General features: G+C 33.6%; 7 protein-coding genes across 7 annotated transcripts; 4 read left to right on the top strand and 3 right to left on the bottom strand.

The window, feature by feature from the left end:
* Window positions 1–3,159: 3,159 nt before the first annotated feature.
* Window positions 3,160–5,778, bottom strand: LOC115719295 (probable pectinesterase/pectinesterase inhibitor 51). Its single transcript, XM_061105298.1, has 2 exons — window positions 4,590–5,778; window positions 3,160–4,033 (listed from the first exon to the last, which is right to left on the bottom strand). Exons 1-2 carry the CDS (start codon window positions 5,689–5,691, stop codon window positions 3,351–3,353), a joined length of 1,785 nt encoding a protein of 594 aa, XP_060961281.1. The 5' UTR covers window positions 5,692–5,778; the 3' UTR covers window positions 3,160–3,350.
* A 26,511-nt stretch (window positions 5,779–32,289) lies between these two features.
* Window positions 32,290–33,747, top strand: LOC133032232 (nonsense-mediated mRNA decay protein 2-like). The gene is made up of 3 exons (XM_061106105.1): window positions 32,290–32,796; window positions 32,904–33,242; window positions 33,322–33,747. The coding sequence occupies exons 1-3, from the start codon at window positions 32,290–32,292 to the stop codon at window positions 33,562–33,564; spliced, it is 1,089 nt and encodes a 362-aa protein (XP_060962088.1). The 3' UTR covers window positions 33,565–33,747.
* Window positions 33,748–33,976: 229 nt separating this feature from the next.
* Window positions 33,977–35,113, top strand: LOC133032231 (uncharacterized). The gene is made up of 4 exons (XM_061106104.1): window positions 33,977–34,166; window positions 34,264–34,562; window positions 34,654–34,786; window positions 34,931–35,113. Exons 1-4 carry the CDS (start codon window positions 34,074–34,076, stop codon window positions 35,111–35,113), a joined length of 708 nt encoding a protein of 235 aa, XP_060962087.1. The 5' UTR covers window positions 33,977–34,073.
* An 11-nt stretch (window positions 35,114–35,124) lies between these two features.
* Window positions 35,125–35,860, top strand: LOC133031911 (uncharacterized). The gene is made up of 2 exons (XM_061105678.1): window positions 35,125–35,420; window positions 35,521–35,860. Exons 1-2 carry the CDS (start codon window positions 35,125–35,127, stop codon window positions 35,714–35,716), a joined length of 492 nt encoding a protein of 163 aa, XP_060961661.1. The 3' UTR covers window positions 35,717–35,860.
* LOC133031910 (uncharacterized) lies at window positions 35,836–37,344 on the bottom strand. The gene is made up of 3 exons (XM_061105677.1): window positions 37,082–37,344; window positions 36,733–36,949; window positions 35,836–36,639 (listed from the first exon to the last, which is right to left on the bottom strand). The coding sequence occupies exons 1-3, from the start codon at window positions 37,192–37,194 to the stop codon at window positions 36,214–36,216; spliced, it is 756 nt and encodes a 251-aa protein (XP_060961660.1). The 5' UTR covers window positions 37,195–37,344; the 3' UTR covers window positions 35,836–36,213.
* LOC133032230 (uncharacterized) lies at window positions 37,305–38,285 on the bottom strand. Its single transcript, XM_061106103.1, has 2 exons — window positions 37,769–38,285; window positions 37,305–37,651 (listed from the first exon to the last, which is right to left on the bottom strand). Exons 1-2 carry the CDS (start codon window positions 38,283–38,285, stop codon window positions 37,305–37,307), a joined length of 864 nt encoding a protein of 287 aa, XP_060962086.1.
* A 21,958-nt stretch (window positions 38,286–60,243) lies between these two features.
* Window positions 60,244–63,115, top strand: LOC115719286 (uncharacterized). Its single transcript, XM_030648269.2, has 3 exons — window positions 60,244–60,310; window positions 62,384–62,679; window positions 62,810–63,115. Exons 1-3 carry the CDS (start codon window positions 60,244–60,246, stop codon window positions 63,113–63,115), a joined length of 669 nt encoding a protein of 222 aa, XP_030504129.2.
* The last annotated feature ends 8,638 nt before the right edge of the window (window positions 63,116–71,753 follow it).

The raw sequence follows: 71,753 nt of genomic DNA, 5'->3' as shown, positions 1-71,753 counted from the left end.
CAAATTCAACTATGTAATTAACTAATGTATAGTTCACACATAACCTTACCTTAATTACCTTAATAGAATCATACAACACAACTACTTATATATCTTTATCTTTATATATTAAAAGTGCCTATCTAATGGCATTTAACGATTGCGTTTTATCTCCCGTTAAGAAATAAACCCAATAATTAAACCCAAAAAATTAAACAATCTTTTAAATATTAATAATCTCTTTTTAAATTAAAAAAAATCATCTTACCCACATCTCTCTCTAACAAACCTATTTTGAGAGAATATTAATAATTTTTTTTATTTATTTTTTAAAAAAGAAAAATATAGATAAAATGTTTAGAAAAGATAATATAAATGTGAGACTGTATATGAGTTGTCCCTTCTGTAATTACCTAGAAAAGATAAAATGTATAGATAAATATATATATGTGAGACTGTACGTATAACATATATTATTATAACACAATTATGTTTTACTTACTAAATATACTGACACATATTTTATTTTTATAAAACAAATCGTTCAAATAATTATACTATTTTAATTATTAATTAAAATAAAAAACTAAAATATTAAATAAAACTAACACTGGCTTGGCACGTAACAATCGCCTAGTATATATATATCTATTCTATATAAAGTATACCTATATAACTGAAATTCTTGGTTTTTGAGAATTTTATGGGTGACTTTTAATTTTTATTTAATAAAATAATAAAATATTATTTATCTATAATAAAATAATAATAAATATCCTAAATTAAATATTTGAATTAAATATTTGAATTTAAACTGATATTTATCAAGAGTCATTAGTTTGTGACACGTGGAATCATAAGTGGCAGATAAGTAGATGGTTTTGACTTGGATAAGCACTCCGAAGATGTTATGCAATTTTCTATTTTTGTTTTTTAAGTTTAATGAAGGCAATCTCCTCTTCTGATATAGTATCATTGTAACAAGTAAATGCATTATAGTTTGTATGATTTTAAATGTAAAAATAATTTAATTTGAAAATATTCAATATAAACTTATTTTGTGTTAATCTTCATATTTAATCAAAATTTGTGGTTTTCATTTCAATATGTATTTGTGGGCTTCAGTATCTATTTATTCGAGGGCTATTTACAAAAATATAAGAAAATGAAGATTTGTTTTGATATATATGGCATAAAAACTTAATTATTCTAAATATGGTATTTTTTTAAAAAAAAACTTACAAATATAGGAAAAAGTCATGAGAAATGCCATAAAAAACTTTAAATTTGTGTTTCTTTTTATTTTATTTTCTTTTTTAAAAATAAAACACTAAAATAAAAAAAAATGATTAGAAATTTTTTTAAAAGAAATTGAACTTGTTTTTTTTTATTTAAACTACTGTTTGTTTTTTTTTCTTTATTTTTTTTGTTAAAAACTAATTCTTTCATTAAAAGCAGCAAAAAAAAAAAAAAAACCAGTTTCATCAACATCATCTTGAAAAAAAAAATAATATAAAAAAATATACTTTTTATCCCGGTTTTTAGGGGCATTTTATCCCAGTTTTCGCTAAAATGAAAACCGGGATGTATGCCAGTGGGATAAAAGCTCTGATAAAAACCGGGATAAAAACTCACTTTTAATCCCGGCTATTATAGAAAAACCGGGATAAAAGACTATTTTTAATCCCAGTTTTCCTTTAAAAAGCGGGATAAAAAGTAATTTTTTATCCCAGTTTTTCTATAATAACCGGGATTAAAGGTTAAGAAAAAAAAAATATACTAAAACTAACAAGCAATGAACCACTACAGAGAATTTTTTTCCTTAACAATATTTTTGGTAAAATATACAATCAGTACAGATTTATAAATCCCGAAATATCAGTACAACAAAAGCCACGAACCACCTTCGACAACCACGCGAACCACCTTCGACAACCGTGAGTCATTATCAACGACCACAAATAGCGACCACAAAGCTTTGTCCACCATGAAAAACCATGACCCGTCGACCACGAACCTTCACACGTGAGGAAAGAGAGAAGGAGAGAGTTGATCGGCATTTCAAAAAAATAAAGAAAAAAAAAAGAAAAAAAAGAAGTAGAACAAGATTAGAGGACGTGGAGCATAGATCTCTCAAGAACAAAAAAGAAAAAGAAGTACCTGGAAGTTTCAAAAGGCATGGAGGTCGGATCTGAACTTCGTTGACTCGTCCTTCGCCAGAAAAAGGCCGCTGGCCTGTGATAATGCACGAAAAATAGAAAACATGGAAGGATTGCAGCTTAGAGACACCATAGAGCCTATTTGATCTCCATGTGGGCAGCCGCTTAGACAGAGATAGAAGAGAGAGAGATCGGCTGGGAGGAAAAATAAGACAAACCCTAATAAAAATAAAACCCTAAAAGTTATTGTTCCTTTTATATGTGTAGTCGGCCCAACAATTAAAAGGCCCAAATGTATGAGGACCTTTTATCTCGGTTATTATGTAAAAACCGGGATAAAAAGTCCCACTTAAAATGCTAAGTTGTGTTTGGCAAATGCATAAAGATAGCATTTTTAACACTGTTTTTTATCCGTTTTCCAAACAAGGCCCTTGTTCCAAACTTATATTTAAGACTCCAAATGTAAAAGTGGGATCAAAAGTTTTTATCCCACTTTTTATTTTTTCAAGTGTAAAAAGTGGGATTAAAAGTTCCTTTTGTTGTAGTGATTTGTAGCCTGTAGTAGTCTTTTATTATTGAAGAAATGTAATGATAAATTAAGTATTTAAATCAGTAGCTAAAATTTACAACCCCACCACTTAATATTTAGAAAGGCTAAAAATTATTTCCTCTTATTATAAACATTAAATATTTTAATATATTTTAATTTAATAATTATTATAAAAAGTACCAATAAATAATGATAAAACGTAATTTGATGGTAGTAAGAGAATTCATATAACCAATAATGCTCGTTACTATTATTGAGTAGGTGCCGGACAATTTGCATAGCATATGCAATCTTAAATGAAATAAACAAAAATTGTTTTAATATAGTTTTGTTATTTTCCCATTAAATTTAAATTAGTAACATAATTTGGATTTTCAAATTAAATATCCACTAATTATTTTGTAAATGAAGATCGGAACAAGATATTTCTATGCTGCACTAGTACAGTAACATAGTTCAAAACAGGATATATATTCAAAATTTCTTCCCATATATATATTTATATGGTTCTTTCATTATTATCATTATCTTTTTTTTTTTTATTATTTTAAAAAAGTAATCAATCATTATTAACCTTCAAACATGAAAACAAATTAGTTAGGACATCCTAAAATACGATTAGGATATAAATTAGAAATCGTATGTGGATACTATCATTATTATTAATTTGTAGGAATCCAGTCATGTCCTTGGATGAAATTTCGAACTGAATATGCATTAACATGTTCAGGTGGAATTCGGCTACTCCATTGCACTCTTTGGGATAGGTCTGACCCTTTTCCAGTATTTTCAAATTCTCCATAGAAAAGCGTATTCAAACCAACATCATTATCCCATTCCAACCATCCTTGAGGCGTGATCAACTCTTCTATGTTACATCGTATGAAAACTGTTCTCGAATATACTTTCCATGGCCTTCCCAAGTAGCTTTTGTGGATTTTAGGGTTGCTCTTATACAACTTGATGTATTCTTCAGTGCCATTAATGGAGCAATTATGGAAAACAAAGCCAGAAAACTGTGCAGGGTCCCTCCTACTGTGGGCAGTTACTGCATTCTTCTCCCCTTTCTCAGAAATGTCTACTCTAGGAGCTATTAGGATTTGGCAGTCTTGGAAAAATGAAGCAGAGTTTCCAAAGATGAAGTCTACGTTGCCTTGGATGCGACATGATTTATAGAATTGGCGAAGTGAGTGAGCGTAAAGAGTGTCTTGGTTTCCTATGAATTCACATTCCTCAATCACTGAATGATCACTGCTTGATCTGAATGCTACAGCTTGGTGTGCATCAACTCCGGCTGTGTTTTGGAAGGTTATGCCTTTCGCCATGAACCCATCCCCAACAACTCCTGTTTTAAGTAAACCAAAACAAATATGGCATTAATATTTCTATTCAACTCATTATTTTGAAATGGCTAATTAGGAATTTTTCTACTTGAACTTTGACATGTACCAAATCATGTCCTTTTAACTTTTCAGGTCGTTAAAAATTCTCCTTAAACTATTGATATTGTTTTTGTCTAATTTCATTCAATTTTGCTAATATACTAAATCGTGACCATATTTTGATATTTACAAAATTATATACCTCCTGAACTTTAACATTTTGCTGAATTATGCCTTCTAAATTTTCATTTACGTCAGACTTTCTTTAGTAAAATTTTTACAAAAAAAATCTTAAATAGGAAATTTTTAACGCCGAGAAAAATTCAGGGGTAAAAAAATCAAAATTAGCAAAATTCATGATACTTAAGTGATTATATATATAAACATGCATATGTACATACATTGAGTGAAAATAGATATTTTTTTCCATCCATTTTCACCAAAAGAGAGGGAAAAAAATAGATTTATCAAAAGAAAATTTATTATCTTTTTTAAAAAATAAAATAAATAAGAACTCACCAACTGTAGCAGTATCATATGTGGTAAGTCCCATGAGACCAACATTAAGTGAACCAGTAATAACAGTTTTGCCCATACCATCCCCTATGAACACAATATTCTGCTTCACAAATGGGACCCTCACAATCTCCTCATAAACACCAGCCGTTATATGTATAACAAACTTTTTAATGCTAAGATCTGTCGAAGCATTAACGGCATCTTGTATTGTTTTGTAACAACCGTTTCTCCCGTCTTTACACACTGTCACGTCCACCGTTAAATTTGACGGGAACCCACCTCGAAAACCAAGATCCAATGACGTCGTAGGAGTAGTAGTAGTGTTCTCCCAAAATCCGTCTCGCTCGGTTTTGGGTGGGGCCCATGCTGACATGTCTTGACCATAGCGGTCGTAAGATGCCATCATGCTAAGTGCATTGCTTGATAATTCAGCCAAAGAAGACACAAAAGACATGGTTTGAGTGACCAATATTTGGGTGTCATTGGAATTTTTTAGGGAAGACCAACATCCATGTTGGTACATTAGTGATGCACTCATCCACACACGTGCATCTTTTATATTCCCACTTGGTAATGAGGAATTGGCTATAGATATACGGTAATTAGCGTTTTGAAATGTCTCAAGGCAACTCTTTGTGGCCTTTTCCAAGTGCTTGTTATTAGTTGGTGAATTAGCGATAAATTCAACCATTGAATTGGCAATGTGGAGATTATCAGCGACTACTTTTAACGCTGCTTGAATAACTTGAATTGGAGAGGCGTTGGGTCCTACTTCCTCTCCATGCTTTGCCATTGTGGTCAAGCATGATTCTACGAAACGGGTGGCTTTGCATGCTTGCTGGATGATTGGCGATGGCGTTAGCGTTGGCGATGGCGATGGCGATGATGTTGGTGGAACCGGATTATCATTGTTGGCTGATGATGAGTAAGATAATAAGAAGAAGAAGAGGAGAGAGAGGAAGATGAGGTTCATGGTGGACATGATTATTATTAATATTCTATTGCCTAATTTCAAGAATATAAATAGGGCTATTTCCAGAGACAAAAGAGAAGAAAAAAAAAATAACGGTAGAGAATAATATACCACCCTACTTCCTCTCATGTTATATTTAGAATTCTATCTTAATTATATCACATTTCTTGTTTTAGAAAATTCAACCCCTCTTTCTCTCTCTCCAATTTTTATATTCTAACAAATAAAAATTAACCAAATAAATTAGTTAACAGTCTTTTCATTTCGTATCTCCTACCCAAAGTATCATAAAAAAAAACATTGCTATTTAGGTCGCGTTTGGTTGGAGGTAATAAAATGGAATAGAATAAAAAGAAAACAATTTTCATTCCATTCTTTTATTTGGTTGCATTTAAAACTATTGGAATATCATTTCGATGGAATTACCTTTCCATCATTTTGGTGGAATAACTATTCCATTTTAAAATGGAAGGAAACACTATTCTTATGCAAGATTTAAAAAATTTTAATAATTTTTTTACGTTATTTTTTATGCATTTTAAATTTTATTCTATTCTACTCCTATTCCAATTCTCATTCCCGTTCCTATTCTTATATTTTCATTCCTCCTAACCAAACGTCACCTTAGTATCTTAAGGTGCTTTAATACCACACCGTTATAGCGCTTTACAATTGGTTATTAGTAATTTTCAATGTTATTTATAAAATCAAAATATGTAAGACCCGATATTAGAATGCACCAATAATAATTTGCCACCTCTTATGGTACTTGGGACCTTAAGATATCTCTTAGTGTTTCTTTTAAAAAAAATATATTCTTTTTAATTTTCTATCAACGGTACAAGTTTTTTTAAGAACATATACACCACAAGTTTAAATAATAATATATTTATTAAAAAATATAACATTCTTCAGTGACAAGATTGTTAGAAATTTATATATATAAACTGAAATGTATATGTTTAAGTATTAAGTGCGGAATTAATCAAACATATATACACTATGAATAAGGATCGAAATACCTCCAGCCATTGAATCTTGAGCTTCAAACTCACATAAGCTTTGATCTGCAAAGGAAATTGACTACCATGGGTAATCGGGCTTCCTCGCTCTCTCAACTCTCTTTAGATGGAATTTGCTGTTATGAACAGAATGAGTGAGGAGCTCGGGGACCGAGACCCTATATTTATAGGTGAGATACTCCATCAGTATCTATGCCACATTAATTGTCAGAATATTATGACAATTAATTCAGGAAATCAAATCAGGTAATGAATATAGAAATCTGACCATATATAGAATATTACGTAATTGATTCGTCTGCATTCAATGAATATAAAATATTCATTTATCAGAATCAATAATATTATTTTATTTCCTTAATTAGAAATATTCTAATATTCTCCCACTTGGTCAGCATTTAAACTAAAACATTCAAACCCAAACGTTCCTCATTATATAATAAACATACGAATCATAGCGACATGTCCTCATTATAAGTCGAGTATTATCTTCCATGTATTACGATATATTTATTATATAACAATGTACTTTATGTGGCAATGTACTTAAGTGAATAAACCCTAACCCTTATGTTTATTCAGGTCCTCTTACGATAATTTTCTCAGATGAAATTAAGGTGCACATAAATATGAGAAAATATCGAAATTAGAGTTTCATTAAATAATTTTTTGTTGTACAAATAAAAAAAACTGCATATGGGTTAACTGAATCCCATATTTACTTTATGATCCTTGAATTTGTGTTGCGGCATGCCTTTAGTCAAGGATCTATGCGATCACCCAATTCAGTTTGCGTGATTAATGACCACTTATCACGCCTTTTTATGGCTAAATACTTAATGTCGATATGCTAGCTTCGACCGGGTACTCTTAGAGTTATTAGCCATAAATATTGTAGCTGAATTTATCGCAAAATTTTCTTAATGACCTAATGAAACTGTAATTCTGAACTCTAGGCCTACTATGAAACTCTATAATACATCATACGAGATGTATCCTCAAAACAATAAATGAATCTGACTTCTATAGTGAAATAACAATCAAGATTCTCTACAATATAACTTACTGGTAATCTTAAGGACGTAATAAAATATTGATTTACGTTAATAAATACAACCAGTGAAGTATGTTAGAATCTAATTGGTTAACTATATTTCCATATGGTCAATTCATCTTAAAATATGTATGAATATAATTTTTAGTATCTTAAAGATACCTCATCACTTTGTATGAAAAATAAAGTGGTCTTAACTTTAGTTATTCTGATACTACTTAACGATCCTGAAACAAATGTAATGCAAAGTCTTATTCAGACTCTTAGGCATACATTAGGCTTCTAAAATAGAAGCAAATGAATGTTCTTAATTTATTCTCACTCCAGATCATTTTTCAGATTCTGGTTCGAGTTGAATTTATCACACTTAAAGATAAAAGTTATATCAGATGAATAATACATAATTTTATTTAATCAGAGATGCTGTGGCTACTCTCTAATTAATTAAAAATATATATATTATTTATATTCCTTATCTCAAAATAATAATTTGAGATATGAATTATTTCAACTTATATAGAAAACTTTTATCATCATTTGCAAGTAACATATTGTCTACGTATAAAACAAATATTACTCCCACTAACCTTCTGGTATATAATTATTTCCATAATTCTCTTTTCAAACCTAAAGGAAAAGATGATATAATACCAATTTGTGAGATGTTTGTTTTAATCTATAGGTAGACATCTTAAGCTTGCATATGTTTACCACTATTAGAGAAAAATCTTTATGGCAGCTGTATACCTTCTTCTCTAGTTCACTGTTTGGAATTGATTAATGAATTGAAACAAGCAACAAATGCCAAGGTCTATAATAGAATCTTTTATAAAAACAAGTGAGAATGTAAATCTCATTTGTTATTGATTCTTAGTTCAAAATGAACTTCTTAGCAATGAATATTCTTTTATATCTTTATGTTTCTCAATGTTGCCTAATGAATATTATTGGTGAAAAAACCTATGCTTAATTAATGTTCTCCACCCCATTAGACAACTTTACTAAAGATAAACTTTATTGCTATTTAAGATATTCATTTCTTCATTCATGGCATATTGTACTACAACTTCAATTCTTTATCATTCTATAATTTAATTTGTGTCTCAAATTAATATTGTAGTTGAACTCTTATTGTACAAAATGTAATCACTAGAAAACATTGATCTTACTGTTCTAATAAGTCATCTTAAGGATGGACCAACAAACTCTTAAAAGAGCAAATGGTTCAATAACATGTTATTTTAGAAATTGTAAGCAATTACTAAATAACATAACTTATTAGAATTTTACCAATGACTTGTATATTATTAATGATTAGTTATGAATTCTCAATAACCATTAATCTTAAGGGATGTTGTAAATCATAATTAATCTAACACTTGAGGTGGAAGTTTGAGAAAATATGAATGATCTTTCTCGGAAACTAGGTTCCTAGATTGATCACTCCCACTGATCAAGTCAATTCTTAATTCCACAATTCTAAAGGTTGTCATGAGATGGATAATAAAATATGTAACCCTTAAACCTTATAGCTTTTCAAATGAAATATGCTCATTTATGGTTTAGGGCCCAGATCTTTTCTTTGACAATTGTACTCTAACTATATATGGGTATTTATAAAATGTGTACATGTCATCAAGTCGGTTTTCAACCTTATCACAACTCAAAATATGTTTGAGAAACAACTTTGATTAAAACACGATTCGATATGTACACCCCATTGTTGAGTATCAATAGACAAAGATTTAGGAAAGATTGGAGTTTGCTATGTAGGCTCCACCCCATGTCCAAAAAATGCTTAGTTTCTTAAATCTGTTACACACTATAATTTGGGTGTACCAAGCATATGTATCGGGCAATGAACCCATGCTTTTAAAGAAACTTTACAAATACACTAATTTAGGAGTTTATCCATACTCACGAATTTTGATGTAGTATTCTCCATTTTATATTTGATCTCACTATCTTAATATGCAAAATGCACCATTTCTCTACTTAAGATTTAAATGTCTTTGAAACATATAAATCCATACTTTTGTAGAAAAATTATTTATGTGAGTAATCGTTAAAAAAGAGATGCAAAATTTGAGTCCATGTCTTCAAAATTAATTGACTTGTATGATTTCTAATATGATAGAATTCTAGTATGCACCGATTTTGACTTGTTGGAATACATATTCTTAATGAAATTCACACAAGTTCTAAATAAAGTTAGTAAAATCAAGTGTAATGAAGATCCCCATCATTTACTAACATTTATTCTATTTATGGAGATATGTTCCATAATTTTTGGTGCTATAATGTAGAAGAATTCTTATTAATAACACATTTCTTATTGTCAGATTGAACTTGCATATCTTTATGAGTGACATCATTTGTAGTAAAGACCTCTAAATGTGTCTAAATCAAGTTTCAATAGAATCTTGGAACATAAAGATCTTTGCCAATTTTAAAACAAAGCCACTACTATATTGCTTGTTCCTTAAACTTCTAAATGTGAGAAGTTATCTTGTCTGTGGATAAGATTTGCTCACAGTTACTGACTTTCTTAGGTTTATTTGTAAACCTTGCAAGAAATTATGAATGTGGAATAACAATCTAAAATAATCCACTATGTGTTAATAATCACATTAACTATATTAGAATGAATTCATACACAATAAATTAAAATTTATTGGTGATAATAAAGTGTGATTTATTTTTCTTAATTATACAGTAAAAACTTGTATATGCTAGATGAAATTATCGTAATAAATTTTGAAAATTTCTCTTTGTTATGGAAGAAATTTTCTACTAGTATGGAAGAAATTTATGAATAGTGATGTAATAAAATTACATATATAGTTTTGAGGTTTAAATGAATCATGTTTTTAACAATGAATAAACATGCTTAAATATGAAATCTTATTAAACAAAAATTGCCTGTGGGCTAAATTTTTAATTTAATAAGATTAGATTTAGATGTAGATTATGATAGATTTACACAATTTATGAAAAACTTAAAGTTTAATATTTCTATCTTAATGAAAGGTATGAAACACTTAATTATTTATAAATGTTTCAAAATTTTATACTTTATGATAAAATTATTAAATTAAATCTACATAATTTCATGTGGGATAAATTAAGAGAATTTAATTTAACATATTAATCATGTGAATATAATAAAATCCCTGTAGGGTAAGATTATTATGTTCACATAATTCATGTCCATTATGTGATCTTAATCCACTTAATATATATAATTTTATATAATTAAGGATGCTGTGGCTACTCCCTAATTATTTAAAATTATGTGGTTCACTAGACACCAAAGTATAAACTGAAGATTAAAATTTTACTAAATCCAAAATTGCCTGTGGGCTAAATTTTAAATTTAATAAAATTAGATGAACTTTATGATAGATTTAATTAAACAATTAGTTTTGGAAAATGAAGGTTTATTATCTATCTTTAATTAAATTTGTGATAACACTATTAAATTAAATCCCCATAACTCCCTGTGGGGTAAATTAAGAGAATTTAATTTAACATATTATCCTAATTAATTATACAAATATAATAAAATCCTGTGAGGTAAAATTATTATACCTATATAATTAATTACAAGTTATGTCCATTAAGGTGAATTTTAATTAATATATAATTTTATACAAATAAGGATGCTGTGGCTACTCCCTAATTATATAAAATTATATTTTCACTTTGACATTAGGTATTGGGCTCTACCTAAAAGTAATTTCGTTATTAACATAGTAGACAATCACTGAGATTAATGCTCCTAGTGTGGTCGTCCGAAGATCATTAAAAACCGTTCTAGATATGAGCATTTGTCCCAAATTCATGTTTTCTTATGTCAAACCACAAAATTACTTACATTTTATTCATATTTTATTCATTTTAGGAAGTTTTATGAATATTTTATGAAGTTTTATGAAACTTAATGTGCTATATAAAATATTCAACCTATCTTAATGTTTGAATATTTCTAAATATATCTAGCACTATAAAAGGAATTTATGTATAGCATTTAAATCATACAAATCTAAATTAATTGCATTAAACATAAATTTGCCAAATAAATACAAATTAATACAATTATTGTATGGTAATAAATTAAATGCTTAATTCCATAATATATAATTAATTATGCATTTATGACCATATAATATCTTAAATATATATACTAATAATTAATTTGTATAAATAAGGTAATTATACAAATTAGTACAATTAATTATATGGAATGAATTAAATGCAAAATTAAAGACTATACTTAATGGCAGATTTTTCAAATTTTATTAATTTAAACAATAAATTACATAAATTTGGTAATAAATAATTAAATGCACAATCATACAAATTGCACAATTATTACATGCCTAAATAAATCATGTAATTAATTACCATATTAAAACAAATTTCCATTTTCAGTTTATACTAAATAACATATTAATTCTAAATATATGTATTAAATTAAAAATGGAAATTAATGAATGTAATTTATTGACTAAATTAACAATAGGAGAATAATTTATATTTCCAAATAAATAAAAAATATATATAAAAAAAAATCGAAATTTTTTCCCTTTTTTTTTTTTTTGAAAAATACACTGCCATAAACGACATGATAAAATTTCCTTAAACTTCCAAAAATCATGAAATCAATTCCAAATGAATCTAAATGCAAAAATTAAGACATTCATATAGATTTTATGCATCGAAAATACATAAAACAAAGACTTTAAAAATCACCAAAATTTTCTGAAAAATAATTTTGAGATTTCTTTGTTTTTTTTCAAAGTGGATTTTCATGCTTAGAACAATCTATATTAATATATGAATGTATTAATACATATACAATATATATATAAATATATATACATATATATACAGAAAAATAAAAATACTGTATGTATATATATAAACATGAAATGTATATATGTATATATTTGTATATAGCATTTAGATATATAAATAATATATATATATACAACATATATACGTAATGAAATGAAGAAAATATATATATGTATATGAATATATATATGAACTGAATGAATAAACAAGTATATATGTATGAAAATATATATGTATATATATAATTGGGATTGAATGAATATGAATATATAAATATATACACAAACGAAAATAAATATATATATCAACACTGAATTAAATATATATATAAACACTGTATATACGAGTATATATATATATATGAAACTCAAACTAAAATCAAGGCAGAGATAAAAACCGCTCTGATACCAACTGTTAGAAATTTATATATATAAACTGAAATGTATATGTTTAAGTATTAAGTGCGGAATTAATCAAACATATATACACTATGAATAAGGATCGAAATACCTCCAGCCATTGAATCTTGAGCTTCAAACTCACATAAGCTTTGATCTGCAAAGGAAATTGACTACCATGGGTAATCGGGCTTCCTCGCTCTCTCAACTCTCTTTAGATGGAATTTGCTGTTATGAACAGAATGAGTGAGGAGCTCGGGGACCGAGACCCTACATTTATAGGTGAGATACTCCATCAGTATCTATGCCACATTAATTGTCAGAATATTATGACAATTAATTCAGGAAATCAAATCAGGTAATGAATATAGAAATCTGACCATATATAGAATATTACGTAATTGATTCTGTCCAGATTCAATGAATATAAAATATTCATTTATCAGAATCAATAATATTATTTTATTTCCTTAATTAGAAATATTCTAATAAAGATTATATGTAATGACCGCTCTAGTAATATGATTAGAAAAGGCAATTAGCACTAATTTTTATTATTTTATTATTATTTGTGAATTAATTTATTTGTGGATCCCAATATTTAGAAATAAATATTTGAGTTATAATTTCTCAATTCCGGAGATTTTATTAAACTCTAGGGGTATTATTTAGCTTATATGTGAAATATGTTAATTTTGTAATTTTTGCTCGGCGACAACGGAAAATGCGATGGATGGCTAGATTGATCACATGGGTAAGTTTAGAACCCTATTTCCTAGTGGGGAATATTTTAGAAGAAATAAATTATCGGGATTGAGCGGGGTTGTGGAATTGACCATTTTACCCCTAGTTTCAAAGAAATACCTTAGTTTTAGTCTAAGGGCATTTTTGTCATTTGAAAGGGATAAGAGTTAGGTGGCTTTTTGGTGGATTGACACCTAGCAAGGATACTTTCAGCCAAGGTTTAGTTAGTCCATTTCCCAAATTAGAAAATCAAAGAAAAGAAATTAAAAAGAAAACTTTTTCCTCTTGGAACTCTCTCTCTTTCTATTCGGCTGAGGCAATCAAGAAGCAAACTGGGGTTTTTTTCTTCTTTATTCTGTGAATCTAAGCTAGGATTCAAGTGGTTTCATCTAAGGTAAGCCCTAGAATTAGTGCTTTTGTATTTTTGAGCTTTTTCCTTAGTTTGATCATGTGATTTTGTGAAATTGGGGCTGTTAAGGTTAGGTTTGCTTAGGGTTTGGTTTTCTAGGTTTATTTGAATTGGTTTTAACCTCTTGTTGTTGGTTTTAATGATTTGATTTGGTATTGTTCAAGTTTGAGCTTTGAGTTCAAAGTTTGATCTCTAATGGCATATTTGTTTACACTGAGTTTTTCTGTGAAATACTGGCTGGGTTTTATTGTGTATGCCTTGATTAGGAGCTCTGGAGAGTTTGGTTAAGATTGGGCTTGATTTGAATCAAGGGGGAGAAATTTTTGGGTTTCTGCAGATGAACCGGAATTCCGGTTCTGGATGGTCTATACCAGCAGGGTCGGCCCAGGTTGGTGACCCAGAACCGGGATACCGGTTGGATCCGGTCTGCCTGTTGGGGGTTTTTCCAGAACCTTAGTTTTGGCCAATTTTGGGTAATATAGGGTATTGCCATGAGGTTTATTGATAGGGGAACATTTAGTTTCGGGTTTTAAGTCCCGGAAAGTGATTTGGCGAGTCACTCATACGTATTTACCGTTATTGTGATTAGGGCATCCATCTAGCACGTGAATTCCGTTCGGTCGGCCAACACACTTGAATTCGGAAAACAGGTAAGAACTGTGTGTAATATATGATGTGATTATCTGAATGTGTGTATATGTGTTTATATATGCATGCTTGAAATATGTTAAACACTACCAACACTTGTGTGAGTGTATTGGTACAGTGATTGTTGTTAATTTGAGTACGATACAGTGATACCAACACAAGCATAGAAAATGCTAAGGTGTGTGGTACATTACTCAGTGATACTCAGTGATTGGGATAAACCCTACCAACACCCGTACAGTGAGGTACGTTGTGTATGTGGTATAGTGGTTGTACCCTGGTATTGAACGTTCATGCTCATACGTTAAGCTCTGTAAATAGGTGTATGGGCGCCTATTTACAGGTCGGAAATTATGTGGTATGTTATATGCATTTCTTACTGAGTCTGTTGACTCACAGTTTCTGCTTTCATGTGTAGGTAAAGGAAAGGCGAAGGCTGAACAGGAGTGAACCTGAGCTTGGGTGAGATTGTACATGTCAAGCAGCGCGACCTGGAGTGTTCGGTCTCGGGACATCTGGGAGTTGTATTTTGAATGTCGCTGTGCGATCTGTAAAACTGCATATTTTGGAATGTATATTTGTAAAGTAAAGTTTGTAAAGTTTTAAAAATCGGGATCCCGGCACTTGTAAATATTTTATTAAATTACAAAGTTTCATGTTTAAAGCAAAAATTTTAATTTGACACGTTTTTCAAGAAATTACTTTGATTAGCAAAGTTTGCACAATAACTGAAAAAGCACTGTAGCGTGCCTTAGCATTAGGGCGTTACAATTTTGGTATCAGAGCCGCCAGGTTTGTCTACCGAAGCTTGCTATGACATGTACAATCTTCATCAGAGAAAGCTCGGTTCACGGTTCAGTAAGCCCGTACTTGTTTAGTATTTTAAATAAGTGTGATATAAAAGCATGTTAGGAAGTATATTAGATTTAAATTAAATATATTTCTTTAAAAAGAAAAGAAAGTGCGTTGCCTTTTTGCTATTAAGAGCGGTGTTAATTTTGATCGCCGTCTAACCTGCCTACCTTATGGATTCGCAGGCTAAGTCCTATTAAATGGACGCCCCGCGAAATACAAGAAGTCAGGGTGGCATGGTTGAGGCCGGAGGCGGTCAGGGGAATCCTCAAAATCCCCGTGGTCGCGGCCGTGGCCGTGGCAGAGCTCAGGGTGGTCGCCCTGTAAATCCACCTCAAGCTCCCCCTGATTGGGAGCAAAGATTTGCTGAAATGCAAGAGAGGATTCGTCAGCAAGATGAAGAGATCCAAAGATTGAGGCAACAGGGTCCTCCTGCCGTGCCTCCTCAACAAGTTCAGGCCGTTGCAGTTCCAGCGGTGCCAGCAGAACAACCTGTTGTTGGCAACCGTATGGAACCGTTGTACGAAAGATTTCGAAAACAGGCACCTCCAGTGTTTCTGGGAGGCCCTGATGTGATGAAGGCCGAGCAGTGGCTTTCGGTAATAGAGCGCATCCTCAACTTTATGGGAGTGGTTGGAAATGACCGGGTAACCTGTGCCACTTTCCAGTTTCAGGAAGATGCCCTTGTGTGGTGGGAATTGATAACCCTCACACGGGACGTCACGCTGATGACTTGGGAAGAATTCAGGGAGTTATTTAACTCCAAGTATTACAATGAAGCGGTCCCGCAAGTGCAAAGCGGAAAGAGTTCAACGATCTAGTTCGGGCGAGGGTATGTCAGTCACTGAGTATACAACAAAGTTTGATCGGTTGGCTAAGTTGGCGGCAGGAATTGTACCCACGGACTTCAGTAAGAAAGAAAAATATTTAGCGGGTTTGAGTGCAAAGATCCGGCATGATTTGGTTATTACTACTACCGAGGCAACCACTTATGCGGAGATGGTTGAAAAGGCTTTGAGAGCCGAGGGTGCGGTAAAGTTTCTTCAGGAGCCTCGAGTGACTCCGGGTGTTGGTGGAACCCCCACTGTTCCTACTCCTGTTTATGGTAGGGATGGTGGTGACTCCACCATTGAGCAGAAAAGAAAGGTTGTTCCAGCTTCTGGTGGCTCGGGGCAAAGCAAGCGGTTCCGTGGGAACCAAGGCAGAGGAGGACGCCAGGGTTATTCTTATCCTGAGTGTCCAAGGTGCAAGAAACATCATCCGGGAGAGTGTAACCGGAAGACATGCTTCTTATGTGGCATGGTGGGGCATTTCAAGAAAGACTGCCCCCAGGCAAAGAAAGAGGAGCCAAAAGTTGAGGTGAAACCGGTTCCTGCTCGTGTGTTTGCCATTACCCAAGCTGATGCTGCAGCCAGTCCTTCTGTTGTGACAGGTCAGCTTCCCGTCAACAACTTGTTATTTACAGTATTATTTGACTCGGGAGCTACACGTTCATATGTGGCTACAAGGGTGATTGATCTTTTGGGTAGACCTTGTGACATTTTAGAAAGAGGGTTTGGAACCCTAATGCCTAGCGGGGAACTGGTTATCTCTAATAGGCGCATTAGGTCTATGCCGATTAGGATCGAAGATAGGGAATTGAGTACTGACCTTATAGAATTGAAATTAACTGAGTTTGATATTATACTGGGAATGGATTTTCTATCTAAGTATTCGGCCAGTATAGATTGTAGGCGTAAAATGGTGACTTTTCAGCCGGAAGGTGAAGATCCGTTTGTTTATGTCGGATCGGTTCAGGGGTCTCGGATCCCAGTTATTTCTGTGTTGAGAGCTAGGGATTTACTATGCAATGGTTGTGTAGGATTTCTAGCGGTAGTATTTGATTCCAGCAGACCTGAAACCTTTGGGCCTGAGGTAGTTCGGGTAGTGAAAGATTTTCTTGATGTGTTTCCCGAGGAGTTGCCGGGATTGCCGCCACAACGAGAGATTGATTTTGTTATTGATTTGGCACCTGGAGTCGAACCTGTTTCTAAAGCTCCATATAGGATGGCTCCAGCAGAACTCAAGGAGCTTAAGTTGCAACTTCAGGGGATGCTGGATATTGGGTTTATTCGACCCAGTGTATCGCCCTGGGGAGCTCCGGTTCTTTTTGTAAAGAAGAAAGATGGTTCCCTCAGAATGTGTATTGATTATCGGGAACTAAACAAGCTGACGATTAAGAACAAGTACCCGTTGCCTAGGATCGATGATCTGTTCGATCAGCTTCAGGGAAAGACAGTGTTTTCGAAGATTGATTTACGGTCTGGTTATCATCAACTCAGAATTCGGGAGGAGGACATACCAAAGACTGCTTTTTAGAACCAGATATGGGCACTATGAGTTTCTGGTAATGTCGTTCGGATTGACCAATGCTCCTGCAGCCTTTATGGATCTCATGAATAGGGTGTTCAAGGATTTCCTCGATAACTGCGTTATAGTGTTTATCGATGACATTCTTGTATACTCTCAGTCAGAAGAGGAGCACGAGCATCATCTTCGAATGGTGTTACAGCGACTTAGGGATCACAAACTGTATGCCAAGTTCAAAAAGTGCGAATTCTGGTTGTCCGAGGTGTCCTTTTTGGGTCACATAGTTGGGAAAAATGGAATTATGGTTGATCCAAACAAGATAGAATCAGTGAAGAATTGGCCGAGGCCCAAGTCTGTGACAGAAATACGAAGTTTTCTCGGGTTAGCAGGGTATTATCGACGTTTCGTCGAAGGATTTTCTAAACTTTCTATGCCCCTAACCGAATTGACTAAGAAAAATCAGAGATTCGTGTGGTCAGATAAGTGTGAATCAAGCTTCCAGGAGTTGAAGCAGCGTTTGATAACAGCTCCGGTGTTAGCTTTGCCATCAGATCAAGAGAAATTTGTTGTGTATTGTGATGCATCCAGACAGGGTCTGGGATGTGTTCTGATGCAAGCTGACAGAGTTATAGCCTATGCCTCTCGTCAACTGAAGGATTATGAGCAGCGTTATCCAACTCATGATTTAGAGCTCGCTGCTGTGGTTTTTGCTTTAAAGATTTGGCGACATTATCTTTACGGTGAAAAGTGTGAGATTTATACGGATCATAAAAGTCTTAAATACTTTTTCACCCAAAAGGATCTGAATATGAGGCAGAGAAGGTGGTTGGAGTTGGTTAAGGACTACGATTGTGAAATACTGTATCACCCCGGGAAAGCCAATGTTGTGGCCGACGCTCTGAGCAGAAAAGGTCCCGGTCAGGTGTGTACTACGGTTATGATAGCTCCTCAACTAGCCTCGGAAATGGTTAGTGCAGGAATTGAGTTCGTGGTCGGGAAATTGCATAATTTAACACTCCAATCTGATCTGTTGGAAAGAATCAGAAAGGCGCAACTGGAAGATCCCGAGCTAGTTAAAGTTCGAGATGAAGTGGTGGCCGGTCGGCCTAGAGGTTTTTCAGTCTCGAACAGTGGAATGTTGTTATATAAGGCTCGAGTCTGTGTTCCTTGTGTGAATGAACTTAAGAAAGAAATACTGGATGAAGCTCACACCACTCCATATTCATTGCATCCGGGAACCACCAAGATGTATCAGGATTTGAAACCCTACTTCTGGTGGTATGGGATGAAAAGAGATGTGGTGGACTATGTGTCTAAATGTTTAACCTGCCAGCAGATTAAGGCTGAACATCAGAGGCCGGCAGGGTTATTACAGCCTTTAGTCCTTCCAGAATGGAAGTGGGAGGACATCACAATGGACTTCGTAACTGGTTTGCCTAGAACCACAGGGATGTATGATTCTGTTTGGGTCATTGTGGACGGATTCACAAAGTCGGCTCACTTTCTACTCCGTGAAAGTTACATATTCAGTGGATCAATATGCTGAATTGTATGTGAAGGAGATAGTTCGTCTCCATGGAGCCCCTAAATCTATTGTATCAGACAGGGATCCAAAGTTCACATCGAAGTTTTGGGTGAGTCTCCAGAAGGCTATGGGTACCAAGTTAAAGTTTAGTACAGCCTTTCACCCTCAGACTGATGGTCAGTCAGAAAGAACTATCCAGATTTTAGAAGACCTATTACGAGCCTGTGTCATGGACTTTGAGGGTTCATGGGTTAAGTACTTGCCACTAATTGAATTCTCCTATAACAACAGCTACCAAAGTACAATAGGGATGGCTCCCTATGAGATGTTATATGGTAGAAAATGTCGTTCTCCTATTCATTGGGACGAGACAGGAGAAAGGAAGTACCTGGGTCCTGAGTTAGTGCAGAAGACCAACGAAGCTATTGATAAGATCAAGGCTCGGATGCTTGCTTCTCAAAGCAGGCAGAAAAGTTATGCTGATCCGAAGCGCAGAGATGTCACATTTCAGGCAGGGGAACATGTTTTCCTGCGAGTTTCACCCATGAAGGGTATTCGGCGCTTCGGGAAGAAGGGTAAGTTAAGCCCTAGGTTCATTGGGCCATTTCAGATACTTGAGAAGGTCGGGCAGGTAGCGTATCGGCTAGCCTTACCACCAGCATTGTCAGCTGTTCATGACGTATTTCACATTTCTATGTTGAGGAAATACGTGTCAGACCCGACTCATGTCTTGAGTTATGAAGCCCTTGAACTACAACCAGACTTATCCTATGAAGAGCAACCTGTTCAGAATTTGGATAGAAAAGAAAAAGTTCTTCGGAACAAGACTATTGCACTGGTTAAGGTGCTCTGGAGAAATAGTAAGGTGGAAGAAGCCACCTGGGAGTTGAAATCAGATATGAGGACTCAACATCCGGAGAGTTTATTCAGGTTAGATTTCGGGGACGAAATCCTATTAACGGGGGGATAATTGTAATGACCGCTCTAGTAATATGATTAGAAAAGGCAATTAGCACTAATTTTTATTATTTTATTATTATTTGTGAATTAATTTATTTGTGGATCCCAATATTTAGAAATAAATATTTGAGTTATAATTTCTCAATTCCGGAGATTTTATTAAACTCTAGGGGTATTATTTAGCTTATATGTGAAATATGTTAATTTTGTAATTTTTGCTCGGCGACAACGGAAAATGCGATGGATGGCTAGATTGATCACATGGGTAAGTTTAGAACCCTATTTCCTAGTGGGGAATATTTTAGAAGAAATAAATTATCGGGATTGAGCGGGGTTGTGGAATTGACCATTTTACCCCTAGTTTCAAAGAAATACCTTAGTTTTAGTCTAAGGGCATTTTTGTCATTTGAAAGGGATAAGAGTTAGGTGGCTTTTTGGTGGATTGACACCTAGCAAGGATACTTTCAGCCAAGGTTTAGTTAGTCCATTTCCCAAATTAGAAAATCAAAGAAAAGAAATTAAAAAGAAAACTTTTTCCTCTTGGAACTCTCTCTCTTTCTATTCGGCTGAGGCAATCAAGAAGCAAACTGGGGTTTTTTTCTTCTTTATTCTGTGAATCTAAGCTAGGATTCAAGTGGTTTCATCTAAGGTAAGCCCTAGAATTAGTGCTTTTGTATTTTTGAGCTTTTTCCTTAGTTTGATCATGTGATTTTGTGAAATTGGGGGTACATTAAGGTTAGGTTTGCTTAGGGTTTGGTTTTCTAGGTTTATTTGAATTGGTTTTAACCTCTTGTTGTTGGTTTTAATGATTTGATTTGGTATTGTTCAAGTTTGAGCTTTGAGTTCAAAGTTTGATCTCTAATGGCATATTTGTTTACACTGAGTTTTTCTGTGAAATACTGGCTGGGTTTTATTGTGTATGCCTTGATTAGGAGCTCTGGAGAGTTTGGTTAAGATTGGGCTTGATTTGAATCAAGGGGGAGAAATTTTTGGGTTTCGCGGATGAGCCGAATTCCGGTTCTGGATGGTCTATACCAACCTGGTCGAGGTTGGTGACCCGAATCAGGGATACGGTTGGATCGATCCGCCTGTTGGGGGTTTTTCCAGAACCTTAGTTTTGGCCAATTTTGGGTAATATAGGGTATTGCCATGAGGTTTATTGATAGGGGAACATTTAGTTTCGGGTTTTAAGTCCCGGAAAGTGATTTGGCGAGTCACTCATCTGTGTTACCGTTATTGTGATTAGGGCATCCATCTAGCACGTGAATTCCGTTCAGGTCGGCCAACACACTTGAATTCGGAAAACAGGTAAGAACTGTGTGTAATATATGATGTGATTATCTGAATGTGTGTATATGTGTTTATATATGCATGCTTGAAATATGTTAAACACTACCAACACTTGTGTGAGTGTATTGGTACAGTGATTGTTGTTAATTTGAGTACGATACAGTGATACCAACACAAGCATAGAAAATGCTAAGGTGTGTGGTACATTACTCAGTGATACTCAGTGATTGGGATAAACCCTACCAACACCCGTACAGTGAGGTACGTTGTGTATGTGGTATAGTGGTTGTACCCTGGTATTGAACGTTCATGCTCATCTGTTAAGCTCTGTAAATAGGTGTATGGGCGCCTATTTACAGGTCGGAAATTATGTGGTATGTTATATGCATTTCTTACTGAGTCTGTTGACTCACAGTTTCTGCTTTCATGTGTAGGTAAAGGAAAGGCGAAGGCTGAACAGGAGTGAACCTGAGCTTGGGTGAGATTGTACATGTCAAGCAGCGCGACCTGGAGTGTTCGGTCTCGGGACATCTGGGAGTTGTATTTTGAATGTCGCTGTGCGATCTGTAAAACTGCATATTTTGGAATGTATATTTGTAAAGTAAAGTTTGTAAAGTTTTAAAAATCGGGATCCCGGCACTTGTAAATATTTTATTAAATTACAAAGTTTCATGTTTAAAGCAAAAATTTTAATTTGACACGTTTTTCAAGAAATTACTTTGATTAGCAAAGTTTGCACAATAACTGAAAAAGCACTGTAGCGTGCCTTAGCATTAGGGCGTTACATTATATATATAGGGATATGATTTTGTCTCGTTATTGTACTTTTCACGGATTGTAATCAGTGATGTACGTCAGCCGTGAGATGAGGGAGTTCTTTGATCTGACGGCTGAGATTGATCTAGGGGTAATTAGTGTTAAAAAGTAGAAACGTAGCCTGACACTCATTTAATGTACCCTGAGACTCATCTTATGTACTACGGAATACATTCCGTGAAAGTACATCACAGGACAAAATCATATCTCTCTGTCTATATATATAGCATTATAAGATAGAGAATTGCTATTGAGTATCTAGTGGTGCATAGCATTGTAGAGGTGGACCCACATAAAAGCAACTTGAAAAAAAATTAGAAAAAAAAAATGTATATGTATTTTAATTAGTCTTTTCTTCATTATTATTCTCTAAGAGGAATTTTTGAAGCTTTTATGAAATTTAGAACAATTATTAACTTTATAATATATATAAAAATATCAAATTAATTAATTTATTTATTAAAAAGTAAGTAAATGTATAAGAGTTTGATAGAAAAGGAAGGGCAACTCAAGTTGGTTTTCACTCACTTTTATTAATTATTGTTATTATGAATTAATGTGTTAGTGCTGAGAGAGAATCCATAGAATGAATGCTTATATCAAATGGCCAAATGATTATGAGTTGTACGCATTCCTCATATAAGTTATGTAGCAATATATACAATCTCATTTTTCTAGTTTAAATGATCTTATTATTTTTTATGTGTTTCAACTTAATTCTGTTTCATGTACTACTTTTTAGTAATTGGTTCGTATCATGTTTTGATTTTGGTATTTCTTGACTGATTTGATGGTTTTAATTTTTAAATTATCCGTATCTAAATATCTGAATCAATTAATTTTAAATTAACTTCTTGTTTTTTCCCATTAATCTCCATTATCAACTTTAGATTCAATTCATAATGCCTTATATGTTTATATTTGACTTTCTTACTTTGCTTTTTCATTTGATCATGAACATAGAGGACAATTGAGTTTTCCTACAATATATATTAAGAACTTGAATTATGACTAATAAGTTGGAAAGGAAAGAAAATGAAATATTTATTAGGATATCATGGCCCATAACACAAATTTTATCAAAACTCGAATTTTTATTAAAAAAATAAACAAAAAATATAAAGAAACTACAGATTATTTGTCTGTCCGTTCGACGGTAGTGGTCGTGGTTCGTCGGCCACACACTAGAGAGAACCAGAGAGAAGGAGAGTTGTGGATGGTGGTCACCGATGTTCGATGGTGGTTTCAGTGATTGAGTTTGGTGAGAACCAGAGAAAGGGAAAGAAAAAACGAGCTAGTGAAAAAGAAAAAATTACTGAATAAATTTGGGTGATTTTTTAAATGAAAAAAAGTAATTTGAAATGTATAATAAAATGTATCTATACTATGAATATTAAACAACTTAGATTTAATAAACCTCAAGCCGAATGTATTATTTTATTATCATAATAAACCTCAAGTAATTTTTGGAATTAATATGAAAATTAATTTCAATACAACTACTCGATACAAATTCAACTATGTAATTAACTAATGTATAATTCACACATAACCTTACCTTAATTACCTTAATAGAATCATACAACACAACTACTTATATATATTGTTCTCTTTCATATTCCAACCAATGATATGCTTCCACTCATTACATAATAAATATACTATGATATTACTTAGTGTTTGACTTTGACTCCTCCTCTTTACATATAATTCTTTTTGTAAAATACGACAAAAATTAAATAACTTATTTATTATAATGGAATTTATGTAAGAGTATAACAAGACAAGGTCAGCATCCACGTAATAATTATCTGCAGCCGTCCAAAATTTGTCAAACGCTTCTGATTGGTTAATGGATCAAATGGATGGGCCCACCATTAAAGGGCATGATAACGTGGACGTACCTCAATTGGCCACGTAGCTACTTTAGTAACCCCATGTGAGTTTGTGAGATTAAAATAATAGTTATTGTGGTCTATAATTGGTGATATTTTACTATTAATAGACCGACTTTTATTATCATCATTTTCATTGATTTAACCATTTTTTTTGTTGTATAATAATGAGTGGGTGCCGACAATAAAAACCTACGTATCTATCTCTAACGTTGGTTTGTTTTTTATTTATTTTTTGTTCTTTTTAAATTTATCACACATGATTTTTATAGTTCTAGATTGTTCTAATATACATTTCTTGTATATTTATATTTTTAATTAATACATTATGCTTAGTCAATTTCTCTTGTCTAAATTTACCTTGATATCCTTTTTCAATCCTTTCTAAATTTTTGTTGACAAATCAATTTTATTTTTTTTTAAAAAAAAAAAATATATACTCATTATATTTTGGAGAATTACTCTATATATTGTTTTTTTTACTTTTTTTTTTTAATTTACCGTTTGAATTTCTAAAGTAGTTGCAGCACTAGTTGTAATAGGAGTTTCTATACGATTTTTTATTACAATTTAAGTTGCAGTGCTAGTTGCAATAAGGATTTTTATGTAGAATTCCATAAAAATTAAAAAAAAAACTGTTTTAAAATGTAAAAATGAAAAAACTCATTTTACATATATATATATAAAAATATGTTTTGATGTCTTCCACTCTCAATAATATTCATAGATATCTTATATTTTAATATGTTAATGAAGAATTTTTCCTAAATTTTTACATATATTAAGTCGTAGTTTTAAATTTTTTAGGTTGTTAAAAATTCTTCATGAACTATTAGATTATTGTATTCAAGAATTTTCTTCTAATTCTGTTCAATTTTATGTACTAACAGGTATATATCTGACATGAACAGAAGCTTGGGAGTACAATTTAGTACATGTCAAAGTTCGAGAACACAATCCAATACATGTCAAAGTTCCAAGGACACAATTTAATACATGAACAATCATCATATTAATTAGACGTTCATTAGTAGATACTACAAAAAATTTTACTTTTAGTCACAACAAAATTTGTGACTAAAAGTAAAAAAGTTGTGACTAATTATTAATTAGCATTCTAATATTGTGACTAAAAGGTCCGTGACTAAAAGTATTAGTCACAAAAATTACAATTTGTTGTGACTAAATGTGGTTTTAGTCACAATACTTATTTTGGCTAAAAGTAAATTAGTAGGGCTGAACATCGGGCGAGTTTACCGGGTTTCGGGTTCGCGGGTTTCGGGTTCAAAAAAATGAAACCGAACCCGGACCCTAATAGGGCACGGGTTGGCAGGTTGGCGGGTCACGGGATGGCGGGTTCCGGTTGGCCGGTTGACCCAGTCAACTCGGTCAACTCTTTAAAAAAATTAATTTTTTATTCAAAAATAATAAAAATAACAATAAATTAAAATAAAATTTATATATATTATTAAAAAAAATTATATATTTCTAAATATAAATTATTTAATATAATATATATAAATTTTTAATAAAAAATTATATATAAAAATATATTTAATTTATATTATTTAAGAAAATAGATTTATAAAAAAAAATTAAGAGTTTAAATTTTAAAAAAAGTTTAGGATTTTTTATTTATAAATTAATAATTTAATATATATATATAAATTGTAATAAAAAAATAAAAATATATATAACATATTTAAATTGCGGGTTGGCAGGCGGGTTGGCGGGTTCAACCCGAAACCCGCTATTCCTAAAAACTCAACCCGCGAACCTGCCCGAAAGGGTACTGGGTTGAACCCAACCCGCCCGAACATTTTTTCAAAAAAAAATATTTCAGGTTCACCGGTTCGGGTTCGGGCGGGTTGCTCGGGTTCGGGTCGAACCCGCTAGAAATGTTCAGCCCTATAAATTAGTGATAACTTGTATCTAAATACTATGTTTTAGTCGCAAGTAGTTTTTTTTTGTCACCAAAAGTCACATTTAGTCACAAAAAATTTATATTGTGACTAAAAAATTGTCACTAGAAGTAGTTATTTTTTGTAGTGAAAATTAAACGAAAATTTTTGAATCCAACAATCTCAATAGTTTAATAGAAATTTTTGACAACCCTTAAATTTTTAGTTAAGAAGCACAATTTCGTATATGTCAAAATTTATGAAAGAAATCCAAATCAACAACTAATTGCAAATATTTATACCGTAAATTTAAATTTAATTAACTTAACAAAATTGCTCTCATTAATATAATAATTAAAATTTAAAACTCATTAAGGACATTGTATATTATTATTAAGGTGCAACGTGAACGTTCCTCGAAAATTCAATCCAGACATCGAAGTGGTCGGAGTGGAATGGTGAACGTACGGGAAGCTGTGGTAAGTAATGCTTAAAATTTAATATGCTATAATGTGCGATAAAATATAATTGGTAATCATTTCATTGTTATAATGTTATGTAGAAAAAGGATCTCGAAGTTGCAGATCCCCCCGCCACCGTGTTTGGATTAAATCTCGCACCAAGAGTCGAAAACTTGTCACTGATTACGACAAGGAAATTGCAGAGAAGATAGTAAGTATATATTAATCCTTAATTGAGTTCTACTCATGAGTTAGTGTATATAATTCATATACTAATTGCTTGAATATATGCGTGCATTAGGCTCAACTAGAGGAGAAGCTTAGTCAGGGACAAATTCAGGTCCAGGGCCAAAACGATATCCTGACGCAGGCGCTCGGGACACCGAAGCATCCTGGACGTGTCAGGGCTGCTGGGTATGCTATTACCTGAAATGTTATTTATTTAGTTACACAAATAAAATCGTAGCTAATTTGTATTTTATGATTTGTAGGTTCCTGACCAGGGCATCTCAACTGTTCAGCAGGAAGAAAAGGGAAGTGTCTGATGTTGTGGCTCGGCAAGCGAAGGAGATTGAAAAGTTAAAAGCCGAAGTCCAATCCCTTAAGCAGAAGAGAAACGCTGCCGAACAAGAGGAAGAAGGAGAGGTGGCTGGTGAGGCGTATGTTCCACAACCATACGCTCCTCAGGATGAGGTACAACCACAAACTTATGCTGAGGAGTTTATTTCCCTTAACAACCAAGGTATCCTGTACAATTTCGATGACCATGCGGCCCTTAATCAGCAAGTACAAATGATTAGTGGAGTTTGAATATCTTCAATATTCATCCGTAGTGAAGTAGGTTCTGCGAATATATGTGCTGCGGTGGGATGGATGAGCAAACTACTGTTATATATGTGTTATTTGTCGTTATACAGGCATGTTTAAAATTTTTGGGGTCATTCAATTACAACCGTTATGCTGCCGAAATTTCGGTAGAATTTGGATAAAATTTAATATATATATATATTATGTTCTGTTTTGTTTAGGGTCCACTCGCTCAACCGCCCTCAAGACGTGATGCGTCAAAGGGGAAAGCTCCGCTGCTTTCTCCACAAGGTCGTGGTGCACGGAAAGATGACTTGTTCACGGAAGAGAAGATGGCGTTGATCCCTAATTCGCTAAAATGGATGATTCATGAATTCCTGAGGCTCAAAGATAAACGTGATATAATCACAATTCCTGTCCCCCGAGGATTCATTGCACCGCGTACCCAGATCACGTTATCTGGAGAGGATTAGCAGCAGGTTGCTACGTGTGACTACATCGGCAACCAAGGAATGCTGTTTGGAATGATGTATACTCTTCTTTAATCTAATTAACCTTATATCAAATTATAGTCAAATTATTATAAGACACTAACACTTTTTTTGGCAGGCACATATGGGAGAGCATCAACGGTCTAAGGAAAATTTTCAAGTTTTACGACCCAGAGCTTATCGTAGTGCATGGGATCACCGATGAAGAAAAAAGTCAGTCGTTTGACGATGCGGCAAGACGATTAGCTAATTGGTTATCATTAATGAATAACAACCACCAAATGTTATTTATTCCTTGAAATATCGGGTAAACTTTATTAAATTCTTTAGTGCTAATTGTTCATTTCTATATTATGACTTCAAATTATTTTTATACTATCTTACTTGTATTCCAATATAATTTTCTAGGATGCATTGGACATTAGTGGTGGTTACGCTAAGGAAAATTATTCATTTAAACCCTGTAAAAGGCTGCCCAATTCCTGAAGAAATAGAACAAATGATCGGAAGGTAATAATTTAATGACTTCTTATTTAACAAATTTAAATTAACTAACGAATTGAAATGCTAATATAATTTTCCAAAATAGGGCATTCATGTATATAGGGAACGCACATGAGTATCTTGGCCCGTGGCTAGGAATTAACCAAGCAAACTGTCCAAGACAACCTAAAAACCAAGAATGTGGTTTTTATGTTTTGAAATATATCACTGACATCGTCGCACGTGCAAATCCCAGCCGTTACATACAAGATCAAAAAGCTGTAAGTTTTAATTTTTGATTATAGTATATATTTATTATAATAACAAATATATAATATACATATATATAAACTAACATAAATTTTTAATTTTTTTAACAGTTTAGGGGTAAGAAGCAATACGATCCAAAAACTGAATTGTTACCACTACAACGAAAGTGGATAGAATAATTGATGGCGGTGATTCACGGTGACGATTGAGGTTGAAAGGTCCAAGAATTTTTTTCATTATGTAATTTTTATAGATTAACTTGTAGTTAGATTTATTAACTTATTAATATTTTTAACTAATTTTACATTAGTGTTTGTGTAATATTTAATTATTTTTATGAAATTAAATTATGTATTTTACCTAAATTTAAATAATATTTAATTTACATTTTAAAAAATAAATATGTAATTTAAATTAAATAAAATAATATATAAATTAATAAATATATAATTAAAATTATATAATTAAATTAAAAAAAATTGAAAAAAACTGAAAATCGCTTGCTTTTGGCGTTGGTTGGTACGCCCCCTATGGCGTCGATTATTAGCTAATAACCGACGCCATAGGTACCCCTATGGCGTCGGTTATGAGCTAATATAACTGATACCATAGGAGTACATATGGCGTCGGTTCATATAAACCATTTAGCGTCGCCCTGATCAGCGTCAGTAGCGAATTTCGCGAAAACCGACGCTGAAAGGGCTTAAAAACTGCCTCTAAAAGGGGTTTTTGTAGTAGTGATTGAATATACAAAGTATCAAATTTATATTTTAATAAAATATAAAATACCAAATAGGTATATGTGGTATTATTCTTTAACTTCCCAACTGACATTCAGTTAAGTTAGTTAGTCATTAACTAACACAATTGTCAAAAATGACAAGCAAGCATAATGAGTCATTGGCCTATATGAAAAAAACTCAACTAAAAAAGGGAGAGAGACACAACATATAGTAGAAAGAGAAGTTAAAATAAAACAGATATATGAGAGAGAGAGAGTCGGGATTGGGAAATTGTATTGAGCAACATTGATAATTATATAGGATTAGTAAGTTAATGAGTTGGGATTATACCATGAATGATATACTGTGATTAGATTGATATTTTTATTTCTCATTAATAAATAAGGGTGGCGGTGCTTTTAAACTGGAGTAGGACCAAATTCACATTCAACTTTATATCTGAACCTGTATAATTCTCATGTGTTACTAGAAACTATCTAGATTTATCTCAGTATTTATATTTTTTGTTTGATATGTATTTTTTGGTTTTGTTCTTGATTTATTTGTTTTTTATTTAATATTTATTTATTTAAGTGTGATGGAATTACAAAAATTAATTCCTACATATAAATTTCCTACAGTATACATTTGAAAAATAATTAAATATATCTATTGTTAAAGATAATTAAAACCCTTTATCATGGTGACAAAGTCAAGAAGCTGACCATTAATTTGTGTTAATATTGAATGTTACTATTAGATATCTCAGTGTGTCTTTTATTGTGAGTACATATATATATCTATAGTATATATGAGATTTTTACACCTCATGTCAAAATTGACACCTTTTTTACATTTTTATCCTTACACGGTTTTTTAAACTTTTTTAACTTTTACATTTTTCAATTTTACTTTTCAAAAAGTTTAATAATTACAATTTTACCTTTTCCCTTCTTTCTTACACACGTACACGCACGCCACCTCATAAATCCTTTCTTTTTTTTTTTTTGAATTTTTCATTTACCTGATTCTTCCACTCTTCAAACCGAGCTTCCCACGATCACCATTATCAAGCCCTAACCAATTTCTTCTTCCCACGATCACCTTCTCCAAGCCCTCACCCACGTTTTTCTCAACCTACATTGTCATCCTCCTCTTTATTTTCTCTATATAAATGGCAACCACTAGAAGTGGTTCGAAATCACCATCTCCGGCGAAGAAAGTTTCTAAAAAATCCAAGAAGGCTCCAACTGTTACTTCCAAAGTCGAACCTAAGATGGGGTTAAAAAAATTGCTAAAAATTTAGTGGCTGATGTTCCAGAGACATCGGGCACTAAGAAAAGAGCCCCTCCTGTTAAAGTAGATGCTCCTAAGACTAAGAGAGCAAAAATTTCCAAGTCTGCACTCGATGTAAGTTTCTCTTTGTTGTTTTTAAATTTTTCTTTAGTTTTTTTCTGGTTGTTTTATTTCTGGTGTTACATTTGATGATTTAAAGTTTTCCCCATTTTTTGTTCTAGGTTTCCTCAGATTCTGATTTTGAGGATGAAGTGCATGGTGAGGACCAAAAGCCCAAAGTTGAATCAAAGGTAATTTAAATTTGCTTGGTTTCATTTTATTGTGTTAATTTTTACATGAGCTTTTTAGGTCACTGGTTTAGGTGTTTATTAGGATGTTTTTATGTTTTTTTGGTGTTCTTTATGTATTTCTGTCATGTATTGTGGTTGATGTTGTTTTGTTGTTTTTATTCAGTTGTTGTTTGGTTGTTGAAAAAAAACCCAGTTCAATTCGTATTTTGTCACAGTTTTGAATTGCTTTTCCCCATTGGTTGGTTATATGTTTATTGTGAATTTGTTTTCGGTTGTTTTACACACTATTGGTATTGAGAAGCATTTTACTAATTTCAATTGCAACAAGATCTTTCAGTGTTGTTTATTCTTTAGTTTTGTATATGTTTATTGTCAGTTTTTTCTCGGTTGTTTGTCACACTACTATTATCGACTACCATTTTCGAAATTTCATAACAACGAGTTTGTACAGTGTTGTTAATATTTTAGTTGTTTTTTTTTTTAAGTTGTGACGGTGTTGTTACCGTATTTTTGAAAGTTGTTTATCTCTTACATTTATCATACCGTAAGTGGTTTCATAAACGTTGTTTTTAGGTTTTTTATTGTTGTAATTTGGTTACTACATTTTTATATATTCATTGTTATTGTATCTAAGATTTGTTGCTTTTGTTTTTCTTTTTTGTTGCAGGTCCATGCTAGGACCTCAGTGAAGGTTGAAGGATTTGACCTACCAAAGAAAAATCCCCCTAAGGTGTCTTTTTTTTTAAAAAAAAATATTATTTTTATTATTTGTTTTCTATTTTTTTTAAGTTTTTTTTGTTTTTGTCCTGATTTATTTTGTTTATATTGATACAGGAATGGGATTATATTTATGACCAGAAGAATCTATTCATTGCTAAAGCCTTTTCCATCGCTACTTTCCGGGTGATAGAGAACATTAAGTCTTGTCTTTCGGATGTACGGCTTGAAATGTTTTCAAAAACTGTTTTGGTCATTTCCTTAACCTTCCCGATTTTAAAGTTCAACCCCAAGTGTTTCATGGGTTGTTGCTCGGGAGGTTCAGCAACCTAATGATGCTGAGTTGTGGGTAATGATACGCGGTGTTAGGCTTAGGTTTAGCATTGAGGAATTTGCATTGATTCTTGGGTTAGACCGTGAAGGTATTTGTAGTGTCTTAGATTTTAAGCAAGAGGTTAATAGTCTTTATGAAAGATATTGGCCAACTTCGTCCTCTATCCTTTAAGGAATCTGTTAGGGAATGTTTTACCACCAAGAGGTGGGGTGATTCTGATGAGGATGCTGTGAAGTTGGCAGTTTTGTATTTCGTGGAGTGGTTCTTGCTTAGTGGCACTAAGCATAAAAATGTACCCAAGTCTATTTTAGATGTTGTAGATAGTGGGAGGTACAATGAATTTGCTTGGGGCCGGAGTTCTTTTGAATTGACTATTTCCTCATTGAAGGGTAAGCTTGATAGTTGGGTTGAGGGGGTTAGGAAGGCAAGGAGTTCGGGAAAGAGGCCGAGTGTTTTTTACACTTTGATTGGTTGTCCTCATGTTCTTCAAGTTTGGTTCTACGAGTGTTGTAAGTACATGAAAGGTAAGTACTGCCAAAAGGAAAGCTCTCGTATTCCAAGGATCACTCAGTGGACATGCAATAGTCAACCTACTTTCAAAGTTTTGAAGACTACTATCTTTGATGTTTCCAAAGATAAGGTATATCTGTTTGTTGTAATTTGGTTTTTCAGTAGTTGTTTTTGTGTTGTTTTTCATTATTATTAATCTTCATAATTGAAATTTTAATTTTGGTGTTTTTTGATCAGCTGCAACTTTCAAATATGAGGCCCACGGCTGGTGAGTTCAAAGCTTTGAAACTGAGCAGTTTCAAGTTCGACACCGACTACAACTCTTACAAGAGTCTTCCTGTTCCCGAAGAGCCAACTGTTGCTCAGAGTGACATTTCTGTCAAGCTTGATGCCTTTTCTGAGAAATTTCATGGGTTGGAGGTCAAGATCGATTCGTTGCATACTTCCCAACAGAAGATTTCATCTGATTTGGTTGAGTTGAAAGAGTTTGTGTCTGCACAGTTTGTTTCTTTTGGTGCTCAGATGGCTTCAATGCAGACACAGTTTTCTACTGTTTTTGCCGATTCCTATGCCAAGGTATTTTAGTTTTTCAATAGTTGTTTTTCGGTTTTTTTTAAGTTGTTTTATACTAATTTAATTTGTAATTTCAATATAGGAAAAAGGCAGTGACTCTTCCAATGATGATGATGGAGGTGGTGATGAAGCAGATTTTGATTTAAATGAATCTGAAGAAACTGATGAAAATGAAGAAGAGAATGTTATGGGTGATGAGGAAGGGGAGGGTAGTGAAGGTGAAGAGAAGGATGGTCAAGCCGATGAAGATTCTGACTCAAAAGAAAAAAATGATAATGGCAGTGATGATGATGCCACTGATAGTGAGGAGAAGGTAGATAAGTAGACAATGTAACTAGGTTTTAGTTACTTTGTGTGGTTTATTTTGTTGTAAGTCCGTTTTAGGTAGTGCTCTTGTAATTCTATGTTATTGTTATGTCTCTTGTTATGTTTTATTTTTCAGAAATTTGCAACTATTTTCAGACTATTTATTTGTATTTATTATGTTATTTATATGGCTGTGTTTGTAGATTATGTTGTTCGCAATTTATTGTTGGTCTTCTTATTTTACTTGTTGTTTTTATTTTGTTATGTAGTTTTTTTTTAGTTGTTGAAGTCTTTCACAAAAAATAACTTCACTTTTTTCCATTTTCTTTTTCCTTTATTTTCTGTATCAAGAATTTCGTTGATTTCAATGACGGCCCTACTCAAATAGATGTTGAGGCTCTTTTGTTCGGTCAGGGTAAAAGCGAGTTGAGCTTATGGTAATGTTGCTTTTGTGTTGTTTTTTGGTTGTGTAAAGGTTGTTATTTTTTAACCATGATCTAATTCCTTTTTAATACCATATATAAACAGATGTCTTCAGATGGAATTGGTGGTGATCCTTGTAAACAGATTTCAGTTTCTGAAAATGTTGAGGTTACGGATCGTCGTCTTGTTTGTTTTGAGGTATATTTTTTTTTTTTTGGTTGTTTTTTAGTTTCTTCATACTTTTTGTGTTTAACACTGTCTATTTTCTTTCATTTTTGTGGAAAAAATATATTAGATGGGTGCAACAGGTCTCAATGTTGATTCTAACATTGAACTTGAAGATGACCCAATTCCCGTTGAAGAAACTCCTCCGGTTGACAAGAGGAAATCTAAGAAACCCATAGCGCTGACGTCTCCGTTTATGGAGTATGACTCTTCCATTTCTAGTTCTAAAGATGGTTCTGGTTATGGAGTTGTTAAGTATGTGGCTGGGTTGTGTCCTCTCGATGATAAGATTGGTGAAGATGTAGAACATAAAGACGAGATTGATTTTGACTTGTGGCTTGGTGAAGGACGCCGATCGAAGAAAGATCCGTAAGTGTTTATTTTCAGCATTTTTGTTGTGTTTTTGTATTTTTTGTTTTTTACTTTACTATTTATGTTTCATTTTTTTTTAAAATGTTAGGCATGATAAGGAGAAGGTTTACTTGAAGGGTAAGGATAAGATTGTTCCCCCTTTTCGTTTTGGCGTGGAAGATGTTGCAACCAAGATGTGGTTCCACAAGCTTGCATATCCTGGCCAATGTTTGACTAATTCTGTAAGTTAATTTATTTTTTCTTTTGATTTTTTTCAAAAATTTCAGTCTATAGTTTTCTTCATGTTGTTTGTTGGTTGTTTTTTTAGTTGTTGAAATATAATTTATTTTCTGATTTTCGAACATTTCTCATTTTTTATTGTTCAGCATCTGGACATCATTTTTTACTATCTACGTAAAAAAGGAAAGTATGCAAAGGAGCCAAAGGTTAAGTTCACAACCACCGATTGCTTATTCTTCAAAACCATTCATGCTTTGTATGAAAAATTTATTGCACAGAAAAAAAATCTTTCTTTGATAAGCACAACATGCCATTGCTTGATTATATAAGAGGTAGAAAAATGTTATGTGGTTCCCCTTGGCATTTGTGCGATCATGTTTTCTTTATCATCCATATGGAGACTGAATCACATTGGATTCTTGGTCGATTGAATATTGAGGAAAGGCGTGTGTACATGTACAACTCCTTGTCGACTGCTATGAAAGATAGTGCTGCTATCAAAGCTTGTCAGCCATTTGCGGTGTTGTTGCCCCACTTTTTTGCTTTGTTTGATGAGTTCAAAAAGGAAAACAAACCGGTTTGTTTAGACCCTTTCGAAGTTGTTAAGGTTGATGGTTTGCCTCAACAAACCTCGAAGTAAGTTGTTTTTATTTTTTATTTTCAAATGTTTTTAAAATTTGTAATGTTATTTTCCTTTTTTAAGTTTTTCTGCTGTTGTTTTTTGGTTGTTTTGCAGTGACTGTGGTTGTTTCGTTGCATCGTTCGCCGAATACTTTATTGATATGAAACCGATTCCTCCCATATTTGATGTTGAGAAACACCGTGATAGGCTTGCTGTGTTGTTCTATAAGTATGCTCGCATGAAAGAAGTGGAATTTATTGATAGTGAAGATGAGGCTCCTCCAAAGGGTCCAAAGAAGAATTTGTCTTAGTTATCTATTGGTTGTTGTTGGAAATACTACTTTTTTTTATGTAGCTTTTGTTTTTTCTATTACCAGATTATGTTCATAATCATAGACAAGTTGTTGTTTCTATCATGTTTTTTTCTTAATTGGAATTGGTTTTTAATTTGTTCATATTTTTGGATTTTTAATCTTTATATTTACTCTTAGTCATGACAGCATACTATTAACAACCTTATTACAACCATCTGACAAACAACTAAATTGCATTTGTAATCACTTTATGTAGTTTATTTTTCCTTCTTATTAATTTCAACCTTCTTCCACTCATTTAATTATTTAACTATAATATTTGATGTTCTTTTGTATATTAATGATAATAATACCAATTCCCTATTATCAATATCTCTCCACATAAAAAATCACAATAAAAAAATGTATGTAACAACCAATCGTAATATGCAGTATGTGTTTTCTAAATGTTTTAATATAGTTGTTTTTTGGTTGATGTGTAGTTGTTTCCACTTCTATGCTGTAATTCTTCTGCAGGTCTTTTTGTTATGTCCCTTTTGTCCACACTTGCCACCCTTTTTTTGTTTCTTTGTTTCCCAAGCTGCTGCCATTCTTCTTTTCCTCGGCCTTCCAGACTTGATTCTCTCCTTTGGAGGCAACACTATGATTTCTTCAAAAAAATCTGGAAGTTCCCATTCTCTTACGTTTCCAACTGGGTATACTGTTTCTTCATATGTTTGCAGCCATGCTTTTGATGTGTAGTATTGTGCACAGTAGTTGTATGTGTTTATGTTCAAGTCCTTCATGACGGCGACTGCATGGTTACATGGCATTTCATCTTTTTGAAATCTATTGCATGTGCACGTCTTCTCCTTCAAGTTTACTATTCTTGTTCTGTCTTCATCTATCACCTCAAACAGGTTCTGGTTTGCTGGTTTCACCTGCATGTTTTAAACCAACTTTAAAACAACCAAAAAACTATTCAAAAACAACTGTTTTTATTTTACTTTATGCGAGCGATAATCTGAACTTACTGTTAGTCGCAATGACTGTACATAGTTCCCTATGAGTTTTTTCTCAGATGATGGTGTCAGCCTTGTTGTGCATTTTTGTGCCTCCTTTCTATTATTGTATGTCCACTCTTGCATTTGTGCCCTCAAGCACTCCATTAATGTTGTCACTGGTGTTTCCCTTGCTGCTAAATTTGCTGAGTTCAGTGCCTCAGCTATGTTTGATGTCATGGTAGAGTACCTACAATTTGGACAGTTTCTGTCATAGTTCTACTTTTGGAAAAAAACTCAAACGCAATGCAAAAACAACGCAAATACAACGCTATAAATAGGTGAACATATCATTAATTTTATCCTTCTTATTAGTTTTCACCTGTTGTTTTCTGAATGATACCTTGACCATTTTTCATGGCCAATTTTCTCCAGGTACGGTCTTATGCGCTTATCCAAGTTGTCTAGCTCCCTCATATGGAATTCAAACTCCATTTCTGTGTAAGCTTTTGCAGCTGCAAAGAATGGCACTCTGAAATGCTTTGCATTTTTCTTGAATTTTGTTTTGAGGTTCGACAAGAGGTGGAAGATGCAGTAGCCATGTGTTATTTCAGGGAACACTTTCCTAGTTGCTTTGATGATGCTTTCATGTACGTCGATATTAGGCATTGACATTCTCGAACCCCGAATGCTTCTCTTATTTTTTTTAAGAACCACTCCCACGATTTATCGTTCTCAGAATCAACTATGCAGTATGCTAGTGGAAAAATTTTAGATTCTGCATCTTGTGTGTTGGCAGTGAGCAACGTGCCTCCATACGCGGCCTTTAGGAATGTACCGTCTACCACGATGATTGGTTTGCAGTTTGGCCAACCTTTTATAGCAGCATTCAATGCAACAAATGCATATTTGAAACTGTCATCATCATCTTTCTCTATGTCTATTAATGTTCCTGAATTTTAATCAAACAGGATTTTTTCAAACAACATGTACTCAACGAAATAACAACTCAAAAACAACTGTTTTTTCACAAATATTTTCAAAGTAAAATTTTTAAATTTTTTTTTACCTGGATTTGTTTTCTGTAGCATGTACAGGTATCTTGGCAAGAGATTGTACGACTCTTTAGCATTTCCATGTAGCTGGGTTTGTGCTCGCTCTTTATTACGCCATGCTTTCATGTAATTCATCTTTATTCCGTATTTGTCTTTCATTTCTGTCTTTATGTCTGCAGGGCTGCACTTTGTTTTCAGGTTCAAGAATTTTGGTTTTACAAAGTCTGCTATCAACTTTGATGTAGCTTGTCGTTGATCTCCAAATCTTATTGTAACTGCACATGTGTGTTCTTCTTCGTAGCTCCTTATTATGAATGTTTCTGTGTTTCCATTTTTTGTAGCCTTTAAACTCCATTTGCAGTTTGTGTCCAAACACACTATGTTGTATTCTTTTGTGCAAGATTTCACTACTTTGTATTGAAATGTCTTCTTGATTGCAAAGTAGCATAGTGTACTTATCAATGTTTCTTTGTCCTTGTAAATTTGCCCCTTCTCTATTGTTTCATGTCGTTTGTCATTGATGATCATCATTTACGTGTTGTCCACTTCCTCTTCTTCTTCTGGTTGTTTTTCTAGTTGCTGTACCATTTCTGCAGCCACAAGCTTTGCATAGTCGGTGAAGTCGAAATCTTCATCTACTGCTGTAGTTTTTTCTCTGTTGTTGTCTGGTTGTTGTATGGTTGATTCTGATGACACTGTTACTGTTTCTAGGAAAAATGCATCAACTTCACCAGATCCCATCGTCTGCGCAGAGATAGTTGTTGCTTGGAAGTTGTTGCCGTGTTGTTTCCGGAGTTGCCGCAAGTCTTCTGTCTTTGCGTTGTTCTCATACGATTCCATGATCATATTGTTCCACACCATTGTTTGGTTAGGTGGTGCCGTGTTACTGGTTTTGTTCACACACAATGGGTACCTTGTGAAATCAACCTCCTTCGTTAATAGCTTTATGTAGAACAACAGACTTTTGTCATCCTTGATTTGTAGTGGTTGGCCTCCTTCCTTCAGTTGATATTTCGAGTTGTAGTTGTGTTGATTCATGGTTGCATTGGAGTTCTTCCATCATTATTCTCATTAGTTCCTCAAAAGTGCACTTGGTCGAAATTAATTCTCCACTTGATTCATAATCAACATAGTTTCTGTTGTCATCCCAATGCCCATTGCTCTGCACCAATATTTGTAATGGTTCCGTTTCCTGAAATAATGTAAATTATTTACTTGGTTCAGTTTTTGTAGTTGCAAACAACTATTTTAATCTGTCAAAACAACCAATAAACAACTCTTTCCAACAATAACTTATGCATCTAACACTTTCATCTGACCGACTATTTATATAGGTTAAATCAACTATCAAACAACTATTTCAAAACTGATCACTAATTAATAACAGTAGATTCATATTTTCCAGTTTGTAGATCCCAAACAACTATTATTCCACTGTAAAACCACTTGTAAACAACAGTTTCAGAATAAAACACTGTAGCAACTATTTATATGCCTTAATGTTTATTTTCATGGCAGAAGCTAGTTGTTGTTTTTTTCTCAGATTCATCAATATTTCATTATTATTTCAATTTAATCCGGTTTTCATCAATTAATATCAAATTTCTATTCATCTACACTAAAATTTTTTTTCACGTTCATTAAAAAATTTGTTTACCTTCAATTCTCCTTCTGATTCAATCATGGGTGAGTTTCTTTGATTTCCAGCTCTCCTTCTACTCGGTTCTTCTCCTCTGATCGCGATTTCTTTGTTCAATGATTGTTGTTTTTGAGTTTTTTTTGTACATCAATGGAGGTTTCCTGGTTTTTTTTTTTTTCCTTTTCGTTTTTGATTTTGGATTTTCGGGATTCAGCTGGTTTCCTAGGAGTTCTACATTTTGAATTGAATTTGATTTTGCTGGTTTTTGGAAGAAAAATGGTTGAGATTGGGTTGTTGGGGTTGGACGGCTAGGTCACGAAGAAGGATCGGCTGGTCACGAAGAAGATGGAGTTTCCCTTTCCGTTTTCTCAGCCGGCATTTTTGTAATTAACAACTTTTTAATTTCCATTTTTGTTTATTTCCTTTTTTGGGGTCATAAATGTAAATTTCATCTATTTTTAGTCTATAATAGAAAAAATCTCTATATATCTATAGTATATAGTTAAGGAATTTCTTATAGGGTTTATATGTTCATAGATATTTAACTATATTTCTAATAACTTATTTATATGATATCTATATACCCCACTTGCATGAAAATATCGGAAGAAATAAGTAGGTGTGTATCTTTTGTTTGGCAAGGAAATTAATTAAAAGCATAATAAAATGCTATGTTGGTATATGTCGTCTTTAATTAATCTTTGGATGAATTAATAGGAATATTTATATAATTTTTAATATAAATAAAATCAAACTTAGGAGTAAGACTAATCAACTAGATATTTTCTTTTTCAGCAACATCAAAGTCTAAATAGAAAGAACAATAAAAGACTGGTTTTATGGTAGTCCTCAAATCATAAACCCTAGAAAAAATGGTGAATTTGTGAACTTATTAATGATCAATATGAAACTTCCATATTAATTTGTTTAAAAGAAAAAAAAATAAGAAACTTCCAAGTCATTTATAAAGGAATTCATGAATGAAAAAAAAATTAATAGAAAATATTTATTTATTTATTTGAGTATATATTGGAATTTATTACTTATTTCTCTTTTTTTGTTAACTTTTTTTTTCATCACCAAGAGTCAAGTAATCTTAAGAGTTGATCGCCTAATATTGGTAGATAGATATAACATGACTAATAATCTCACAACCTATGAAACTGAGCATTATTCTTTCTTCTTCTTCTTCTTCTTTTTTTAATAAAATAACTACTTTATTAAATTTAGCACTCAGTGTACGTACAAGATATCTAACATAAATGTTGGAGCATTACAACCAAAAATGATACGTTTAGAATTATATCAAGATAGTCTAGCAACATAGGCTGATTATAACAGGAAGTAAATAGTTAATCCAAAAATAGAATATGCTTCGATTAAAAACATTACAAACAGTGGAGATGGGATGAACATTAACATGCTTCGATTTGAGCTGGAGGCGAGTTAAAAGACAACCAATAGCAACTCGCCAGAAAAAGTTCTTAATTTTTGTGGTATTTTCAGTTGCTAGAGCTTCTGCCAGTACGAGCTCTAGGGTCATTTAATTCTTCAAGAAGGCGATAAGATGCACCTAAGAAGTAATCAAACCTTTCACCCATCCAAGACTAATGATGTTGAGAAGCTAAAAAACTTAAAAGAATACCCAAAATTAAAGTGGTATCACGAGCATTGAACGTATCACGAACCAAATCAACATCCCAAGTATCATTCTCTTTTTAATTTAATTAAAAAAGTCATAATTAAATATATCCAATCCTCACTCATAATTAGGCTTAGGGTCGTTCATCGAAACTGAAAAATTGCAGTTTAAATTTGGACCGCGACAATCTAAACCATTGTAGACCATAACTGGGAAAACCGTTTTTTGGTGGTCTGGTTAATCCGAACCGTATACTGCGTAATGGTTCGGTTGTGTTCGTAATAAATAGTTAATAGTTAATTTTGAACTTTTTTGTAAGTTAAGTTTTTTATTGTATGAATTTTAAATTTTTATGTTATGTTTGACTTTTGAGAATGTTTTTATAATATTATTTATATGTTATAGATCTATTACTTATCATGTTAAATATATATTTTGAAAAATAAAATTAAAAAATTAGTAAAAATAGTAAAAATAGTACAATTACTTAAAAAATGTGAATAATTATAAATTCTACTTAAATTGTGGTTTCGAACCAAACCAAACTGTTCCTAATCGTTTGGTTTAGTTTGAGAAATTTATTGGTCTAGTTTGGCTTCCAATATTTAAAAAGCTGTTATATTGGTTTAGTTCAAAAAAATATGAAAGTCCGGACCAAACAAATTCGTACATCCTTAATTAGGCTAAGTTTGGCAGGAAAGAAGAATGGTTGGAGAGTTTAGAAAATAAAAATGATGAAAAGGATAATTGTTTTCCTTTGTGTTGTTTGGTAATAGGAGTAAAGATTATTGGAGAACATTGTCCCACATGGATTAAATATAAAAGTATTGAGTCATATATAAGAGCATGAGCTACTCTACTCATCACCAATTAATTTTGAGATGGAATTGATTTTCAACAAAGATGAAAGGTTAGAGAGTACAAAAAATATTAAAATTACTATTTTAACTTTTTCTTGACATAATAAGATATAATTTTTAAATGGTAGAAAATAAATTTTATACTTATGTATATATTTATCTTTTTCTCATATTTCCCCAATTTTAAATAATTGAAACCCTCTTCCTCAGGGAAACCCTCTTCCTCCATGACCATCATAATCATTTTGGGGCCTTAAGTAAAAAATTAAAATTTGCTAAATACATAGTTTATTCTTTATATTATTTTTTAAAATATCTTTATATATTAAAAGTGTCTATCTAACGGCATTTCTTGGTTTAACATTCTTGGTTTAACAGAATATACTTAAAAATAAAAGAATATTCTGTTAAATTTAACGATTAGGTTTGATCTCCCGTTAAAAAATAAACCCAATAATTAAACCCAAAAAATTAAACAATCTTTTAAATAAATAATATTTTAAATATTAATAATCTCTTTTTAAATTAAAAAAATCATCTTATCTAACAAACCTATCTTGGGAGAATATTAATAATTTTTTTATTTATTTTTTAAAAAAGAAAAATATAGATAAAATATCTAGAAAAGATAATATAAAAGAAGATTGATTGTGTTGGCTTAGAGATTTTTGGGCTTGGGCTTAAAAAAATAATTAAAAAAAAGATGAAATGGGCTGTAATTAGTATTTACCTTATATGTTTGTGCTTATTTTTAGTTTTATTTTTAATTTTACCACCAAGAGGAGAAGGTTGAAAAATATTAGAATATGAAAATATTATTGGTGCTTATTAGTAATTTGCAAAGAATGTGAAAGTCTATAAATATATAGTTGTGTAGCTATTATTAGATATGAAATGAGATAATAGAACTTTTTTCAATTAGAAGATTAATGTACATTTTACTATTAATAACATACATTATTATAACACAACTATGTTTTACTTACTAAATATACTGACACATATTTTATTTTTATAAAACAAATCGTTCAAATAATTATACTATTTTAATTATTAATTAAAATAAAAAACTAAAATATTAAATAAAACTAACACTACGTGGCTTGGCACGTAACAATCACCTAGTATATTATAACAAACATCTAAGATCCATTATTATTATTTAAAAAAATAAAATGAAATATATATTTAGCTAAATAAAAATTATATGTTTAATGGGCTGGCACATAGTATTTTGAGTTATTTGCGACTGACAACGAAAATATTAAATTATTTGCATAATTACTGTTAACTTTTTTATTGTTTCAAATACCGTGTCCCTTTTTATTTGTTTTAGACACGTATACCATACAGAACAGATTACCTTTAAACACTAGTCTTTTTATTTATTATACATGTGGTCGCCCTTTTTCTTTATATCTTTTCAACACGCCCCATTAGAATTTTTTTAGTCTATTTCTTATACACACATTCTCTCTCACTTTTTTTATTATTATTTAAAAAGTTTAAAAAATATTTTTAGTTACACCATTAATCATTTGTATTTAAAATAAAGGTAACTTTTAAGTTTTGTTTTTTCTATTTAATTAATATAAAAAATTTCTCAAAAAAAATATTAATTATACCACGTTACAACTAAATTATTTACAAATATATTGCCATTTATTTTTGTACCGGTGATTTTTTTTGAACACTTGTGATTTTTTAAAATAAGTTGACACATATACTAATATACTTTAATAACTCTCTTCAAGGCTTTGACGCTACACATTTTTTTTACTAATTATTTTTTTTTTTGTCTTTATGAGGCTCATGACATATAAAGTTATTTTTTTAATAATGATGATAAATTTATCAAACATTCTCTATATTCTTCTATTTTTCTATTAAATATTTTAAGTTTTTTTTTAAATATTTTGTTAATAAATTAATAATTATTAAATTTAAATAAAATTTAATGTATCAAACAATTTAATAAGTTACAATTTTTTTTTTAATTTTCTATTTAAACATTACAAAATTAAATAAAAATAAACTTATTTTTATAAAATTATTTTAATAGATTTATAAAATTATTTATAAATAAAGTAAATATTATCTGAAATATGAGTTACATTAAAAAAAACAACCTCAAGGTATCTTAAATAATAAAATAACACAATATAGCCTAAAAATAGAAAAAAGAAACAAAGAAGTTTCTTCTAATAATAGTCTACTTTTTTTTTTGAGACAAAAATATATATGTTTTTCACATATTAAAATAGTTATTTTTATTATTTATCTATGTATAAAATTCTGAAATAAATTTTTTAATAGAAAAGTAACTAATTGATATCTTATTCACATCAAAAGCAACTAAATAGGTTCTTTTTTCAAAACTCAAAAAAAGCGAAAATTTCTGGAAATGACACTTTTCCAGTTTTTTCTAATTTCGGCAATTATTTTGAATTTCGGTATATATACTGACGTGGCACAACGGTATTTGTGTAAATAATTCTCTTAAAGGTATTTTTAAAAATAAAATCAATTTTAGGTATAATATTGTAAAAATCCCTAGTATTTTTGTAATTTTTTTTTCTTTTTTTGTATTTTTCTGTTTTTTTCCCTAGTTTAAAAGCAAATAGAAAATGAGACCTTTATTAAATACGAGTTTTTGTGCAACAGCTTAAGCTGCCTAATGTTTGGGTCAATCTTGTGCTCCATTAGGGTCGTCTTTAGTTTTTATGGAGTGTAGGACACAATTTTGAAAATAGACTTTCTATTTGAGAAATAAAATTATATTCAAAATAATTTTTTAAGGTAAAATTTCATAAGTTACTATTTTGATAAAATATTTACACTTTTATGTAATTCTTTTTTACTTTTTTATGGTATTTTATAAATACAAAAAAAAAACATAAAAATAACATAAAAAATAATAATATTAAAATAACATTAGAAAAAATATATAAATAACAAAATAATAAGAGTACAACATAAAAATACATTAAAAGAACATATTTTATGTAAATAAAATTTTAAAAATCGCTAAAGTATTTAAAATTCTATACCATCTTATTTTTGTAATTTTTTTTTTGTTTTATATTTTTTTTTGAAATTATCCAATTTTTTAAACCATTTTTAAGAAAAATAAAAATTGGGGAGCTTGGGAATCCTCTTGGAATAAGGGGCCTTCCCATCATAGAGATTGCCAAATAAAGGTGGCGTTTGGTAACACTTTTTTAATGAGTTTTTTGTTTTTAAAAGTAGAAAAGTGAAAATATTTTTCAAAAACATGTTCTATAAAACTGTTTTTACTTTTCAATTTTATAATTAGAAATTAAAATTTTAAAAACAAAAAAAATCACTTTCAATATTTTTTTAAACAGTTTTTTTTCTTAATCAATCTTTTAGATTACGACCAGATCCGGACCCAAATCCCCTCCCTACGGCCCTGGCGCTAAACTCGGCTTTTGACTTGAACCCGAATCCGACCCCGGACCTAGACCCGACTTAAATAAAATCAAAAAATAAAAATAAAAATGAACTTTACAGAACACACTTTTGTTTTCTGTTTTTAAAATTGAAAAACAAAAGTGGTTATAGAACGCATTTTTGTTTTTCAAAAATAAATTTTTTAAAAACAAAAATTTTACTTTCATTTTGTGATTAAAAAATTAAAAAATAAAAGTGTTACCAAACGGCGCCAAATGAATTTGTCAATTCTTTTGTTTCTCTCTCCATTCTTTCTCTTCTCCTACCAAACGTAGTGTTAATTATATTCCACTTGTTTTTTTTTTCCTGAAAGTTAATGTTCCACTTGTTGAAAAACAAATTACCCAATATTATATATATATACTAGCTTGATGTTACGTGCAATACACGTATAGTTAGTTTTTTTTTTAATTATATTTAATTAGGTGATGTTAAGTATAATATATGTATGTTTAATTTTTTTAATTAAATAATATTTTTTAAAATTTTTAAAATGAGATTTGAGATTTTGATTTTTGAATTTTTTTTTTTTAACTAATGCAACAACATTAGTAGATATATGCCTCCTATCAATTAGATTGTTCCTGGCTAATAATTTCTCTATAATTTTTTAGAGAAACAAGTAATATTTCTACAAAATTAATTTATAATATTATTTTTAATTTCTTTTTTCAAAATATAGATATTATTGTTAACTGTGAAAATACAAATATATAGATATAATATTTCTGTAAAATTAATTTATAATATTTTATTTTACAATCTTAATATTATGGTTAAGATGTGAAAATACAAAGATAGAAGGGGCATGGACATGGTTACATATCTAATGAAAAATTATACGCAGATAATTTCGGGAATGTGAGAGAAGAGTTTGCAACATCACATACAATCCTGCATAATACATTAGATCTTTTCATATATCAGATCACATTAAACAAAATAATGAATACGAAATTCTTAAGAAATAAAGAGCAAAAGTTGAGAATAATAACTTAATATTCAACGCTTATAGCAAGTACTATACGAAAGGGGAAAAGAATAAGTGAATGAAAATATATTGTAAATAATATTCATCATAAATTAATAAATAAATTATTTTTAAAAAAAAAAAATCATTTCAAATATAAATTAGTTTTTTAAAAAAAATAAATCTAACTGACTGGTATCTTAAAAAAAATCAAAATATTGCATCAACTGGACTATTGCCATAACAGATGTGTTGACCGAGATTTTCGGCAACTAATAAAATATTATAAAATTATTGAGCTGTAAGAAAGTGAGAGAAGGATTTTTACGTGGTTGGGGCGTTAATGAGCCTTAGTCCACGAGTCTTTGTTATTTATGGATGTATTTAATACAGAGATTATACTTGGGAGAATTTCACCCTTATAAATACAGAGAATGTTCTTGGTGAGTATTTACTCTACTTGCTCATATGCAGCCCAAGATTCTCGATCCCATTTAATGAGCTTTGAGGGGGTATTTATAGTGTTTTTGGTGGGGTAATCCCTAGAATCGTCCTTACAGGTGTATCTGTAAGTATCCATAAAGTTGGGTATTCCCAATGAATATACCATGGGTAATGCATGGTCAAATCCCTAGGTGCTGTAGGGTTTTTATGTGGAATGTCCTTATTGCCTTTTGATTGACGTGACTCTTCACAGTGTAGCCGTCGCTAGACTTAAATGATCATTACTGTGGCGCTGCTGGTTGGAGGTTGTGCCGTCAGACTTTATTGCGTGTAGCAGTCCCAACACGTTTCCTCCCATGCGGCATTTAATGCGACTTGATTGCTCAGGAGAAACCTGACACCTCGCGGAGATGCCTTAGCGTTGTGTGAGCTTCCGGGAGCATATTGAGTTCCATATGCCTTCTCCGGGACCTACGTCCGGGATGTTATCTTATGGCCTAAAGACTTAGCAAATATTATGAATTGCTTGATCCACGTGTCCCTGTCTGATTGGTCCACTTATATTGGGCAAAATTAGGGGCAACATTTACCCCCCAAGTCTTGTTTATTTGGAAAATGAAACAAGGCTTGCTCAAGTGCCTCCGGTTGACTCCTCGGTTTCCTGGCACGAGCTTTGAGCGCGTGGGGGTGTATTTAATGATGGCATTTAATGCAGCGATTCACTTTTTGCAGAGGTCGATTCGTTTCACGCCCATTGATTGATACGGCGCATTAATGGTGTCAGACGGATACTCAAGCGTTTCCACCGCCTTTATTGTAAATCAATCTGGTCCGTTGATCTTTGGGTATTTGAATCGTGCGCTTCCCTCACCGTTCGATTGGTAGGTGATGACGCCTGTTCCTCATGCATTTTTGCCTATAAAAGCCACCATCTTTTCTTCATTTCGGTTACTTCCCATTTCTTGCCAACTTTGCTCGAATTTCCTAGAGAGAAAATTCTCAGACCTAGAACGAAGCCTTCAAACACTTTGCGATTTTCCTTGTTCTTCTTTGCTCATTGCTACCAGTCCTTCTCGTCTTCACTCGACTTGCATCAGGACCCCAGTTTAACACTTCATCGTAAGTTTTTTGCATCCTTTGCTCTGTTATTGAATGGCATATTATTACTTGTTCTGTTTGTTCTTTTCTGGGTTTGCATTCGAGATTTCTTGGCATGCAAGTGTTTAAGTTCTTCATGTAGTCTGCTTGAATTTACTGCTCTAGTGGTAGGATTGCCATTGTCATGCCTCTGTTGTTATTGTGTATTTTCTTTGTAGAAGGCCATACGTTCTTCGTTTAATGGCTGCTTAGGGCATAGAACAGAATCTTTTCTTTCTGTTTTCTTTATCGCGTAAAATCGTCTTCTGTGAGTTTACTGCCCGACACTTGTCCAGGGAATCCTTCTAGGGTTTCCTGTGTGACACGTGTCCGGAGGGGGCCTCTTTCCAGCGGTTAGGGGACCCCCATTCCCTTTTTCTTGATTTAGGGTTTGGTAGGGGGCCTAACTGCTGGAATTTTACCCTTTTTTACAGAATAGAAAAATGTCTGCTTCCGGCTCAAAGTCCTCAAAGAAAAGTGGTAAGCGCATGGCTACCCTCGAGGAGGTCTCCCTGGGACCCGTTGCCCAGGAGGGGTATAAGTCCCGGGCGACCGGATGGGAAGCGGCTGAGCTTCATTCGACCTTGACCTGTCCCCACCAACTGGAGAACATTGTGGAGGTTGCTGGAATCAAGCCTTCCACTTCAGGAACCTACCACCCGCCACCTCGCGACGCGGAGACGCCCAACCACAACTACGGCGGCTTCGGAGCCTGGAGCCAAACGCACCTGATGGTCGGTGCCATGCTCCCTCTTCAGGATTACTTTGTTAATTTTCTAGTTTTTGTCGGCCTTGCGCCATACCAACTCATTCCCCAAGCTTACCGCCTGCTTTCAGGCTTGTTTATTTTTTATGCCGCCCGAGGATGGGGATCTCCCCGCCCGGCAGAAATTTTGTATTTTTATGAACTTGTTTCCGTCCCCAAGAAGGGGGACAAACTTAAGGACGGTTTTTATGGGTTCCGGGCCCACCCTGCTAATGAAGGGGTGGTCCCGTATAACAGGCAGACTCACGTTAAGGAGTACCGCCATCGCTTTTTCTTTTCCTCTAGATTTAGGGCAATGGACCATCCGGAGCTCCTCATTGAGTGGGTGAGGATCCCTCCATATGAACGGACTGCCCCTACCCAGGCCTTTCTTCGGAGAGCCCAGGCCTTTGCCTCTTACGACCGGGCCGATCTTGACGTCGGGGGTTTGGTCACTACGGAGAACTGCAGGAAGGCCAAACTTATCCTTCCGCATCAATCCGTGGAGGACTCTAACCTCTCCCGGGTCATCTGTCCCAATGTGAGGGCGCCGGTCGCGGAGAAGACCTTCCGGGACGAGATCATCGCCACGGCAGAGAAGAAATACTAGGAGTATCTCTACCGAAAGGCCCAGGAGAAGGCATACTCTAAGGCCCAGGCGGCCTCCGGGAGGGCGCTCCGTGTGGGGAGCCCGGTGGAGAGAAGAAGTCAGGCGATTGCCGAGAGGCCCCTTCACATTGGGGATTCATCGGAGAGAAGGGCTCCCAGGCCACAGCCTTTGGTTCCAGAGCCAAACACTGGGGCTCCTGGTGCCAGCACTTCCGGCGCCGGCGGTAAGTCTCCTTTTGTAATTCATTATGTTCCTTCTGTTGGCGAATATGCCAGTCGTAGGCCCGTAGGGTTCGACGAGCGTCTGTATAGGTTTAGGATGCCCTCGACCCGGTGGGGGGATCGTTTGAAGGAATTTTATTTTTCAAACTTATTAGATTTCCTAGGTCGGTCCCGGATGGGTTCTGGTCCTCCGGAGTCCGTTCCCTTAGCTCCTTCAGCTTACATTACATCCAGCTGGTTTCGGCCTTCGGACAGCTATCTCGGAGATGATGCTGCCAGCATGAAAGTCCGAGTAGGACTAGCTTATTTGCCATATCTTGCGTCGGTGGTTTTCCACGGATGTTCTAACACTTGCTTATTTTTGTTGTAGCAGGTATCTCCATGGACGCCATCTTGGATCAGCTTGTTGGGGTTCACACTCCTGAGGCTCCTCCTGCCTTTACTTCTTCCCCAATGGCCCCTGCTCTAAAGATTTCTTCCAGCGCCCCCCCCCCCCGACATTATTGATTTAGTGGATGACGAGGAGGTGCTGCCGGGAGAAGGTCAAGAAAAGCAATGGGGCTTTTCTGAGCAAGTTGAAGAAGGTGCAGGAGGGCTCCGGGCTCTTCCTGAGGAAGTTGAAGGTGAAGAAGAGCAAGAAATTGCTCTGATTCGCAAGCGTAAGGGCAAAATGATTGCCCAGGAAGAGCCCAAGCGGCCTCGGAGAGCTGACACTCCGGCCCACGGTCTTGATGGTGGGGTCTCTCCCATGGAAGAGCATCCTGCTCCTCCCAACATTGTGCTGACTCCAGTTCCTGGAGACGAGGCGAGGCAAGAGCTCCCGATAGCCAAGCATAACTATGCCATGGACGAATACTCCCGGGGGTTTGCCGAGGTGTAAGCCCTTAGGAGGGTTCTGCGGGTTGAGGTGCAAGCAACCATCAACAACCCGGAGTACCAGGATCCGTGGGACCTAAACTTGGACCCCCTGTCGGACTGGTTCCGTCGCTTCCTTGGGCCCACCTTGGCTCCCTTCGCCGCGGAGATGACTGGCGAGTTTGCTTCTCAGCTTACCCGGTGCGCGCCTAAGCGGTTCGCAACTTGTGCCTCCCTGAACTCTATCTTCCAGGTCCAGGACCTCTGCCACTCCCTCACTGTGGTAAGTGCTTTGTAATCTTGCTTTTCCCTTTATTTTTCTTTTTCGGGGATTCTTTCTTACACTTGTATTGTTGTTCAGCTTGCTGCTGAGGCTGGCCACCTCTCCAAGAACATAATTAACCATGGCTTCGTTTTGTCTGATTTCGGGGACATGAACGACGTCAGGAAGGTCCTTCAGGATCTCACTGCAGAGAGGCAGCTTTACCAGGAGGCTGCTGAGCGCCGGGAGGCTACTGCCAAGGCCAATGAGGAGGAGGCCAAGCGGAGGGAAGCCTAGGCGGAGGCCATGATCCGAGATGAGGCCCAGCGGAGGGACAAGCTGGAGGCCCAGCATCAAGAGGAGCTGAGGGCGGAAAGTGAGGCCGCTGCAAAGGCCAAGCGGGAGCTCCGGGAGGCCAGGGAAGCCTTGGACGAGATGGTTGCCAAGGTGAGATCCTTAGAGGAAACTCACCAAGCAAACTTAGAGTCCGGGGCCGCCCTAGCCGCGGAGCTGAAGGAGCTCAGGGACTTCAAGGAAGAAGCCTCCAAGAAGGCAAAAAGAGCCGAGCTTCTCTCTCCCGTTTCCTGCGGCCGGTTCCCTAAGCGCTTCGATGATGGAGTCTTCATGGCTTGGTCTACCAACGACCAAAATATCAAGCTTACTTTCTACCCCAAACCTGAGGAAATGATTGCCAAATTTCGGGAGAAGAAGAAGAAGCTTGATGCCATGGTAGAGGCGCGTATCGGACCTCGCCTTCCTCCACGTATTGATTGAGCCGCTTGAGATGAACCTAGTACAACCAGGATTCCACCCACTTCTCTTATTATTATTATTTTTTTTATACATAGTTGCTGCTACCTTGGGACAATATATTTAGGTAGCTGTTTTTTATTTGAAGGGGAGACAATTTTTTAAGGCCTGTCCCCGGGCCACTTGTATATATTTGACCTGCCCTGTGGGCTAGGATATTTATATGTGATCTCTTTTGCCACATATTTCTCTTTTTTGACCTGTCCTTTGGATCAGGATTTTTATACTTATGCTTTTTATTTTTGTGCATACTTTTTGACCTGCCCTTTTGGTCAGGATATTTTACTTAGTTTGTTTTCTGTCTGTCCGTGCGGTATACCCTAGTACCCCCCTGAGTGGCATAGAAACTTTGTTTTTAAGGCACTCAGTTTTATTCAACATGTAGAGGAGGTATACTTTTGGACGGTACAAACTCTTTGAACAAAGTCTAAGTTATATCTTTGCTATTGGTAATATTTTCTGAGGTGATCGGCATTCCAGGCTCTTGGCACAATGGTTCCATCCATTCTTTTTAGCTTGTAAGTGCCGGAGCCAATTTCGTCCTCGATTTCATATGGTCCTTCCCAATTTGGACCAAGTACCCCCACTCCGGGTTCCTGGGTGGCTGGGAAGACTCTTCTTAGGACCATATCCCCAATAGCAAATTTTCTGTTTTTAAGCTTAGAGTTAAAATATTTGGTCACCTTCTTCTGATAAGCTGCCATCCGTATTTGAGACTCATCCCGGAGTTCTTCGACTTGATCCAAAGCCTCTTGAAGCAAAGCTTGATTTGTGGCTGGATCGTAAGTCGTCCTCCTGTGGGATGGGAATAACGTTTCTACCGGGACCATCGCTTCACAACCGTATGCCATTGAAAAAGGCGAGTGACCGATCGTGGTTCTGGGGGTCGTCTGGTAGGCCCATAACACCCTTGGCAACTCTTCAGGCCAGTTGTTTTTGCAGGCCAGCAGCTTTTTCTTCAAGCTGGCCTTTAGGATTTTATTGACTGCTTCCGCCTGACCTTTTGTTTGAGGTCTGGCCACCGCGGAGAAGCTTTTTACTACTCCGTGTTGGTTGCAGAAGTCAGTAAATTCCTCACAATCGAATTACTTTCCATTGTCAGAGACTATTTTGTGAGGCAAGCCATATCGACACACTATGTTTTTAACAACAAAGTCCAGTGCTTTTTTAGCAGTTATTGTTTTCATAGGCTCAGCCTCCGTCCACTTGGTGAAGTAGTCTACTGCTACTATTACATATTTTACTCCCCCTTTTCCTGTTGGCAGGGATCCAATAAGATGTATTCCCCAGACCGCGAAGGGCCAGGGACTAGTCATCAGGGTGATTTCATTTGGAGGAGCTCTCGGTATGTTCGCGTACCTTTGGCACGAGTCACACTTTTGGACATAGTCTATACAATCTTTTTTCATTGTTGGCCAGAAGTACCCTTGCCTCAATATTTTCTTTGAGAGACTGGGTCCTCCCGTATGATCTCCACAGAACCCTTCATGGACCTCTAGCATGATTTGTCTAGCTTTAGGGTCCGATACACGCCTTAAATAAGGCATGCTGAGTCCTCTTTGGTAGAGAATTTGATCCATCATTACATAACGATGAGCCTGATACTGAATCTTCCGAGACAGTGCCCTTTCTTGGGGCAACTCACCTTTTGTTATGTATTTTATGATGGGGACCATCTAGCTGGGTTCTTGCCCAACCGTTAGCGTGGTCTCTTTTATTTTGATGCTTGGCTCTGCCAAGCGTTCCACTGGTACGACCCCCAGCTCTTCGATTTCACTATCCGAGGCTAACTTAGCCAGACAGTCCGCGTGAGCGTTCTTTTCTCGGGGGATTCTTTCTATTGTGTAGTCCCTGAACTCGTGGAGCAGCTCTCGTTCTATTGTTACGTACGTGACCATTCGCTCACCGCGGGTTTGGTATTCTCTGGATACCTGGTTTACGACCAGTTGGGAATCACTATAGACTTCCACTCTTTTGGCTCCTACAGCTTTTGCTAATTTCAGCCCTGCTATCAGGGCTTCATATTCGGCCTCATTGTTTGAAGCTGCGAAGTTAAACCGTAGGGCCGCGTGGAGTCGCAGTCCGGTTGGTGATACCATAGCCACTCCGGCTCCGGAACCGTTCTCATTGGAGGCTCCGTCTACAAATACCCTCCATGTGGGGATTGGCGGTACCGGCGTATTCGCGGTTGCCTCGGCTTCGTTGCATTCAGTAATGAAGTCCGCCAAGGCTTGGCCTTTTATAGAAACTCGGGGTATGTAGTGCAAGTCGAAGTGACTTAGCTCCATTGCCCACTTGAGGAGCCTTCCGGACGCTTCAGGTTTTTGGAGGACCTGTCGGAGCGGGTGATTGGTCAGAATTTTGATCGGATGGGCTTGGAAGTATGGCCTCAACTTCCTTGACGCCATCAGGAGGCAAAACACCAGTTTTTCAATGACCGGGTATCTTGTTTCGGCCCCTATCATGCGCTTGCTGACATAGTACACGGGATGCTGAGTTTTCTCTTCTTCCCGGACCAAGGCAGCGCTGACCGCGTGCTCGGAGACGGCCAAATAAAGAAATAGGTCTTCTCCGAGGACGGGTTTTGATAGGATAGGAGGCTTGGCCATGTGCTCTTTTAGCTTTTTGAATACCTCCTCGCACTCGTCTGACCATTCGGACTTTTGGCACTTCTTTAGCACTTTGAAGAAGGGTATGCACTTGTCCGTGGACCGTGAGATGAAGCGGCTTAAAGCAGCTACCTTTCCGGTCAGGCTCTGCACATCTTTATGTTTTTTGGGGGATGGCATGCTCAGGAGAGCCTGGATTTTTTTTTCGGATTTGCCTCAATCCCCCTTTGACTGACGATGAAGCCCAGGAACTTTCCTGATTTGACCCCAAAGGTGCACTTCTTTGGGTTGAGCTTCATGCCGTATCTCCGGACAACTTCGAAGCATTCTTCTAAGTCGCTTGCATGGCTGTTGCATGCTTTGGATTTGACGAGCATGTCGTCCACGTAAACCTCCATGTTTCGCCCCAGGAGGCCTTTAAACATCCGGTTAACCATTCTTTGATAGGTTGCTCCAGCGTTTTTCAGTCCGAAGGGCATGACTAGGTAACAATATACCCCCTTATCGGTCCTGAAGCTAGTGCACCAGGACCGGATTAGCCAGCCACTCTGGATAGTATACGTCGCGGATCATGCCGTTAGTCAAAATTTTGTCCACCTCTTTCTCTAGAGCTTCGGCTTTCACCGAATCGAGCGGGCTTCGCTTTTGCTGGATGGGAGGCATGTCCGGATTGACGTTGAGTACGTGGGTAATGACATGAGGGCTTATGCCAGTCATGTCTTCTTGGCGCCATGCAAAGATGTCGACGGCGCCCTTCAGTGTTTTTATTATTTTTTCTTTTTCCTCCGGATCTAGGTTCTTCCCTAGCCGGAGTACTTTGGTGGAGTCGATGTCGCACACTGATACTTCTTCGACGTCCTCCATTGGTTCCACAATTCTTTCGGACCCCACACGGGGGTCCAACTCATCCTCTTCAGCCACTTCTGGCTCAGCTGACTCCCGGACCATTAGCACGGGCAGGTGGGTTGCGACATTATAACATTGTCTTGCTTCCCCCTGGTTTCCCCTCACAGTTCTGATTCCGGCCTCCCGGGTAGGGAACTTTAGGCACAGGTGCCGAATCGATGTGACTGCGCCAAAGTCCACCAAGGCCGGTCGGCCGAGGATCGCGTTGTAGGCTGTCGGACAGTCCACCACTACGAAGGTGCAGTATTTGAATGTGCTCTGGGGGGTGTCCGGGCACAAGGTGACTGGGAGCCTTACTTTTCCCATTGGGATAAGTGTCGTCCCGTTAAACCCTGTGAGCTGGGACCCACTGGGTGAGAGGTCCCGGTCTGTCAAGCCTATCGCGGTGAAGGCTTCTTTGAAGAGTAAGTTCACGGAACTTCCATTGTCAATTAAGACTCTGGCCACCACCTTATTCGCGATGGGGGTCTCTATGACCAACGGGTCATGATGAGGGAAGCGCACCGTCTTGGCGTCTTCTTCCGTGAACGTGATGGGTTGGTCCATCAACCGGGGCCTTTGAGCTGGGAGCTGAGTAACTTCCTACACCTCATTGTGTTTCGCGGCCCCGGCGTATCGCTTAAGCTCCTTGCGAGTAGTCCCTCCGATATGGGGATCTCCGGAGATCATGGCTACCCTCCCATTAGGCCGAGGCGGCAGACCGGGGATATGCTGGGCGTCACCCGTGGGAGCAGCTGGAGCCAATACTCCTGCTGTACCCCCCCGGTGTTCCCTGAGGCATACCCACAGTCGCCTGACCCGGATTGAGGTGGGGCAACCTATTCTTGATCCACTCGTAGAGGTGGCCTAATCGGATTAGATTTTCTATCTCGTCTTTGAGATTCTTACATTCACTGGTGCTATGACCAATCTCGTTGTGGTACTCGCATCTCTTGCTCGGATCTCTCCGGGAGCTATCTTTGTACAATGGTTGTGGTCTCCGGTAGTGTGTATTTTGCCTAGTAGCAAAGTACACACGCTCTTGGGAGTCCGACAGCTCCGTGTATTGAGTATACTGGGGGGTGTACCCCTTTTTCTGTCGCTTCTCTCCCGTCCGGGTGCTACCTTTGGAGGATCTTTTACTCCTCGAACCCTGGGAAGGGCCTGTCAGGCTAGCAGCCGGAGCAGAGTGTGAAGGAGCTTGTCCATTCACTCCGGACGGGTTGCCAAAATGGGATGATGCCGGTGTCAAGGCTTGGCCCTGGCTATATCCGGGGGTAGCAGAGAATTGTATGCCACTTGCTTGTGGAGTTGCGGTCGGGGCAGTGCCCGAGGGCGATACTCCGGGCATGTACCCTGCTATTCCGGTGGGATAGTATCCTCCATAAGCCACGATTTGGGCTTCTTCGAGGTTGATATATTTTTGGACTCTCTTCTGGAAGTCCTGGAGCCTAGCAGCTCCTTCTTGCTGCAGCTCATTCCAGAAAGGAGTCCCAGTACGGATGCCTGCTTGGAGAAGTGCAAGCTGTTGTCCGTCGTCAACTTTCTTGGTTTTCGAGGCTTCCTCTCGGAACCTCTTTATGTAATTCTTCAAGGTCTCGGTGGGCAGTTGCTTGATATTAGTCAAGGCACTGACCTCCAGATTGACCTTTCTTGCGGCGACAAACTGTCTCCGGAAGTTGGTCTGTAGTTTGTTCCAACAGCCCACGGATCCTGGTTCCAGTTTCTTGAACCATTCCTCCGCGGACCCACTTAGGGTAAGTGGGAAGCACAGACATTTGGCGTCATTGTTGACCCTCATGACCGTCATGACACGGTTGAACCGTGACAAGTGGTCGCTAGGATCGGAGTTCCCGGTGTAAGCTGCCATTTCGGGCATCTTGAAGTTCTTAGGGAGCTCCGCCTCTAAGATGTGTTTAGCACAGGGCTCTCGATCCTCGCTGTCCGAGTCGGAGTCATCTCCTTTCTGTCTCCGGGAGACTCGGGCAATGTCTTTTCGAAGTATGGCGAGTTTCGCCATAATTCCTTCATTCAACGTACCCGTGGAGACCGCGGGTCCGTATCTTTTTTGGTCAAGGTGATCTCGGAGATCACCTTGGTTCCCATTGATTTGATTTCTCAGATCAACGGGAGGACACCTCTGTCCTCTTCTCCCTCTACCCCCAGGCTCTTGGTGTACGGAAACGCTTTTTCAGTCCCCTCGATCCTGAGGGACAAGGCTCCCTTTTTGGGGCTTGCCCCTCTACGGACCTTTCCCTTTAGGGAAATCTGAGCGGACCTTTCGCGGATCCTGCACCTTTTTCTTTCGCCCTGGGGTAGAAGTAGGGTTTTTTGTTTGATTCCCTTCAGCAGGGTATCTTATAGGGCTAGGCTCCCTAGATTTCTGCTGCTGGGAATTAGGCGAAGACGTCGCTGGCTCCTTGTCGAGTCCAGCAGTCATTGCCTTGGGGTGCACGTGAATGCCAGCTGCTTCCATGGCTTTTTGCATGGCCAGCATCACTTCTTGCATTTTCTGGTTTTGCGCTTTCTGAGCTTCGATCTCAGCTTCGTGATCGATAGCTTTTTGTCTGAGAAGCACCAGTTCTGAGTAACTACCTTCGTCATAGGCATACTCGTCGAGGTTTCCCTCGTAGTCATCATCGGGGACTATTTCTTCTTCCTCGGACTCCTCTGCTGCTCTTGAGGCTACATCTTCCTCAATTGGGTCTTGAGCGTCTTCGAGAGGACGAGGCTGACGAGTACTTCTAGTCTCCACCATGCTTGTGAAGTCAGATGTTTGTTTACAGTAGCTTTCTTCAGCTTTCAATGAAAGCACCAAAATGTTGACCGAGATTTTCGGCAACTAATAAAATATTATAAAATTATTGAGCTGTAAGAAAGTGAGAGAAGGATTTTTACGTGGTTGGGGCGTTAATGAGCCTTAGTCCACGAGTCTTTGTTATTTATGGATGTATTTAATACAGAGATTATACTTGGGAGAATTTCACCCTTATAAATACAGAGAATGTTCTTGGTGAGTATTTACTCTACTTGCTCATATGCAGCCCAAGATTCTCGATCCCATTTAATGAGCTTTGAGGGGGTATTTATAGTGTTTTTGGTGGGGTAATCCCTAGAATCGTCCTTACAGGTGTATCTGTAAGTATCCATAAAGTTGGGTATTCCCAATGAATATACCATGGGTAATGCATGGTCAAATCCCTAGGTGCTATAGGGTTTTTATGTGGAATGTCCTTATTGCCTTTTGATTGACGTGACTCTTCACAGTGTAGCCGTTGCTAGACTTAAATGATCATTACTGTGGCGCTGCTGGTTGGAGGTTGTGCCGTCAGACTTTATTGTGTGTAGCAGTCCCAACACGTTTCCTCCCATGCGGCATTTAATGCGACTTGATTGCTCAGGAGAAACCTGACACCTCGCGGAGATGCCTTAGCGTTGTGTGAGCTTCCGGGAGCATATTGAGTTCCATATGCCTTCTTCGGGACCTACGTCCGGGATGTTATCTTATGGCCTAAAGACTTAACAAATATTATGAATTGCTTGATCCACGTGTCCCTGTCTGATTGGTCCACTTATATTGGGCAAAATTAGGGGCAACAAGCATGTACTCAAAAATTTAACCTAAAAAAAAATTTAATTTATACTTTACCTCGTCAGTCAGCAAATTCACTTTTTTTTTAATGTGGAAAAACACCAGCAAGTGTTTTAATTGCTTATCCTGCAAGAACAACAACAACAAGTTAATGACAAATTCAAGACATTGAAGCAAGTGATTTGATCTCCTATTTAATTTTAAGAAAACTTCATACTGATTTAAAAAAAGTCATTACCGACAGCATAGATACTAAAAATAACAAAAAAATTTCAAAAAATTTGGAATATCCGGTTTGTTAGAGAGATATGTGGCTAAGATGATTTTTTTTTAATTTAAAAAAAAAAGATTGTTTAATTTTTTGGGTTTAATTATCGGGTTTATTTATTTGTTAACGGGAGCTATTAACATCGTTAAATTTAACAGAATATTCTTTTATTTTTAAGTATATTCTGTTAAACCAAGAAATGTCGTTAGATATGTACTTCTAATATATAAAGATTTATATAAAAAAAATAGTGAATAAAATCACAATACAAGAAAAATATCATAATTTGAATATTAGATCTAATATTCATGCATTAATCAATCACATACAGACAAAATTATGTTGTCCTTTTTATTTTTATGTAATAAATACTATTAAGGTAAATATTCATTGAAATTCATGTAATATGAAAACATGGATAATTAATATTAAGGTATATATTATTTTGAATATTATATTTTACAAAAATAATTAATTAGATTTTTTATTTTATTAAATAATAAAATAAATTTTATATTTTTTAAAATAGTACAAATAAGATTTTGAACTGCTTTTTATTAAAATAAGTTTAATAATAATCTGATTTAGAAGTGTTATGACAAAATTAGTTATATTTTTTTGTATCTGTTCGTATTAGATATTGTCTTCAAGTTAGTATTTTATTTTTACTATTTTGAAAAATACAAGATTTTTTTTATCATTTAACAAAAGAGAAGATCTCATCAATAACTTTTACAAAATAATTGGACCCTCTGTTTTGGACCCTCTGTTTTACAAAAGTTACCAATTGGACCCTGTATTTTGTTAAATGACAAAATGGACCCTGTATTTTCTGAAATAATACAAATAGGACCCTGAATTGATTTTTTGTCAAAATAAAGTTTAATTATAATCCGATCTAAAAGTGCTATGACAAAACTGTTTACATTTTTTGTATCTATTCGTATTAAGCATTGTCTTCAAGTTGGTTGTATTAAAAAAAAAGTTGTCAAAAATTAAGCTCAGGGTCCTATTTTTACTATTTTAGAAAATACAGGGTCTATTTTGTCATTTAACAAAATACAGGGTCCAATCTGTAATTTTTGCAAAACACAGGGTCCAAAATGGTATTTACCCTTTAAAATAATATTTACCCAAACTTTTATTTACCTAAGACCAAATTTTATGCTAAATTTGGTACAAAATTTACTGTATGCTAAATTTAACTAACTTTTTAGTACACTATTAAAGTATATTTTTTATTAAATGCATTATATTTTAACTTTTTACTATTTATTTATACAGAGATGATCTAACTGAAATATTCTACCTATAAAGAATAAAATAATTAATTACTTTTTTATTATTCCCCAAATTCCCGACCCCCAAGAAAACTGAAACGTAGCAAAGCTTCAATTAAAATAATAATAATAGAGGGGTAAAATCGTCATTTCGAATGGCGATGATGATGATGATACATGGTATACATGGTACATGATAGAGGATGGGGCATGTGGGTATGGGGATATGAGAGTGGATCTAGATATATTCCAGGCATGTGATTGGGCCACGTGTCAGTCAAGCTAGATTTGACTGTTGTGGATCAAGAGCTTCTCTCCTATTGGTGGATAGATCATGAAAATATCTAAGAGCTGTTGGGTGCGTCTTTTGCCAGATATTTATGTCCTGACCGTAATTGCTGCCCGATCCTTCCCAGCCACTAATTACCTCTCAACATGGTTCCCGGGCAGACCTGCCCGTTCTTGCAACGTGGATGAATTCGCGATCATCAGATGCTTGCCTCGATTACCACGTTAGGCTCTCTCATATTTCCACCAACTGCTACCTTACATTTATTAATTTAATTAATTTAATCATTATTCATCAGATTTGCCACACGTAGTTTTAATTGTAATCAACGGCCACGATTCAGACACATCATTCTCATATGTTTCAAATGAAAAATAGGTCATCTTATAGATTAATTTTTGACAAAAACACTTAAAAATTTAACTGTAAATAAATATTTAAAATTTAATTTTTACTACAAATATACATAATAACTAATTAAATTGAACCCTTAACATGCTTTTATAATCAGAATAATTAATTAGAAAAATAAATCCATTTTAAAATAATCAAAAATAATATTTTATTATGCTATTTTCTTAACTTTCCGAAAAGAAAATCATAATCATATTATTTTGTTTACATAAATAGGAAAGATAATCAGAATGCTTTAATTTGATAAAATTGTTATTATTACAACATGGAATCATTTTCTGTTTATAGATTTAAAGGACATAAAATTAAAATTAAAATAAACTAAGTTAGGAAAGAGAAAAATATTTCTTATAAAAATGGGAGTATAACATTTCTCTTTATTTTCTCAAGTGTGGACCTCATTACATTCTCTTTTTCTAAAATTTAGTAAACAATTGTATGAGAATCAATATCATACCATTGATTCTTATTTCCTTTAAGTAAACATGTCATAAGAGTAATATTATGTCTATAAATACTATCTTTTATTACAAATTATATGTAATAACTAACTAAATTGCATATATATTTTTTTTTCATTTTTTAGGGAGGGCGACTGCCCCGCCTCGCTTTTATGTGGTCCGCCCTACCTGGTCGTTACGTGTCAAGTTATTATCTACGTGTTATTTTCTTATTAGTATATTTGAATTAATTTTTATATAAAAAATAAAAATTTAATGACCTGGATCAATCAAGTACTGTCATGTGGTTATTAACTTAACACTTAATGACCATGTACCTATCGAAGTTTCAAAAATATAACTTAGTTATTATTATCGTCAAAAATTAAATTTAAATATTTATCTACAACAAGAACATAAACTTAGAATTTATACCGCAAATTAATCTTAATTATAAATAATTTGGTTTAGCATCTTTAAATTCAATATACATTATTATAATTACAAACAATATTACAATCTTTTTTAATTTTATTTACAATTTAACACAGCAATATCAATAGAGATCAATGGAGAGTAAAATTTTAGGGTAAATACCATTTTAGATTTCGTATTTTGTAAAAGTTACAGATTGGACCATTTTTTTGTTAAATGACAAAATAGATTCTGTATTTTCTAAAATAGTAAAAATAAGACTCTGAGCTTAATTTTTGACAACTTTTTTTTTTAAAAAAAAAAAATTAACTTGAAGACAATTCCTAACACGAACAAATACAGAAAATATAAACAGTTTTGTCATAACACATTTAGATCATATTATTATTAAATTTTTTATTTTGACAAAAAATCAATTCAGGGTCCTATTTGTACTATTTTGGAAAATACAGGGTCCATTTTGTCATTTAACAAAACAAATAGTCCAATTAATAATTTTTACAAAACACAAGGCTCAAAATGGTATTTACCTAAAATTTTATCATAGGAGAAAAAGAAAAGAATATTGCTATTAAATACATGCATGCTTAACATCTGAGGTAGCATTTTACAAATAGTTATAGAAATATTTTATTAAAGCATGTGAGACTTGTTACTTAATTGATAAATACTGATATAACAACTTGGATAATGCTAGAGCTAGAATGATGTGGTGGATAATATCAGGCCCTCTATTTCAACTGAACAGGATATAGATTCCTTCATGATGTCTCTAATGAGGAAGTTCGTAAAGCACTCTTCCAAATACATCCAGATAAATCTCATGCCCCGGATGGAATGACTCCTGGTTTCTTCCAAAAATATTGGGATGTTGTGGGTCAAGATATTGTTTCTCGGGTTAGGGAGTTCTTTAATCCTTGTTCTTTACTAAATGGTTTGAGCCAAACTAATATTGTTCTTATTTCTAAGAAGAAACATTCAGTTACTATCGGAGACTTGAGACCTATATCTTTGTGTGATGTGCTTCATAAAATGATTTCAAAGGTGATTTCTAATCAACTAAAAGGCATTCTTCCCCCAAGTAATTTCAGATACTCAAAGCGTTTTTATGCATGGTAGATTGATTTTAAATAATATTTTGGTTTCGTTTGAGGTTATGCATTATCTCAAACAGAAGCACAAGGGCAAGGAGGGTTATATTGCTTTGAAACTAGACTTGAGCAAGGCATATGATCGTATCGATTGGAGTTTTCTTTGTACTATGATGCTTAAGATAAGATTTGATCCACAATTGGTTGCTCTTATCCTAGCTATAATTTATCTTGTTTGGTACATGGTTGTTAATGGGGGTTGTGAGTTGGGTCCTATCATATCTGAGTGTGGCCTTCACCAAGGGGATCCATTATCTCCTTATTTGTTTCTCTTATGTACTAAAGGCTTCACTTTTATTATAAAGAGATTTGAAAGATGCGGGATTTGAAGGGTTGTAAAGTGACTAATGGGGCTCCTATCATATCGCATTTGTTATTTGCTAATGGCAGTTACGTGTATTGTCGAGCCAATAATAGGGAAGCTGGTAATGTTCTGCATTTATTGAGTATTTTTTAGAATGCTTCTGACCAAAAGGTCAATTTTGCAAAATCGTCCATTTTCTTTAGCACTAATACTTGTGTGAACACTCATACTAGACTCTGTGCAAGATTGGGCATGGTAGAAGAAAATGAGAGCAGTAATTATTTAGGGCTCCCCTGTAATATGGGGAGAAATAAAACAGCCATTCTGGGATTTCTGAAAGATAAAATGCAACAACAGATACAAAGCTGGGAGGGTCAATGTTTATCAAAGGCCAATAAAGAGATTATACTAAAGACTGTGGCTCAAGCCCTTCCCAATTATGCTATGTCAGTCTTCTTGCTGCCCTTGAAAACTTGTAGTTAGTTAGAAAAGTTGATGGCCAACATCTGGTGGAATTTCGATTCCAAGAAGTCTTGGGGTGTGAGCTAGTTGGGCTAAAATCGATTGTGCTTTCGCAAGAGTGCTGGAGGCCTTGGTTTTCATAATCTCTATGACTATAATCTTTCTTTGTTGGGTTAGCAAGGTTAGCGATTGGTGCTTTTTGAAAATTCACTTATGGGACGTGTCTATAAGGCAAGGTATTTCCCTTGTGGCTCCTTTCAAACTACTTCCTTAGGAAATAACCCGAGCTTCATTTAGCGTAGCATCTTTGAAGCCTAAAGTTTGATTAAAGCAGGGGCTAGAATTCTTATTGGTTTTGGGAGAGATACTGATATCTTAAACACTCCATTGTTGCCCGATGACACTCACCCTTATGTCCTGCCCACTCACCTGGGTCTAGAACATAACAAAGTTCAAAGTTTGATGATTGTGGATAGGTTGGAGTGGGATACAGAGGTGCTTAGTGATCTTTTTGATTCTAGGGACTATGAGTTGATATTGAATGTTCCATTGAGCTCTTCGAATGGTTTTGATAACTGGTTTTGGGCAAAAGATACCCTAGTTTTTACTTTGTAAAATTTACTTACCATTATTATCTTTAAGAGATGAAGGGTGCTTGGGATCCTATCTTGAAAATTGAGGTGTGGCTTAAACTGTGGGAAAGTAGGATTCCTCCCAAGGTTTTACATCTAGTTTGGAAGGCTCTTACTAAAACTCTTCCAACTCGAACATAGTTTCTTACTAAACATGTTTATGCGGGGTTAGAGTGTCCATTCTGTCATGGTGATGAAGAAATTATTTCCCACATCTTCTTGCATTCTCTCTTGTTGGAGCAGATCTGGTTTTGATTTCTCTACCACACAGTACCATAATGTCTACTCTTGGTTTCATTATCTGGTTTGTTCGAATGGTTCAAACATGTTGGAGGAAGCTGTGATGATTTGTTGGTCCATTTGGAGGTCCAAGAATGACATTATATGGAATAAAAAGATGTACAACGCAGTTGGTATAATCTTTTATGTACGTTTAATCCTTACTCAATGGAAACATTCTCAATCTCGAAAAATTGACCTTCTTTATGTACCATGAAACTTTTGAGGGTAAGGAGCATTGGACGAAACTTGATTCTAATATGCTTAAGATTAATGTGGATTGGGCGACATTTCAAGCTGCAAATGGCTATAGTGCTAGGGTCATTGTTCAGGACTCTCAAGGCCACTTGGTTAAGGCTTATTCAATCTACAAAACAAAGGCTTTTGTCATGTATTTCGCATCAATAATTTAGCAGTCTATGATTTGACAAAACATCATTTTTGTTTAGACGGTGAGTTATCTTATTTTGAGGAGAATTTTAGACTTATTGCAAATATAGACATCATAAATTCATGAGTAATCTAATCCCTATGTCAAAATAATATTATTGTATATAAAATATAATTTTGTTCACTTGATAATTGATATACATATTATTATTTGAACAAGTTATATATTATTATTAGATTCAACAGGAAATTAACTCTTTACTGCATATATATATATGTTCTATAAAACGAATAATGAATTGCTTTCTAATTTTTAGTTAATTTATTTGTTGTCAAAATATCGGAATCTACATAGAAAAATTTACATATTTTAGTATATATTTAACCATTAACATTGGCACTGCTTTTTTCTTAATTATATATTAATACTAATATAATAAGGGGACTTTAATTTGGTCAATATAGTAATGCCAAACGGCTATGCAGTGGGTATATTCTCCCATTCATTCTAAATATACATAAATATTATTGAACTTTTAAATAATTTATTATTATAAGTACTGATCATTGCTAAAAAAATATAATAAGAGAATAAACTATTCAAACAGGGGCATCCCCTAGATTGAATTGAAATATATATGTCTCAAAAGAATATTATACATTTTCATTTTGACATCATATATTTTTTTTTAACGATTACATTAACCAATCATTGTTTTTTTTAACAAAATATAAAGTTATGGTGCTTTTAATAAAAGGAATATATTACCATCTACCGTTTTGACATTTTAAAAAAAAATTAGTCAAATTTTTTTTTCATATCCGAGTATATTATAATTATTTGAGATATTCTATAAAATTTTAAAAAATTCAAATAAGCAATGTTCAAATAATCTATTTTACATGCATATAAAATAAGATAGTCACACGTGCAGCACACGCTTTGAACCCTAATTTCAGCATGTTAAAATTTTTTAAATTTTTTAAAATTTTGTAAAATATCTTAAATAGCAATAACGTACATGATCATGAAAAAACAAATTGACTAAAAGATTATTTCATATACCAAAATAGATAAATATACATCAATACATCTCTTTTAAAGAGGTGCATTATAGACTTTTTTAAAAAATTATAATTTCACTTAACATGCCACGAGGTTCATGCATACACACTATTATTTTTTTTAAGTATATATTTAAGGGTATTTTTATAATGCATCCCACTAAAATAAGTATATTGATACACAGTGATGGATTCAAAAATTTTGATCTATAGGAGTTTAATTATTATAAAATATATTTGTGTTTACTTTAATAAAAAATAAAATTTTTCCTAATAAGTTTATTTAATTTTAAAAGGTTTAATTGTTATAAAAAATTATTTGTGGAGACTATTTTATAATTTTGGTATATAATTATTAAATTATAATAAAAATATTTGGTTTTATATGTGATTTTTTTCCGGTGGACCCTACAACCCCCATAATTCCTAAGCTAGGTCTGTCACTGTTGCTGTATTCCTAACTATTTTGGTATCTAAAAGAATTTTTTAATCTAATTTTTTTATTTGTGTACGTTATATATGGTTATTGAAGACATTCAGTAAAATTTTGAGAACTTTAAAATAATTTATAATATAGAATTATTAATATGCATACTGTCTGTTTTACACACGTATAAATTAAATAAAAAAATCATACATACAACACACTCTTTGACGAACCTTTTTTTTTTTTTTTTGAATTTTTCAAAATTTTACAGGATATTTTAAATAACAATAACATATACAATCATAAAAAATAGATTAATTTTTTTTTCTAAATTCTGAAATAAATAAGGGTGCATCGATACACTCCTTTGTGCATTGTAGAATTTTTCTATATTTATAATGAGATTTTTTTTTTGAATTCATGTTAATTACAATGATTAAATTAGTACATAAAGTATTAATTAATCTATTTTTTTTATATAAATTAAATCACACTAGACATAATATTTATACAATTATTATAACTAGTGACAGACTCAGGATTGAAAGTGGATGGCGTTATTTTTTTATTTTTTTTATTTTTTTTTGTAAGACTGGAACAAAAGTAAACTTAAGTGATGGAATTTAAATACTTGACTTTTATGTATATACAATCTAACTTAATTACACCAACTTAATATTATATTTATAAATATTATCTTTTATTAAAAAATAATCACATCACTTAGCCAAAGATCATAAATAGTATATAATGAGACAAATAATTTTGTTACTCTAACTAAAAGTAATTTATGATTATTTTTATTTATTTTCAATAAGAGAGATAATTATTTATTTGTTCAAATAATATTTCAATAAAAATTAAAAACTATTGACACAAATAGTTGGACACATTGCTCATTGCTGTAAAATTGAAATAGACACAAATTTATACTTTTATGATTTTATCCCAAGTGCTTCCATGAATAAGCTAGGTATTATTGTAGTACAAAATACACAAATAATTAACAACCAATAATAATTAGAATATAGACTCCAAAACACCAACACCAAATATGTTTCATCATATATGTATGTGTAGAATTATTGTAGAACAAATATTTTGTTGTTTGTTTTTTTATATATACAAGTAAGAAAAGAAGAAAGATATCTATATTAAAATTAATTACTATTTTTAGTTGTATTGCCAATATATAATAAACAAGTATCTCTAAAATCTAAATGTGCTTCTCTATTGGATACATATATATGATGGACAACACTATAATAGCTAGCACACAATATATATACACTATTTATTATTATATATATACTTCAATATTCCTCCACTTGCCATTAAAGTTAGTGGGATTAATTCAACTTTTAATATAATATTAAGATTACATTATTTAATTATAAATAATTATAATATATACTCAAACAATGAGTTGAAATTATATATGCACTAAGTTTTAGTTCAAAAGTTTTTATTCTTTTTTCAATAGCTAGCTAGGCATCAATATAAATTAATATGTAGTGCTCTTTGTAATGCATGGTGTGTGATTTCTTACGTAAATTTTAGATTATTATATATTGTTAGTGTTTTTCTCTCTTTTACTTTTTTTTTTTAAAAAAAAAATAAATAATAAAATAACTTTTTTTTATTAAGAAGAGAAAACTTTAAAACTCTTCATATATTTTTTATGACCATAGATCGAGATAGAAGTTTTGAACGTAGTTATCAACTTTTGGAAATAAAGTTTTGTAATATATAATAGTTATATGGATCGATGATATGTACATACATATATATATTAACGAAAAGCTACCTGCGAGGTACGTATATTAAATTTTATGCTAGTTTTTTTCTATATTATTTGAAAGTGATACAATACAAATTAAAGAAAAAATATTATTAGTTATTAGGTGAGATTATTATTATGGGTGTCTAAATATTATAGTTTATAATAATGTTGTCAATTAAAAGTGAATACCGAATGCAATATATTAGTGTTTAAGAAAATTTGATAATTTAAATATGTTCTTAAGTTAATTCAAAAATAAATTAAAAATTGATGTTCCAATACTTAAAGAAACATTACTTAAATAAGTGTAAGATAAATGAAAATTAAAAATCAATCTCTAAATTGTTGATAATTGAAGATAGCATTTGTCTAAAAATTGTAGATTTGAAAACTAATGATAGTCATTGGTAGATTTCAATCTTCATTTGCTTCGATAGAGACAATAGTGTACTTTTTGTATTTTGCACTTTTCATTCTAGTCGGGTCCGCATATATCTGGATTTTCTGTCTTTTCGTTGATAAATTGAATATGGTAGTGTCGACAAAAAAGTGAAAACTATGTTTAACAAAAAGTGATAGTATTCTATAACAAAATACTATTAAATTATTTGAATTTAAATTATTTTAAAATACTATATTTTATTAAAATAAAACTCTATACGATTAAAACTTCATATTTATCTTTATTCAAAAAGAAAAAAAAAATTGACAAAAAAAACAGAAAAAAAAATGAAAAGTTTCTATTACTATCTCTACTGCATTTTTAGATGTGAATAATGATCTCTTCTTTCTTCCATTTTCTTCTTTATTTTTTGTATATTGTGTTTGCAGCGCATATATGTAAATTATTACGTAACTTTAAAAAATTTTGCTCCTGGAAACTAATGCATATGCTGAGCACTTACACTCATTTGTTAGCTGTAAACTTTGTTGGGTTTTTTTTCGCCATTGATGCTTGGTTTTGTGAACTTTGATAAAAGTCACACTTCTTTTTTATTATTATTATTACTTATATATTTTGTTATTAAGTTGTGAAGAAGAAAAAAGAGAAGTGCAGATATTGGAATAAATAATTAAAGAAAACCCAATCGTAGATGTACAACAGCAAAAATCTAATCGTTTTTTTTTTAGATTTAATGGAATTTATTTTATTATATATAAATAAAAAGTAATCCATGAATTTCTCATAAACCATTTTATTTTTAATATAAATAAAAAGTCACCCATAAATTTCTCATAAACCAAGAATTATGTTATATATGCACACTTTATATAGAATAGATATTTTGAATATATACGATTATAATAAAGGGTTTTTTCATTTTTACATTTTAAAATAGCTAGTTTTTTTACATTTTTTTTATAAAATTCTACATAGAAATTTCTATTGCAATTAACGGAGCAACTTAAATCGCAACCTACATAAAAATCATCGGAGAAACCATTTTAACCTAAACCGTAAATTAAAAAAAAATTAAAAAAATATTATATAGAGTAATTTCTCTCTAACAAAATAAATTTTGCTGTGCTTTTAGATTACATGCATCGATGGGATATCCTATTATTACCTTTCTAATATAGTGATAATTCAGTTAGTATTTAATGATGATATCTAACTGATACGTCAAATTTATAAAAATATATATATATAATAGAATTTTGCCACAAAATAAAATAAAAAAATTAAGTGTATAAAATTAAAATATAATAGGCCACACTACAAAAAACAGTTACATTTAGTGACAATTTTTTAGTCACAACATAATTTTTTTATAACTAAATGTAATTTTTAGTCACAATAAAAAGTTACTTATAACTAAAACATATCACTAATTTAATTTTAGTCACAATAAGTATTGTAATTAAAAATACATTTAGTCATAATAAATTGTAATTTATATTTTTAGTCAGAGACCTTTTAATCAATACAATAATGATAATTTATAATAAATCACAAATTTTATCTTTAATTACAAGTTTTGTTTTATTGTAATTAAAAGTAAAATTTATATAAAAAAAACCCTATTTATTATAAGAATAAGAATATTAATATTAACCGAACATCACAGCTAAAGTAAACTGACGTGGCTAGCTACACTTTATTATATAACTAGTAAACATTCCGCGCTTCGCGGCGGATATATAAAATATTTTAAATTATATTATAAAAAAAATTATGTATTTTAATTAATAATAATCACTTAGTAAAATTATATTGAAATTTTAACTTTACAATTAAAAAATTTGTGGCATAAATACTTAAAATATTAAATTTGTTGCTAATAAATACCGGAATTCGAAAAATAGTAGCATAAATCTTCATTTATGGTTTAATTTTTATTCTGATGTGTGTGTAAAGTTCTGGGTTCGAATTTTACTGTGTGTGTTTTTAATGTTTGAGTTTTAGTGTTTTACTGGGGTTCTAATGTTTGAGTTTGTGTTTATGAGATCTGTTTTTTTTTTTAATTTATTTTTATAATTTTTGAGAACTTGAAATTTGATGTTGTTTCCATTGATTATTGGGATTGAGAGATTGATTTTTATACGGGAATTAAAGTTTGCATTTTCGTTTCATGGATTTTTATAATCTCTCTAATTTGTTAATTTTTTTTATTTATTTTTAATAATAAAATACATAAGTGAAAATTTCAAATTCATGTATATGAGAACAAATACAAATACAAAAGGTGATTTATCATCATAACAATGCATAAATTTTCTAAAATTGTAAAAGTGATTATCCAAATAATTTATTAGGGTTCAAAAAAAAAGTTCATTAGAGATTTACATATCTAAAGTTATTGACTCAAGATCAAGAGCAAGAGCCTTTCTATAGCCTTCTGCTCCTATCACAATGCACACTCATTAAAAACCATAATAAACAAAAATAAAAAGAGCATATCACAAAAGTCAAAATTATCTATCTTAATTCATTAAGGTAATATAAAACTAATAGTAATTAAGTCTATAAATAAAAAATTATCTACTAATAAAGCCTTAAAGATGTGTATCTAAGTTAATAAAATCAAACTAACATTATGTATGGTTCAAAGAATAAAGAAACACTAAAGAGAATAATATAATAATAAAATTATCATCTTATATGAACTATATTGTATATTGTAATCCAATGAGAGAATAAAAATGAGAGAAATGAATATATACATATATGGAACACTTCTTAATGGGTAATACCCATTGATGGGAACTAAAAAAAATTAATAAGGTAATAATCCAATAACCTTTTTATGGAAAGTTTCTAAAAATTATTTTTTTAAAAAAAAAATTATATTTATTTTTTATAAAATTAGAAATAATAATTACAACTAATAATTTAAAAAATATATATATAAATTATTTTTAAAAATTAATTAAAATTACTACTTTATTATTTTATGAAATTATGAGTTTATTAATAATTTATTATTGTAAAACTAAAAATCATTTACATGTATATTAATGTGTTTTTTTTATTAGAAGAATAGGAGCTTGATTGTGGAATCTAATTGTCTTAATATTATTTATATTCATAAAAATAAAATGCTACAATACTTCTTAGTTCTTACTTAGGCTAAAATATTATTACCATCCAATGATTTTTTTTATATTACCATGAATCATTCTC

The sequence above is a fragment of the Cannabis sativa genome, chromosome X (genome assembly GCF_029168945.1).
Source record: "Cannabis sativa cultivar Pink pepper isolate KNU-18-1 chromosome X, ASM2916894v1, whole genome shotgun sequence".
Lineage (NCBI taxonomy): Eukaryota > Viridiplantae > Streptophyta > Magnoliopsida > Rosales > Cannabaceae > Cannabis > Cannabis sativa.
Note: the sequence above shows the minus strand (reverse complement) of the source record. Positions and strands in the feature narration are given on the sequence as shown.

Excerpts from the sequence above, each read along its gene's own strand:
- LOC133032230 (XM_061106103.1), bottom strand. The coding sequence starts at position 38,285 with ATGATGATCATCAATGACAAACGACATGAAACAATAGAGAAGGGGCAA. Across the intron at positions 37,652-37,768 it reads GCTACAGAAAACAAATCCAG|GAACATTAATAGACATAGAG; the intron begins GTAAAAAAAAAT and ends ATTAAAATTCAG.
- LOC133032232 (XM_061106105.1), top strand. The coding sequence starts at position 32,290 with ATGAAAGATATTGGCCAACTTCGTCCTCTATCCTTTAAGGAATCTGTT. Across the intron at positions 32,797-32,903 it reads TTGATGTTTCCAAAGATAAG|CTGCAACTTTCAAATATGAG; the intron begins GTATATCTGTTT and ends TTTTTTGATCAG. Across the intron at positions 33,243-33,321 it reads TTGCCGATTCCTATGCCAAG|GAAAAAGGCAGTGACTCTTC; the intron begins GTATTTTAGTTT and ends ATTTCAATATAG.
- LOC115719286 (XM_030648269.2), top strand. The coding sequence starts at position 60,244 with ATGGTACATGATAGAGGATGGGGCATGTGGGTATGGGGATATGAGAGT. Across the intron at positions 60,311-62,383 it reads TGGATCTAGATATATTCCAG|GATATAGATTCCTTCATGAT; the intron begins GCATGTGATTGG and ends TCAACTGAACAG. Across the intron at positions 62,680-62,809 it reads TTCATAAAATGATTTCAAAG|AAGCACAAGGGCAAGGAGGG; the intron begins GTGATTTCTAAT and ends TATCTCAAACAG.
- LOC133032231 (XM_061106104.1), top strand. The coding sequence starts at position 34,074 with ATGTCTTCAGATGGAATTGGTGGTGATCCTTGTAAACAGATTTCAGTT. Across the intron at positions 34,167-34,263 it reads GTCGTCTTGTTTGTTTTGAG|ATGGGTGCAACAGGTCTCAA; the intron begins GTATATTTTTTT and ends AAAATATATTAG. Across the intron at positions 34,563-34,653 it reads CGCCGATCGAAGAAAGATCC|GCATGATAAGGAGAAGGTTT; the intron begins GTAAGTGTTTAT and ends TTAAAATGTTAG.
- LOC115719295 (XM_061105298.1), bottom strand. The coding sequence starts at position 5,691 with ATGAGAGGAAGTAGGGTGGTATATTATTCTCTACCGTTATTTTTTTTT. Across the intron at positions 4,034-4,589 it reads ATATGATACTGCTACAGTTG|GAGTTGTTGGGGATGGGTTC; the intron begins GTGAGTTCTTAT and ends TACTTAAAACAG.
- LOC133031910 (XM_061105677.1), bottom strand. The coding sequence starts at position 37,194 with ATGGAGTTTGAATTCCATATGAGGGAGCTAGACAACTTGGATAAGCGC. Across the intron at positions 36,950-37,081 it reads TATCATTCAGAAAACAACAG|GTACTCTACCATGACATCAA; the intron begins GTGAAAACTAAT and ends TCCAAATTGTAG. Across the intron at positions 36,640-36,732 it reads TACAGTCATTGCGACTAACA|GTGAAACCAGCAAACCAGAA; the intron begins GTAAGTTCAGAT and ends TAAAACATGCAG.
- LOC133031911 (XM_061105678.1), top strand. The coding sequence starts at position 35,125 with ATGTTATGTGGTTCCCCTTGGCATTTGTGCGATCATGTTTTCTTTATC. Across the intron at positions 35,421-35,520 it reads TTGCCTCAACAAACCTCGAA|TGACTGTGGTTGTTTCGTTG; the intron begins GTAAGTTGTTTT and ends GTTGTTTTGCAG.